Source organism: Oncorhynchus tshawytscha, linkage group LG01 (assembly GCF_018296145.1).
Source record: "Oncorhynchus tshawytscha isolate Ot180627B linkage group LG01, Otsh_v2.0, whole genome shotgun sequence".
Classification (NCBI taxonomy): domain Eukaryota; kingdom Metazoa; phylum Chordata; class Actinopteri; order Salmoniformes; family Salmonidae; genus Oncorhynchus; species Oncorhynchus tshawytscha.
This window is the reverse complement of record NC_056429.1, coordinates 81,277,112-81,328,605: the sequence shown is the minus strand read 5'-3', so window position 1 is coordinate 81,328,605 and position 51,494 is coordinate 81,277,112. Positions and strand designations below refer to the sequence as shown.

The following is a 51,494-nucleotide window of genomic DNA, read 5'->3' as shown; positions in this document are numbered from 1 at the left end:
ACAGGGACAAATAGAAATAGGCCTATAGGCCTATAACAGTTACGAGCAGCTTGATTCCCCCTCCCCCTTAAATAAAGGACTAACCGTGGCTGCCTTCCAAGCAATGGCAACCTCCCCAGATAGGAGAGACAGGTTTAAAAGGTCAGAGATAGGCTTGGTGATTATATGAGCAGCAACCTTAAAGAAGAAAGGGTCTAAACCATCTGACCCATATGGCTTTTTGGTGTCAAGTCTCAGGAGCTCCTTTAGTACCTCGGACTCAGTGACCGCCTGCAGGGAGAAACTTTGTAGCGGGGCAGGGGGAAAAGAGGGAGGAGCATCTGGTTTAGTTGCATTATAAGGGGTGGGAGATGAGGAAATGTTGGATGGGCAAGGAGGCGTGGCTGAGTCAAATAGGAATCCTGACTTAATGAAGTGGTGATTAAAAACCTCAGCCATGTGTTTCTTGTCAGTAACAACCACATCATCAACATTAAGGGTCATGGGCAGCTGTGAGGAGGAGGGTTTATTCTCCAGGTCTTTTAACCATTTTCCAGAACTTGTGGGGTTAGACCCACAGAGAGAGAACTGCTCCTTAAAGTAACTAACTTTGGCCTTCCGGATAGCCTGAGTGCACTTATTCTCATTTGCCTGAACGAGAACCAGTCAGCCTGAGTATGCGTGTGCCGAGCCTTCCGCCAAATGCGATTCTTGAGGTGGAGTAACTCTGCAAGATCACGGTCGAACAAGGGGCTGAACCTGTTTTTAATTCTCATTTTCTTTATGGGGCATGATAGTGAACAATATCACTGAAGATATCAAAAAAGAAGGTCCAAGCTTGTTCGACAGAGGGTATCAAGCTGATTCTATACCAATTTACAGAGGCCAAGTCATGAAGGAAGGGTTGCTCATTAAAGTTTTTTAGCAAGCGTCTATGACAAATCAGGACAGGACGTTTCACTGAGTAGCCATTACGAATACAGGCTGTAAAACAATGATCACTAATGTCATTACAGAAAACACCAGACTGGTACCTATCAGGATTATTTGTGAGGATAGCATCGAGGAGAGTAGCCTTTTCTGGGTGTTTGGAGTCATACCTTGTGGGATTGGTAATAATCTGAAAAATATTTAGGGAGTCCCATTGCTTTAGGACTTGGTCAGGTGGTTTAAGCACGTCCCAGTTTAGGTCACCTAGCAGGACAAATTCAGACTTAGTGTAAGGGTCCAGGAGAGAGCTTTAGGGCAGGTAGGGTACAGGCCGGTGATGATGGAGGACAATAAACACAACAACAGTCAACAAAGAGCTATTTGAAATTTTATGCTTAAAACCAGAAAATCAAATTGTTTGGGGACAGACTTGGTGGAGACAACTGAGCACTAAAGGTGATCCTTGGTAAATATTGCCACTCCCCACCTTTGGAAGATCTGTCTTGCCGAAATCAATTGGTCTTAGGCCTGCACCACCTTTGGAGAACGCATGCGCTTAGCATGTCTGGAGGGGATGAGGACCACAGTACAATCATCCCCGTCTGATAACCGTTTTCCACCCTCTGGGGTGATGCGTTGTCACGGCACCACCCCTTCGCCCCCCCCAAACTCAGTACGGCTGAGGAGTTGAGGGGGGGATGACGGCGAAGCCTCCTTCGCTCTCCTCGCTGGAGACGTTGGAGTTGGGTGACAGTGCTTCAGTGTTCCAAGCACATCAGGGATCGATCCAGTCCACAGCGCCATCTGTAGCTGGCAACACCACTACGGAGGAACCCCGGCGTTGATGGAAGCAACACGGGAGCTTTTAGCGAGATTGGATACCGCCCTTGTTAAAACACCATCTGAGCAGTTCCTTATCCCCATGTGCCCCAAGTTTGCTTTGACTCTCCGCAAATATTGTAGCAATATGGGAGGGTGCTTACATTGCAACAACCAGACCAGGCTGTAGACACTCCTAATGGATGCAGAGACCTTGGGTCTAGACCACTATCCAGTGATGGATGGCACGGTGGCTGCCATGATCCTCCCTGACAAGAAGATTGTTGGCAAGGTGCCTCGCCTCAAACCAGGACCTGAAAGAGTAAGCGATGAATGGCTGCAAAGCACTTCTGGGACCCTCACCATCATGACGCAACTCGTAAACGCAGCTACGATGCTCCCTCACCCTGCTGATCCCTCGCCTCCCAGGGATTGGTGACAAGCTTCTTACGGAGGCCAAAGAAGTGTGAAGGCTGCTCAATATGCTCCAGACGGACATGACACGTGCCAATGGCAAGGCTTTGGCTTCAGTGGTGACTTTACACCGCCATCGTTGGCTGGCACAGTCTAAACTGCCACCGCCAGTTCAGAAAACATTGTTGGAGCTCCCCTTCACGCCAGGTTCCACCTTTGGGCCAGGGGTAGACATCATACAGAATACTCCAAAACTGAGCAAAGACAGAGACACTTTGCAGGAGTTCTTGGCAACTGCATGCCCTACTGCTGCCCCTCAGGGGAGCAGAAAGACAGGGCAGGATGTTTCGAGGGCGCTCCAGCAACGTCTTGGCCCCCCTTCTCCCCACCAAGACGCAAGGAAATGGGAACTGGCATTTTACATAACCTGACAGCAGAGGGACAGGCATCATGACCACCCTCACAAGCAGCATCACGGGGCTAAGAAAGTTCATCACGCTCGACCTGAAGGATGCGTACTTCTACGTTCCTTTTCATCGAGATCACTGGAAGTACCTCCAGTTTTCATTTGAAGGAGTGGCTTACAAATTTAAAGTCCTCCCATTCGACCACTCACTGGCGCTGCGTACATTCACAAAGTGCATGGGTGCAGTCCTAGCGCTTATCATGTCCCAGGGCATTCTAGTGCTAAACTACCTGGGCGACTGGCTGGTGTAGGCTTAATCAAGAGAGCACGCTACAGCAGACACACGGATAATCTTGAAGCACATTCATGACCTGGGCCTCACCCTAAACAGGGAGAAGAGCAACCTGACTCCCTCACAGACGGTGGTCTTCCTGGGGATGTTTATTTACTCAACTCTTATGAGAGCACGTCTCCCTCAGGTGAGATTAGAGAAGATACAGGTCTAACTAGACCGTTTCCGGGTTGGACGAGCTTTGTTCATATTAGAGTGGCAGAAGTTACTCAGCCTTCTCACATCGGCTTCTCGGTTGATGTTACTGGGATTTTTTTTATACCTCAGGCCACTCCAGCAATGGTTCAACTCTCACCATCTACACCATAGATGACACAGACATCATCAGCTATCGGTGACAAATGCATGTGTGAGGACTCTGTTGAAATGGCACTCTCACTCCTTCCTGTTGGAGGGAGTGATACTGAACAGAGTCCATCGCAGGGAGCTAGTGTGCACTGATGCCTCGCTAGCGGGTTGTGGGCCAATGTTCAGAGGCTTGGCAGCAAGTGGATGCTGGAGCCCCCCATGGAGTGGCAAGCACATCAATGTGCTGGAGCTCAGGTCGGTTTGTCTGGCACTCCAACAGTTTCTGCCCTACTTGGAAGGGTTATATGTCCTGGTCAGATCAGACAACACCACGGTAGTGGCATATATCAATCACCAGGGAGGACTGAGATCACGGCACCTCCACAAAATGGCTTGGGAGCTCACGATTGGCCGGCAACAACACTTTATGCGTTCCCACCATTTCCCCTGATCAGAGCTGCGCTAGCCAGGGTCAGTTTGAAGGGCCACTGGCTGCTTCTGATAGCCCCATACTGGCTGCGACGACCATGGTTAAGCCTCCTGTTGACCCTCCTCTCTGGGACCCCATGGCAGCTGCCATTGATACCCGACCTGTTCTCTCAGGCTCGGGGGACGTTCTGGCATCCGGACCCACGTCGCCTCCAGCTTTTAGTAAATGGGCATGTCTAGGCATTCAGGACAATGTGGTGAACACATTGCAGAACGCCAGGGCTTCCTCCACCAACGTGTCATATCAAATGCGGTGGGGCATATTCTGTACTTGGTGCGAGGGTCATAATGTTGCCCCAGAGTTGTGTGATGTATAAACTGTTTTAAACTTTTTACAATCACTGTTTGATGCAGGGCAAGCGGCATCTACTTTGAGAGTGTATTTGACATACGGCTTGCCATGACGATGGCCCAGAGGGACCCATGGGTGGCCACCCATTACTCTCCAAGTTTATGAAGGGAGTTAGACGTCTGTGTCCAGGGAAGGCCAGTTCAGTGCCAAACTGGGACCTTGACGTAGTGCTGTCAGCACTTGCTAGGCCACTCTTTGAGCCCCTGGGGTTAGTCTTTGAAGCACCTATCCATGCAGGTGGCATTCCTGTTGGCAATTACCTCTACTAAGAGGATTAGTGAACTTCATATTCTTCATATGAAGTCATTTGACATATACAATTAAAGCATCCTGGCTTAAATTCAATTGTGAATATGGCTGAGAATTTGACAAAATATATATATAACGTCAATGTTGTCAGAATAATAACATTATGAAGCTAGCTAGCTAGTAACATGTGCTGCTATATGCTGGTTACTAACGGTGCGAAGTAATCAAGACAGGAGAATGATGTCACAGCCCTGAGATCAAATAGATATCCAATCATGAGCTGCTTTATTCTCACTTTGAATGAGACTGTATGATCTGTAATACTAGTTGTCAATCTTTTTGTGTTTCTCCTTCAACAAAAACTAATTACTAGCCTGTTCGCCCCCATGTAATTAGTTAGCTTTCCCTAATTCTTTGCTGGAAAATATAGAGAATTAATAAAAGTTTACATCAACACCACCTTTTTCAGATATTCAAACAGAAGGCACTAATGATATGTAATTTTTTCTGTGATTCGAGTGTCACTTGACAATTTAGTGGAATGTCTTATGTCTCCTGAGATCTCCTCTATGGGGATAATGCTACATTTCTATCCATTCTTCCATCAAGAAAAACTAGTGAGTGGATTGCGGCGCTATCTGTTGACTAGAAATGACGAGGGGGAAAACTAACTTTAACGACAGGAGACAATTTCTCCCAATTTCCTATTCAAAAAATAATAAGTAGCCTATAGGTCATAATGCATGACTTGTGATTGGATCTGTATTCCAATAAACGCTAAAGAAAACATAAGCACCATAAATATAGCTCCCTTATAACCCAGTCTCAGTAAAGAACCCAGAGGAAGCGGGCACTCCACACCACACTACTGCATGTCACAAGACTGTTTGCCCACTTAGATAATGCCCATAGAGATTAGTTCAGGAAGCTAACACAAGTCTCCAGCAAGGTTCATCAAACCACCTCGGTTACCTTTCACCCACCTTTGACCTCCTACTCAGAGATCACAGCTCCTATATAACTGACTGGGTTCGAAATCAGGCCTACTGCACAACAACAAAACATTCTGTGGCAAACAAAAGCAGATTAATCTGCGCACCCCATTAAATGATAGTACATCCGAGGTGGTTAGGTGATCCATCCATGTGATGAGAAGCCTCGTAAATTACCAGGCTGATTACAGTTTGAACCAAACCATTCATTTTAGCTTGCAAGATCAGGCAGGCCACAAGGTGATCATGAGCAACCTTGACTGAGAAATAAACACATAAACTTCCGTTCAAAAGTTTGGGGTCACTTAGAAATGGACTTGTTTTTGTCCATTAAAGTAACATAAAATTGATAAGAAATATAAAGTAGACATTGTTAATGTTGTAAATAACTATTGTAGCTGGAAATGGCAGATTTTTAAAAAGAATATCTACATAGACGTACAGAGGCCCAATTATCAGCAACCATCACTCCTTTGTTCCAATGGCACGTTGTGTTAGCTAATCCAAGTTGATCATTTTAAAAGGCTAATTGATCATTTGAAAAACCTTTTGAAATTATCTTTTGCAATTATGTTCGCACAGCTGAAAACTGTTGTTCTGATTAAAGAAGTAATAAAACTGGCCTTCTTTAGACTAGTTGAGCATCGAACCCACAAATGCTGATGCTCCAGATACTCAACTAGTCTAAAGGCCAGTTTTATTACTTCTTTAATCAGAACAACAGTTTTCAGCTGTGCGAACATAATTGCAAAAGGTTTTTCAAATGATCAATTAGCCTTTTAAAATGATCAACTTGGATTAGCTAACACAACGTGCCATTGGAACAAAGGAGTGATGGTCCAGATACTCAGCTAGTCTAAAGAAAGACAGTTTTATTTCTTCTTTAATCAGACACAACAGTTTGGGCCTCTGTTTGCATATGTAGATATTTCATAAAAAATCTGCCGTTTCCAGCTAAAATAGAAATTCACGGCTGGCAATGCTTTCCACCTGGCTACCCCTACCCCGGTCAACTGCCCGGCACCCCCCACAGCAACTCGCCCAAGCCTCGACCATTTCTCCTTCATCCTTCATTCCTCCTTCCGTACCTTCTCCGCTATGCAATCTGGTTTCAGAGCTGGTCATGGGTTCACCTCAGCCACGCTCAAGGTCCTAAACGATATCATAACTGCCATTGATAAGAGACATTACTGTGCAGCTGTATTCATCGACCTGGCCAATGCTTTGACTCTGTCAATCACCACATTGTTATCGGCAGACTAAACAGCCTTGGATCCTTAAATGACTGCCTCGCCTGGTTCACCAACTACTTCTCTGATAGAGTTCAGTGTGTGAAATCGGAGGGCCTTTTGTCCGGACCTCTGGCAGTCTCTATAGGAGTGCCAAAGGGTTCAATTCTCGGGCCGACTTTCTTCTCTGTATACATCAACGATGTCGCTCTTGCTGCTGGTGATTCTCTGATTCACCTCTACATAGACTACACCATTCTGTATACTTCTGGCCCATCTTTGGACACTGTGTTAACTAACCTCCAGACGAGCTTCAATGCCATACTAAATGCAAGTAAAACTAAATGCATGCTCTTCAACCAGTCGTTGCCACACCTGCCCGCCCGTCCAGCATCACTACTCTGGACGGTTCTGACTTAGAATATGTGGACAACTACAAATACCTAGGTGTCTGGCTAGACTGTAAACTCTCCTTCCAGACTTACATTAAGCATCTCCAATCAAAAATGAAATCTAGAATCGGCTTCCTATTTTGCATCAAAGCATCCTTCACTCATGCTGCCAAACATACCCTCGTAAAACTGACCATCCTACCGATCCTCGACTTCGGCGATGTCATCTATAAAATAGCCTCCAACACTCTACTCAACAAATTGGATGCAGTCTATCACAGTGCCATCCCTTTTGTCACCAAAGCCCCATATACTACCCACCACTGTGACCTGTACTCTCTCGTTGGCTGGCCCTTGCTTCCTACTCATCGCCAAACCCAATGGCTCCATGTCATCTACAAGTCTCTGCTAGGTAAAGCCCAGCCTTATCTCAGCTCACTGGTCACCATAGCAGCACCCACCTGTAGCATGCGCTCCAGCAGGTATATCTCACTGGTCACCCCCAAAGCCAATTCCTCCTTTTCTCCTTCCAGTTCTCTGCTGCTGTAACAGTATAACTTTAGATCGTCCCCTCGCCCATACCCGGGCGTGAACCAGGACCCTCTGCACACATCAACAACAGTCACCCATGAAGCATCGTTACCCATCGCTCCACAAAAGCCGCAGCCCTTGCAGAGCAAGGGGAACTACTATTTCAAGGTCTCAGAGCAAGTGACGTCACCGATTGAAACACTATTTAGCGCGCACCACCGCTAACTAAGCTAGCCGTTTCACATCCGTTACACTGCCAATGACTGGAACAAACTGCAAAAATCACTGAAGCTGGAGACTCATATCTCCCTCGCTAGCTTTAAGCACCAGCTGTCAGAGCAGCTCACAGATCACTGCACCTGTACATAGCTCATCTGTAAATTAGCCCATCCAATCTACCTCACCCCCATACAGTATTTATTTATTTATCTTGCTCCTTTGCACCCCAGTATCTCTACATACACATTCATCTTCTGCACATCAATTATTCCAGTGTCTATTTGGTATATTGTAATTACTTTGACACCATGGCCTAGTTATTGCCTTACCTCCCAAATCTTACCTCATTTGCACACACTGTGTATAGATTTTCTTCAACTTTATTATTGACTGTATGTTTTGCTTTATTCTTGGCCAGGTCGCAGTTGTAAATGAGAAGTTGTTCTCAACTAGTCTACCTGGTTAAATAAAGGTGAAATAAAAATAAATACAAATTTACAACATGAACAATGTCTACACTGTATTTTTGATCAATTTGATGTTATTTTAATGAAAGGATAATAGATTTTCTTTATAAAACAAGGACATTTCTAAGTGACCCCAAACTTTTGAACAGTAGTGTATACATACACACTTAAAAAAATATACATGCAACAATTTCAAAGATGTTACAGTTTATATAAGGGAATCATTCAATTGAACTAGGTTCCTTAGGCCCTAATCTATGGATTTCACATGACTGGGAATACAGATATGCATCTGTTGGTCACAGATACCTTTTTTAAAAAGGTAGGGGCATGGATCAGAAAACCTCATGCAGAGCGACATCTCCTTCGCATAGAGTTGATCAGGCTGTTGATTGTGGCCTGTGGAATGTTGTCCCACTCCTCTTCAATGGCTGTAAGAAGTTGCTGGATAATGGCGGGAACTGGAACACGTTGTCAAACATGTCAATCCAGAGCATCCCAAACAAGCTCAATGGGTGACCTGTCTGGTGAGTATGCAGGCCATGGATGAATGAGCTGGGACATTTTCAGCTTCCAGAAATTGTGTACAGATCACTGTGACATGGGGCCGTGCATTATAATGCAGAAACATGAGATGGTGTCGGCGGATGAATGGTACGACAACCGGTCTCAGGATCTCGTTACGGCATCTATGCATTGAAATTGCCGTTGATAAAATGCAATTGTGTTCATTGTCCGTAACTCATACCGGCCCATACCATAACCCCACCGTACCATGGGCCACTCTGTTCACAACAGTGACATCAGCAAAATGCTCACCCACATGCGCCATATACAGAGCGACACATCTGCTAAGTAAAGTTGAAACCTGGATTAATCTGTGAAGAGCACACTTCTCCAGTGTGCCAGTGGCCATAGAAGGAGAGCATTTTCCCACTGAAGTCGGTTATGATGCCGAACAGCAGTCAGGTCAAGACCCTGGTGAGGACAATGAGCACACAGATGAGCTTCCCTGAGATTGTTTCTGACAGTTTGTGCAAAAATTCTTCGGTTGTGCAAACCCACAGTTTCATCAGCTGTCCGGGTGCTTGGTCTCAGACGATCCCACAGGTGAAGAAGCCGGATGTGGAGGTCCTGGCCTGGCGTGGTTACACGTGGTCGGCGGTTCTGAGTCTGGTTGGACTAACTGACAAATACTCTAAAAAGTTGTTGGAGGCGGCTTATGTTAGAGAAATGAACATTCAAGTTAGTAATCGTAAGTGAAAAAGCTGTACCAATTGAACTGCTATATGGTAGTGGTTCTATTAGCAATATATTGTGTATAGTGAACTGGTAAGAGTGTCAACAAGTCTTCATCCTTTACTGTTTGACTATTTTTCCAAGTCCTTTTGGTCTGTTTTGCCCTGTAATCGCAGCCAGTTTGGAAGCCGTTGTTTAGGACTCTAAGTGATATAAAACACCAAATATTCATACATTTCTGTTATATACAAATGCCAACCTGCTTTCACAAATTCTATGTAACTACAGTAAAATAGTGTTAAAAAACGATGTATTTTAATTAACTAGGCAAGGAAGTTAAGAACAAATTCTTATTTACAATGACGGCCTACATGGAGAACAGTAGGTTAACTACCTTGTTCAGGGACAGAAAGACAGATTTGTACCATGTGAGCTCGGGGATTAGATCTAGCAACTGGGCCAACGCTCTAACCCTTAGGCTACCTGCTGCCCCAATATGATGATTACAGTAGAATTTACTTTCTTACAGTATAGTAGGCACATTTTACAGTCCTGTGTTGTTGCTCTGATATTACAGTAGCTTGCAAGAAGCTGGTGGCAAGTTACTTTGAATATTACAGAAACATACTTGGCACTATTCAGAGATAGACGAAGATACAGTTGAAGTCTGAAGTTTACATATACCTTAGCCAAATATATTTAAACTCAGTTCTTCACAATTCCTGACATTTAATCCTAGTATAAATTCCCTGTCTTAGGTCAGTTAGGATCACCACTTTATTTTAAGAATTTGAAATGTCAGAATAATAGCAGAGAGAATGATTTAATTCAGCTTTTATTTCTTTCATCACATTCCCAGTGGGTCAGAAGTTTACATACACTCAATTAGTATTTGGCAGCATTGCGTTTAAATTGTTTAACTTGGGTCAAACATTTCAGGTAGCCTTCCACAAGTTTCCCACAATAAGTTGGGTGAATTTTAGCCCATTCCTCCTGACAGAGCTGGTGTAACTGAGTCAGATTTGTTGGCCTCCTTGCTCACACACACTTTTTCAGTTCTGCCCACATATTTTCTATAGGATTGAGGACAGGGCTTTAACTTGACTTTGTTGTCCTTAAGCCATTTTGCCACAACTTTGGAAGTATGCTTGGGGTCATTGTCCATTTGGAAGACCCATTTACGACCAAGCTTTAACTTCATGAATGATGTCTTGAGATGTATCCACATAATTTTCCACCCTCATGATGCCATCTATTTTGTGAAGTGCACCAGTCCCCCCTGCAGCAAAGCACCCACAACAACATGATGCTGCCACCCCCGTGCTTCATGGTTGGGATGGTGTTCTTCGGCTTGCAAGCCTCCCCCTTTTTCCTCCAAACATAACAATGGTCATTATGGCCGAACAGTTCTATTTTTGTTTCATCAGACCAGAGGACATTTCTCCAGAAAGTACGATCTTTGTCCCCATGTGCAGTTGTAAACCGTTTTTTATGGCGGTTTTTGAGCAGTCGCTTCTTCCTTGCTGAGTGGTCTTTCAGGTTATGTCGATATAGGACTCGTTTTACTGTGGATATAGATACTTTTGTACCTGTTTCCTCCACCATCTTCACAAGGTCCTTTGCTGTTGTTTTGGGATTGATTTGCACTTTTTTGCACCAAAGTACATTCATCTCTAGGAGACAGAACGCGTCTCCTTCCTGAGCGGTATGACTGCTGCGTGGTCCCATGGTGTTTATACTTGCGTACTATTGTTGAATGTGGTACCTTCAGGCGTTTGGAAATTGCTCCCAATGATGAACCAGACTTGTGGAGGTCTACAATTATTTTCCTGAGGTCTTGGCTGATTTCTTTTAATTTTCTCATGATGTCAAGCAAAGAGGCACTGAGTTTGAAGGTAGGCCTTGAAATACACACACAAGTACACCTCCAAATGACTCAAATTATGTCAATTAGCCCAACATAAGCTTCTAAAGGCATGCCATTATTTTCTGGAATTTTCCAAGCTGTTTAAAGGCACAGTCAACATAGTGTATGTAAACTTCTGACCCACTGGAATTGCGATACAGTGAAATAATCTGTCTGTAAACAATTGTTGGAAAAATTACTTGTGCCATGCACAAAGTAGATGTCCTAACTGACTTGCCAAAACTATAGTTTGTTAACAAGAAATTTGTGGAGTGGTTGAAAACGAGTTTTAATGACTCCAACCTAAGTGTATGAAAAATTCAGACTTCAACTGCACATCAAAATATATGTTGTTACAATATATAACATACCTTGAAGACCAATTTATCCTTAACTACAACAACATTCTCAGTAATGGGTACAGAAACGTTTTACTTGCAGCAAACGTTGTGGAAATTAATATTTGTGTCATTCTCAAAACTTTGGCCACGACTGTATGTGGTGGTTCTGGCTTGTATAGCGCACTGAGCGAACCCCCCCCCTTAAACCCCCTCATTCGCCCCGCCCGCACCAGGGGGCGCCCGTGCCGCCCCCGGCAAGATGCCGCCCTGTGCGGATGCATTTGTCGCCCGTACCTAAATCTACCGATTTGTATTAGTCTATAAATACATTTCTTATCCAAAATTCGTCATCTCTCCCATGTCTTATTCGACGAGTGTTTTTGAAAGTGTAGGGATAATAATTAAGGCATAGTTGTTCTGAAATGTTTATTGCTTTAATATAACACACATACATGAATTATTAATTTCGGTTGCCTATCCTGAAGTGAAGTTTGTTCTATAGAAAGTATTTGACCAGCCACAAAATTTAAAAAAGGTTGGGGGGGATTTTCGGCACAACACAGGCTCAGGGATTCGAACCTGCAATCTTTTGGATACTTGCCAAACTCAGACTGAGTTGAATATGTTTAATGAATAAATGCATTCACAATTAATTGTGCTCAGTAGGTTCAAACAAAAACAAATGGTTACAGTGAGATCTCGAGGATCTGCACAGGTCTAGGAGGCGACAACCCCTCCCTGTTTGACAACTGCTTAGTGTGTCCCTGGCAACCGCTCCGGCTTCTTTCTCTCCACAGTCCCCGGTAGTCACTACCTCCTTCCGGAGGGAAGCAACAACCGAAAACCCAACGACACCCCGCGCCTTTAGGACAAACCTGCCCCTTCGGAGGGCAAGCTCTTCGCCTTGATGCCAAATAAGCGACCGTGAGCCAGGCTACCGGAGCCATAGGCACCATGAACGACAAGTACCACCGGGCGGCCCGGGATGGCTACCTGGACCTACTCAGAGAGGCCACTCGGAAGGAGCTGAATGCGCCTGATGAAGATGGAATGACACCGACTTTATGGGCTGCGTACCACGGCAACCTTGACGCGCTCCGGCTTATTGTGGGAAGAGGGTAAGTGTCGTTAAGTTTCCTAAGCAGCCTATAGCACAGACAATAGCTTCAATCGCAACTCAGCACCAAGGCAACTAACTTCACATTGTGCTCAGCTTTCCCCTTTGCAAATCGGGTCTACCTGTTGAACTATCAACAAACAGGTGTGGAGGTGTCACTGTCACATGGCAATGTTCATATCTCACTTCTTTCCATCTGAAAAGTCAGTAGACAGAGCCATATATAGGCTAGAGAGGTGACTAGTATGTATATATAAGATCTTATCTCTGATATACAGCTCATTTTACCTATAGGTGGTCACTGGAATCGAAACCACCATCCTGAAGTTGAGCTACAAAAGACTACTAAAACCTCCAGTCAGCTGGTTGAAGCCCTGATTACTGTCTAGGAACAAAATGTACATTCAAATGACTGTTAGTGCCAGCTCAGGATTTATGTAGGCTGGTTTCACCCTCCTCACCCCATCCAACAGTGCTGTTGATGTGATGGACAGCTCTTTGCCTCCATTTTAACAGCCTAATTAAAGGCAAAGGTCACTGGCAGGAGGATGGCCTACCCAACATTCTCTCACATACCCATTCACAACCATGTGGCGTGAATATTTATACATGCATGCACGCACACACGCAAGCACCTTCACAGACACACACTTGAAAAAAACATGTTGCTTCAATTTACAATTGTAAGGCAACTAGCTGCAATAAGATTGAGTTTGTTCAACATTTGGGCATATCTGATCCAACATACATTCTCAAGTGTAATTGTATGTTAACTCAGCTTAGAAGTTTAGCTTGACTGAACATGCAATTCAACTTGAGATTGTATTCTACATTATTTCTGCCAGTGTTGATTTTTCATTCTCTGTAAGAGTGGCATTAACACTTAGTGGAGTAAAATAACTAGTGATGCACCAATATTACATTTTTGGCCGATACCGATAACCAATGTTTTCCTTGCCCCAAAAATATTAGCGGCCTTTTAAGCATTCTAGTACAGTTAAATAGTTAACACACACACATGGATGCAGCGGTCTAAGGCACTGCATCTCAGCACAAGAGGCGTCACTACAGTCCCTGGTTCGAATCCAGGCTGTATCACATCCGGCCGTGATTGGGAGTCCCATAGGGCGGCGCACAACTGGCCCAACGTGTTCCGGGTTTGGCCCGGGGTAGGCCCTCATTGTAAATAATATTTTTTTTTTAACTGACTTGCCTAGTTAAATAAAGGTTACACACACACCACACTGACCAAAACGTTATTTTGTTGGCCTTTACGGATGTCCCCATTACCAGTAAAACATCATCAAAACCTATTTCTTTCACTTACTTGCTGTGCTGTTTCGTTGTTCATTTGTTCAGTTGTTTCATTCTCAACCAGGATTTCATCATTCATGTCAAGCAGTGAAGTTTCAGCTCTGTCTGTCCGTGGTCTCTCTTCTTCGGTGCGTGCTGTCACTGTCCGTTTCCATCTTATCCAGCTGTGTATGTAACATTTCACTTAAACCCTGTTTCTTGTCTGGATTGAAGTAGTGGTCCTTGTCCATAGCATCGAGCATGGTGGTGTCACAGTAAAGACAGAATGCCACTGAATCGCTGGTTCACAGCCTGTGTTGGCAGTTTTGTTGAGCAAGTGTTTCAATGCATGACAGAGGGTATCACGTCTGCTGCAAGCGCAGTTGATGAGCTCATTTCTCGAGTCTGTTGTACGAATGGAGATAGCTAGTGTGACCATGTTTCCACGTTTCAAATGTGTTCTCTAATGCCATTGAAATGGCAGCAGCGGTATGAGAACCAGCACATTCATGTGCATGAAGTACGACTTTCCTCAGTACGAAATCCTTGACAACCCACTGTGCTGTCAGACTCAGCATGTTTATGGGGCTGATATCGCTGGTCCAAATGTCAGTTGTGAAGCTAATAGCAGTGACGCTATTACTGTGTAACACCGGTAGGGCAACATCTGAAAAATAGCTCACTTGGTAGTGTGTACCGGTGCTCGACCAGTCGGCGAAAGCCAACATCACCCAGGACAGAGAACAGTTGATTGTCAAGGGCAATGAATTCCATTATCTTGGCGTTAATGGATTTTGCCATTGAGTTGTCTCGCTGAATTTGTTTTACTCTTTCTGCTCAACTTGTTGACTGCTCGATCCACACAGCAGACATTGTGGGCCAGCTTAGGAATGCTGTGTTGCACGTGTAGCGCAAAATTTGACGTGGCGTCATTACGTCATGTACCTACGTTATATAGGTATGCACGTCAACTTTGACATCGGTTTTGCACATCGACGTTACGCTAGACATTGGGCCGATGTCAATGTTGGTATTTTTAGCTAATATCGTCCGATTCCGATATCTTCACAGATATATCGTGCATCCCTAAAAATAACTCCCATTTGTTGGTGTTAATAACCAGAGTTATTGTTTTACACTGTTGAGGGTAAAACAGTCCCATCGAAACCACACTCATTATTCTCGTATTTCCCAGCATACTCTACTGCAGGTTGATAAAAAAAGTTGTTAATATCTGTGTTTGTACATTGATTGATTGATTGATTCATCTTATGCTTCAAAGATCAAACATGCATTTTTCTGAACTCTGATTGGCCAATCAGTTAGTTCGATTTATTGCACCCGTTAACACTTTTTAAAAATATATATTTTATTTATTTATTTAATTTCAATATATCAGGGGGTGCTGCAGCACCCTCGGTACCCCTAGTTCCCGTGGCTATAAGTAGTAGTAGTGAAGGGGTGGAGTGGAATCATATTCATTGATGGTAGCTTTGATTATGAGTTGAATTAATGTATCACGTTCTGTATCACAGGGCCTTCCTCCCTATGTAATACATCCAGTTGAATTACATATGAAAATGCAGTTTTCAATCGGATCAACCTTTGAAAGGGCCCACTCCTTTTACCATATTGTTCGCTAGCAGGCTACCATGGACTGTACTTGTGAGCTACAGTAGCAGAGTACTACAGCCAGATAACAGCTATACTCTTTGTTGCCCACAAAAAACCACTAGGCAAACATCACCTAATTAGGACCTACTGTATGCTGTATGTCACTGTACACCCTCAGTGGTCTATCAATGGTGCTTTCTGACTTTCAATGGGAAACAAGAGAGACTCAGGATTTAGGAGTAAGGCTATATTATCATTCGATAAATCAGCTACTCTTTCAGCTACTGAAGCACCTTTGTGTACAGTATAGGCAAAAAGCCCTCTCTTTTGTTGAAGGTTTAAGTGCTGGACAAAGCAGGTTTGGATGGAAAGGGTATAGTATTTACTCCCTATTTAAGAGAGCCCTGTCCTATGACAACCCACTATGGTTGACACAGCACCCAGGAGAGCAGAAGAGATTAGGAGGAAGAGGATAGGGAGAGAGGGCAGAGGAGGAGGGTAGGGAGAGAGGGCAGAGGAGGGTAGGTAGAGAGGGCAGAGGAGGGTAGGGTCGAGACTCAAGGAATAGAGACGTGGAGGAGAGACAGTAGAGGAGGAGAGGGGGATGGTAGGGTCGAGACTTGAGGGATATGTCAAGACCTTAGTGACAGGTTTATAAGACATGGTGGTAATTCAGTGTGGAGAGAGCAGTAGAGGCTGATGCCTGAGAGAAGCTGCAGTGGCAGAGGTGTAGCATAGATATTAACAGCATAGATATTAGCTGAAGAGGAAAGGTCAGGGTGACAGATAGGACTAATTGGGCAGACTGCTCCTCTAACAACACTTCCAGGGGACTGATGCTACACCACAGGGCCAGGCTGGAGGTGGATGAGCTAAGGATGGACAGGACCAGAGCTGTGGTGAAGGTCAGAGGGCCTGCTAGAAGGTAAAATCAGTTTGCTGTAATTGAACTATGCTGATCTGGTCCTACCTCTTTTCTGCATTTTACAGGCCTCTTTGTTTTCTTATCTAGAAGGTAAAAATAAAAGAATGGGGCTGTACATGTAGGTCTGGGTGGTTTCCCAGATCCATATTGCTTAATCTTGGACTAATAAGCACTGAATGGAGATGCTCTGACTGTGTAACATATTTCATACAAGTTATGCTTTTTCTATTTGTGTATTATTATTTTTCGTTATACAATGGGTGGGTCTAATCATGAATGCTGATTGGTTAAAACTGCATTCCAGCCATGTTGTAACGGTTTTCTAGTGGTGATGAAGGAGAGTCGGACCAAACTGCAGCGTGTCGATTGCGATCCATGTTTAATACAACAAAGAAACACGAACTTACAAAAAAACAATAAACGAAACCGAAACAACCTATCTGGTGCAAACTAACAGAGAGTACACATAGGACACTAAGGACAATCACCCACGACAAACTCAAAGAATATGGCTGCCTAAATATGGTTCCCAATCAGAGACAACGATAAGCACCTGCCTCTGATTGAGAACCACTCCAGACAGCCATAGACTTTGCTAGACAACCCACTAAGCTACAATCCCAATACCACCACCAAAACCCCAAGACAAACACCACAATTACAAAAACCCCATGCCACACCCTGGCCTGACCAAATACATAAAGATGAACACAAAATACTTTGACCAGGGCGTGACAGAACCCCCCCCCTAAGGTGCGGACTCCCGAACGCACCTCAAAACAATAGGGAGGGTCCGGGTGGGCGTCTGTCCATGGTGGCGGCTCCGGCGCGGGACGTGGACCCCACTCATTTAATGTCTTAGTCCCCTCTCCCTTCGTCCCTGGATAGTCCACCCTCGCCGCCGATCATGGCCTAGTAGTCCTCACCCAGAACCCCACTGGACTGAGGAGCAGATCGGGACTGAAGGACAGCTCGGGACTGAGGCAGCTCGGGACTGAGGGGAAGCTCGGGACTGAGGGGAAGCTCGGGACTGAGGGGAAGCTCAGGAGTGAGAGGAAGCTCAGGCAGGTTGATGGATCTACCAGATCCTGGCTGGCTGGTGGTTCCGGCAGATCCTGGCTGACTGGCACTTCTGGCGGATCCTGGCTGACTGGTGGATCCTGGCAGACTGGTGGATCCTGGCAGACTGGCGGATCCTGGCAGACTGGCGGATCTAACTGATCCTGGCCGACTGGCAGATCCTGGCCGACTGGCAGATCCTGGCCGACTGGCAGATCCTGGCCGATCCTGGCCGACTGGCAGATCTGGCAGATCCTGGCAGATCCTGGCAGACTGGCGGATCCTGGCAGACTGGCGGATCCTGGCTGACTGGCACTTCTGGCGGATCCTGGCAGACTGGCGGATCCTGGCAGACTGGCGGATCCTGGCTGAATGGCGGATCCTGGCTGAATGGCGGATCCTGGCGGATCCTGGCTGACTGGCGGATCCTGGCTGACTGGCGGATCCTGGCAGACTGGCAGTTCTGGCGGATCCTGGCCGACTGGCGGATCCTGGTCGACTGGCGGATCCTGGTTGACTGGCAGTTCTGGCAGATCCCGGCTGACTGGCGGATCTGGAAGAGTCTGATTGACTGGCAGATCTGGAAGAGTCTGGTTGACTGGCAGATCTGGAAGAGTCTGGTTGACTGGCAGATCTGGAAGAGTCTGGTTGACTGGCAGATCTGGAAGAGTCTGGTTGACTGGCAGATCTGGAAGAGTCTGGTTGACTGGCAGATCTGGAAGAGTCTGGTTGACTGGCAGATCTGGAAGAGTCTGGTTGACTGGCAGATCTGGAAGAGTCTGGTTGACTGGCAGATCTGGAAGAGTCTGGTTGACTGGCAGATCTGGAAGAGTCTGGTTGACTGGCAGATCTGGAAGAGTCTGGTTGACTGGCAGATCTGGAAGAGTCTGGTTGACTGGCAGATCTGGAAGAGTCTGGCAGATCTGGAAGAGTCTGGCAGATCTGGAAGAGTCTGGCTGACTGGCAGATCTGGAAGAGTCTGGCTGACTGGCAGATCTGGAAGAGTCTGGCTGACTGGCAGATCTGGAAGAGTCTGGCTGACTGGCAGATCTGGCGGCGCTGGGCAGCCTGGCGACGCTGGGCAGCCTGGCGATGCTGGGCAGCCTGGCGATGCTGGGCAGACTGGCGATGCTGGGCAGACTGGCGATGCTGGGCAGCCTGGTGGCGCTGGGCAGACTGGCGACGCTGGGCAGACTGGCGATGCTGGGCAGACTGACGGCGCTGGGCAGACTGGTGACGCTGGGCAGACGGGGGGCACTGGCGGCGCTGGGCAGACTGGCGGCACTAGCTGCTCCATATAGGCTGACAGCTCTGGTGGCTTCTTACAGACTGACAGCTCTGTCGGCTCCGTGCTGACTGGCTGCTCCTTGCAGCCTGGCAGCTCCTTGCAGACTGACAGCTCCGTGCAGACTGACAGCTCCTTGCAGACTGACAGCTCCTTGCAGACTGACAGCTCCTTGCAGACTGACAGCTCCTTGCAGACTGACAGCTCCTTGCAGACTGGCTGCTCTATGCAGACTGGCTGCTCTATGCAGACTGACATCTCTGGCTGCTTCATGCAGACTGACAGCTCTGGCTGCTCCATGTAGGCTGACAGCTCTGGCGGCTCCGTGCAGACTGGCAGCTCCGTGCAGACTGGCAGCTCCGTGCAGACTGGCAGCTCCGTGCAGACTGGCTGCTCCTTGCAGACTGGCTGCTCCTTGCAGACTGGCTGCTCCTTGCAGACTGGCTGCTCCTTGCAGACTGGCTGCTCCTTGCAGACTGACATCTCTGGCTCTGACACATAGGACACTAAGGACAATCACCCACGACAAACTCAAAGAATATGGCTGCCTAAATATGGTTCCCAATCAGAGACAACGATAAGCACCTGCCTCTGATTGAGAACCACTCCAGACAGCCATAGACTTTGCTAGACAACCCACTAAGCTACAATCCCAATACCACCACCAAAACCCCAAGACAAACACACCACAATTACAAAAACCCCATGCCACACCCTGGCCTGACCAAATACATAAAGATGAACACAAAATACTTTGACCAGGGCGTGACACATGTCTATTCCACAGAGATTAGAGATTGAGCAAACAGATTTGGATATCAGAAGCTGTAGCCTATTTTCTAAACAATTATACATAAAATAAAAAAGTGACGAGGCTGTGTTTTAATTACGTAACAAGCACCATTGTTTTGGTCTGTAACTGGGCCATAGGGTAGGGTTGGCTGACTGTTGGGTCAGATCCCTTGGTTGTCTTGTTGATAGTCAAGCACAATTGACCATGAGACGTAATCTGTAGGTGGAGAGTCAAAACATGACGATGCACATCAAATGTATAAATGCATGAAGGATCAAATGTGTTAGTAGGAGGTATAAGAATATTCACAATTAGTAAAACAGATCAAATCAAATTTGATTTGATCTGTCTTACTAATTGTTTTACTAATTGATACTGTATTACATGACTGCCCAACCCTCTTCCTGGAGATCTACTGTCCTGTGGGTTTTCAGTCCAACCCTAATTTAACACACCTGATTCTACTAATTAGCTGCTTAAATAGCTGAATCAGAACTGCTAAATTAGTGTTGGGCTGAAAACCTATAGGACTGTAGATCTCCAGGAAGAGGGTTGGGCAGCCCTGCTGTATTGACTACCTTATGCCAGGATATGGGCCCATATGTAGATTTTCAGAGTAGTAATTCAGGAACAGTTTGGCTTTTCAGATCATAATGAATACGATTATATGGACAGAGGGGGACCTGATCCAAGATCAGTTTTTACAGACATGTAGAAGTTAGGGTAGAGATTAGCAGCCAGAGGAGGCACATTTTGCAATATTCTGATAGAAATACAGGGCCTTTGGAAAGTATTCAGACCCCTTCACTTTTTCCACATTTTGTTACGTTACAGCCTTATTCTAAAAAGGATTTAAAAAAACATTTTGTTCAGCAATCTACACACAATACCCCATAATGACAAAGTGAAACAGGTTTTTAGAAACTTTTGGAAATGTATTTTTAAAACCCCCCAGAAATAATTTATTTACATGAGTATTCAAACCCTTTGCTATGAGACTCGAAATTGAGCTCAGGTGCATCCTGTTTCCATTGACCATCCTTGAGATGTTTCTACAACTTGATTGGAGTCCACCGGTGGTAAATTCAATTGATTGGACATGATTTGGAAAGGCACACACCTGTCTATTTAAGGTCCCACAGTTGACAGTGCATGTCAGAGCAAAAACCGAGCCACGAGGTTGAAGGAATTGTCTGTAGAACTCTGAGACTGGATTGTGTCAAGGCACAGATCTGGGGAAGGGTACCAAAAAATGTCTGCGGAACTGAAGGTCCCCAAGAACACAGTGGCCTCTATCATTCTTAAATGGAAGAAGAACCACCAAGACTCTTCCTAGAGCTGTCCGCAGGGCCAAGCTGAGCAATTGAGAAGGTCCTTGGTCAAGGAGGTGACTAAAAACTTGATGGTCATTCTGACAGAGCTCTATAGTTCCTCTGTGGAGATGGGAGAATCTTAGAGAAGGACAACCATCTCTGCAGCTCTACACCAATCAGGCCTTTATGGTAGAGTGGCCAGTCCTCAGTAAAAGGCACATGACAGCCAGTTTGGAGTTTATCTCAGCTACTACCTGTCACCAAGGGAGTACCCCAAGGCTCGATCCTAGGACCCATGCTCTTCTCAATTTACATCAACAACATAGCTCTCTCATCCATTTATATGCAGATGATACAGTATTTTACACAGCTGGCCCCTCCCTGGATTTTGTGTTAAATGCTCTACAACAAAGCTTTCTTAGTGTCCAACAAGCTTTATCTACCCTTAACCTTGTCCTGAACACCTCCAAAACAAAGGTCATGTAGTTTGGTAAGAAGAATGCCCCTCTCCCCACAGGTGTGATTACTAGGTGTGATTACTACAATTTCTTCAACAAATGATCAGGTCTTATCAAACATACATTAGTAATGGAAAGAAAACACAGACTCTTTGTTTAAGTATTAAAATACTCACTTTAGTAATACAATTGTAGGCAGAAGATGGTACAGAGTACAGTATAACAGTATATGATAGTTCCCCAAGTTCTGCAAAATATCTAAGACATCCTGTAACTCATATAGCCTCTCTCAGTCCTCCTTGTGTGAGTTTCCCTGGCAACAACATTTTAATAAATCTAACCTCCCTTGACAGCAGTAACCATCTTATCAGCAATTAAAGCTCAGAAGTGGGATTGACTGAAACTTGACCTTTCATCACAAGTATAGTCATAAAAATGTGAACAAGTGTAAGCATCTTCTGACAGGTGGCTGGTTTCATCAAGTCTGTGGCAGCTTTGTGTTCTCAGAAAACCAGATAACCACGGTGGGATCCAGACAGGAGGAGTCTGAACGTTAAACGCCTTCTGAGAGTGTCTGAAGGTCACAACACTCAAAAACAGGGTTTAACACACACACAGAGGTCTCCTGAAGAGGAGACCTTACAGTTTATCATAATATCATTTATTAACCCTCTTCAACTACCTCTGAGGGTTTAGAGGGGTTTTTAATTTTTTAATTTTATTTAAACTTGATTTAACTACGCAAGACAATTAAGAACAAATTCTTATATGCAATGACGGCCTACACCGGCCAAACCCGAACGACACTGGGAAAATTGTGCGCCGCCCTATGGGACTCCCAATCACAGGCGGTTGTGATACAGCCTGGAGCTTGAGGTTGTCACCTCGTACAAGTACTTGGGAGTATGGCTAGATGGTACACTGCCCGTCTCTCAGCACATATCACAGCTGCAGGCTAAAGTTAAATCTAGACTTGGTTTCCTCTATCGTAATTGCTCCTCTTTCACCCCAGCTGCCAAACTAACCCTTATTCAGATGACCATCCTACCCATGCTAGATTACGGAGACATCATTTATAGATCGGCAGGTAATGGTGCTCTCGAGCGGCTAGATGTTCTTTACCATTCGGCCATCAGATTTGCCACCAAAGCTCCTTATAGGACACATCACTGCACTCTATACTCCTCTGTAAACTGGTAATCTTTATATCTGTTGCAAGACCCACTGGATGATGCTTATTTATTAAACCCTCTTAGCCCTCACTCCCCCCTATCTGAGATATCTACTGCAGCCCTCATCCTCCACATACAACATCCGTTCTGCCAGTCACTTTCTGTTAAAGGTCCCCAAAGCACACACACATCCCTGGGTCGATCCTCTTTTCAGTTCGCTGCAGCAAGTGACTGGAACGAGATGCAACAAACACTCAAACTGGACAGTTTTATACAAATCTCTTCATTCAAAGACTCAATCATGGACACTTACTGACAGTTGTGGCTGCTTTGTGGGATGTATTGTTGTCTCTATCTTCTTGCCCTTCGTGCTGTTGTCTGTGCCCAATAAGGTTTGTACCATGTTTTGTGCTGCTACCATGTTGTTGTCATGTTGTGCTGCTACAGTACCATGCTGTGTTATCATGTGTTGCTGCCTTGCTAGACTGTTGTCTTAGGTCTCTCTTTATGTAGTGTTGTCTCTCTTGTCGTGATGTGTGTTTTGTCCTATATTTACAGTTGAAGTCGGAAGTTTACATACACTTAGGTTAGAGTCATTAAAACTAGTTTTTCAACCTCTCCAAAATGTCTTGTTAACTAACTATAGTTTTGGCAAGTCGGTTAGGACATCTACTTTGTGCATGACACAAGTAATTTTCCAACAATTGTTTGCAGACAGATTATTTCACTTATTATTCACTGTATCACAATTCCAGCGGGTCAGAAGTGTACATGCACTAAGTTGACTGTGCCTTTAAACAGCTTGGAAAATTCCATAAAATGATGTCATGGCTTTAGAAGCTTCTGATAGGCTAATTGACATTATTTGTCACGTTCTGACCTTTATTTCCTTTGTTTTGTCATTATTTAGTATGTTCAGGGCGTGAGTTGGGGTGGGCAGTCTGTTTGTTTTTCTATGATTTGGGTATTTCTATGTTTCGGTCTAGTATGGTTCTCAATCAGAGGCAGGTGTCATTAGTTGTCTCTGATTGAGAATCATACTTAGGTAGCCTGGGTTGCACTGTTTGTTTGTGGGTGATTGTCTATGTTGATGGCTTGTTTCAGCGCATTAGCTTCACAGTTGTTATTTTGTTTTCTGTTTTTGTATATTGTTCAGTGTTCAGTGTTTTCTTTATTAAAATTCATGATGAACACATATCACGCCGCATTTTGGTCCTCCGATCCTTCTCGCCTCTCCTCTTCAGATGAAGAGGAGGACGACTGTGACATTATTTGAGTCAATTGGAGGTGTACCTGTGGATGTATTTCAAGGCCTACCTTCAAACTCAGTGTCTCTTTGCTTGACATTAAGGGAAAATCAAAAGAAATCGGCCAAGACCTCAGAAAAAAAATTGTAGACCTCCACAAGTCAGGTTCATCCTTGGGAGCAATTTCCAAATGCCTGAAGGTACCATGTTCATCTGTACAAACAATAGTACGCAAGTATAAACACCATGGGACCACGCAGCCGTCATACAGCTCAGGAAGGAGACGCGTTCTGTCTCCTAGAGATGAACGTACTTTGGTGCAAAAAGTGCAAATCAATCCCAGAACAACAGCAAAGGACCCTGTGAAGATGCTGGAGGAAAGGGGTACAAATGTATCTATATCCACAGTGAAACGAGTCCAATATCGACATAACCTGTTAGGCCGCTCAGCAAGGAAGAAGCTACTCCTCCAAAACCGCCATAAAAACCCAGACTACGGTTTGCAATTGCACATGGGGACAAATATTGTACTTTTTGGAGAAATGTCCTCTCGTCTGATGAAACAATATCAGGCCTGTTTGGCTATAATGACCATTGTTATGTTTGGAGGAAAAAAGGGCATGCTTGCAAGCCGAAGAACATCATCCCAACCGTGAAGCATGGGGGTGGCAGCATCATATTATGTGCCTGCTTTGCTGCAGGAGGGACTGGTGCACTTCACAAAATAGATGGCTTAATGAGGAAAGAAAATTATGTGGATATATTGTAGCAACATCTCAAGACATGTCAGGAAGTTAAAGCTTGGTCGCAAATGGGTCTTCCAAATGGAGAATGACCCCAAGCATACTTCCAAAGTTGTGGCAAAATGGCTTAAGGACAACAAAGTCAAGGTATTGGAGTGGCCATCACAAAGCACTGACCTCAATCCTATAGGAAATTGGTGGGCAGAACTGAAAAAGTGTGTGCGAGCAAGGAGGCCTACAAACCTGACTTAGTTACACCAGCTCTGTCAGGAGGAATGGGCCAAAATTCACCCAACTTATTGTGGGAAGGTTGTGGCGGGCTACCTGAAATGTTTGACCCAAGTTAAACAATTTAAAGGCAATGTTACCAAATACTAATTGAGTGCATGTAAACTTCTGACCCACTGGGAATGTGATGAAATAAATAAAAGCTAAAACCAATCATTCTCTCTACTATTATTCTGACATTTCACATTCTTAAAATAAAGTGGTGATCCTAACTGACCTAAGACAGGGAATTTCTACGAGGATTAAACGTCAGGAATTCTGAAAAACTGAGTTTAAATGTATTTGGTGTATGTAAACTTCAGACTTCAACTGTATCTATATATATACACACAACTCAGCAAATAAATAAACGTCCTCTCACTGTCAACTGTGTTTATTTTTAGCAAACTTAACATATGTAAATACTTGTATGAACTTAACAAGATTCAACAACTGAGACAGACATAAACTGAACAAGTTCCACAGACATGTGACTAACATAAATGGAATAATATGTCCCTGAAAAAAGGGGAGTCAAAATCAAAAGTAACAGTCAGTATCTGGTGTGGCCACTAGCTTTATTAAGTACTGCAGTGCATCTCCTCCTCATGGACTGCACCAGATTTGCCAGTTCTTGCTGTGAGTTGTTACCCCACTCTTCCACCAAGGCACCTGCAAGTTCCCGGACATTTCTTGGGGGAATGGCCCTAGCCCTCCCCCTCCAATCCAACAGGTCCCAGATGTGCTCAATGGGATTGAGATTCGGGATCTTCGCTGGACATGGCAGAACACTGACATTCCCGTCTTGCAGGAAATCACGCAGCATGGCGTGTGGCATTGTCATGCTGGAAGGTCATGTCAGGATGAGCCTGCAGGAAGGGTACCACATGAGGGAGGAGGATGTCTTCGCTGTAACGCACAGCGTTGAGATTGCCTGCAATGACAACAAGCTCAGTCTGATGATGCTGTGACTCACCGCCCCAGACCATGACGGACCCTCCGCCTCTAAATCGATCCCGCTCCAGAGTACAGGCCTCGGTGTAACGATCATTCCTTCGACGATAACCGCAAATCCTATCATCACCCCTGGTGAGACAAATCCGCGACTCGTCAGTGAAGAGCACTTTTTGCCAGTCCTGTCTGGTGTCTGGTGAGGACCTGCCTTACAACAGGCCTACAAGCCCTCAGTCCAGCATCTCAGCCTATTGCGGGCAGTCTGAGCACTGATGGAGTGATTGTGCTTCCTGGTGTAACTTGGGCAGTTGTTGTTGCCATCCTGTACCTGTCCCGCAGGTCTGATGTTCGGCTATACTGATCCTGTGCAGTTGTTGTTACACGTGGTCTGCCACAACTGTCCTTGCTGTCTCCCTGTAGCTCTGTCTTATGCGTCTCACAGTACAGACATTGCAATTTATTGCCCTGGCCACATCTGCAGTCCTCATGCCTCCTTGAAGCATGCCTAAGCAGCCACGTTCACGCAGATGAGCAGGGACCCTGGGCATCTTTCTTTTGGTGTTTTTCAGAGTCAGTAGAAAGGCCTCTTTAGTGTCCTAAGTTTTCATAACTGTGACCTTAATTGCCTACCGTCTGTAAGCTGTTAGTATCCACAGGTTCATGTTCATGAATTGTTTATGGTTCATTGAACAAGCATAGGAAACAGTGTTTATACCCTTTACTGCTCTGCATCACGCACTCCTGCCATCTATTACGCACACCTGCCTTCCCTCGTCATGCCCATCAGCGATACTGGACTCACCTGGACTCAGTCATCACCTGTTTATTTCCTCCTCTATATTTGTCAGTTCCCGTGCTCTGTTCCCTGCTGCTGCATTAATTGTTTTTGTCTGTATTACTCGTTTGCTGATGCTGTTTCTGTCTCCTTCCATGTCCGTTCTATATTAAATGTTTGACTCCCTGTACCTGCTTCATCTCTCCAGCGTCATGCATGTGACACTTTACAATGAAGATCTGTGAAGTTATTTGGATTTTTACTAATTATCTTTGAAAGACAGGATCTTGAAGAAGTTACGTTTCTTTTTTTGCTGAGTTTATATATTAAATAAATAAAAACAAATTATCCCAGCCCCTGTCCCCGCAGGAGGCCTTTTGCCTTTTGGTAAGCCGTCATTGTAAATAAGAATTTGTTCTTAACTGACTTGCCTAGTTAAATAAAATAAAAATATTAATTTTTTTAGAGTAGGGCTGTAAATGTGGAAAAAGTCAAGGGATCTGATTACTTTCCGATGTCACTGTATGCTATGTAAAACAAACATGCCTCGCTGGCATGTAGAATAAGGAGTCACGTTCGACAACGTTTGGCATCTGGACATGGCACAGGTGTTGACCTTGTGGCTCTGTGTAGTCACAGCTTCTCTGGGTGTCTGAGAAAAAAGACTCTCGGTCCATGTGTTGAATAATACATGGTAACACCACTGTAATGTTTTACCTGCACCCAGTCAATTATTGATCTCACCACAACGGGGGGAACACAGGAAGGGGAGGGACCCTGACCCGCAAAGCAGGAAGTAAAATATAATTCTCTGTGCAAACCCTGTGTCACACACAAGTACATACACTATGGCCCCGTTTCCTGGAATTAGGTTACACCTATTCGTAGAATTAAATGTTCTCCATAAACATGCAATAATTTGAGTACTTATTCTGTTGACAGCTGTTGATGTTGATGGCCGATGCTGCAGTAGGAGTAAAAGGCCTACATATGTTTTATTGTGTACTCTGTAACATATGCTCTTAATCCCTCTGTTCCTTTTCCCTCTCTCCCTCTCCCAGAGGTGACCAGGACAAGTGTGATATCTGGGGGAACACTCCGCTCCACCTGGCCGCCGCCAACGGCCACCACAACTGCCTATCCTTCCTGGTGTCGTTCGGAGCCAACGTGTGGTGCCTGGACAATGACTACCACACGCCCCTCGACATGGCCGCCACCAAGAGCCACATGGACTGTGTCCGGTACCTGGACTCCATCGCCGCCAAGCAGTCGGCCCTCAACCCCAAGGTGAGATGTCAGGACCAATGACAACACAGCAAATTCTTTAGTGTCAAAAAATAACTAAATAACACAGAAAGTGTTGAGTCTATGGATCCATATAGACACCGAACAATGTTAAATTAAGACACTGCTTAGTGTAAAGCCTTATTCAAATATTTCCCAGAGTGCGTTGCCTTTCCAGTAAGTTGTAGCATTACCACCCATGACTGTATTTGTTAGTGACAGAGACATAGTTGTTGCATTCATCCATTCTCGGTACTGTGGACTTCACCAAGTGAGATCCTAAAATAAATATATATATATCACACACACACACACACACACACACACACACACACACACACACACACACACACACACACACACACACACACACACACACACACACACACACACACACACACACACACACACTCTCTCTCTCTAACATACACATACATACAGTGCCTTGCGAAAGTATTCGGCCCCCTTGAACTTTGCGACCTTTTGCCACATTTCAGGCTTCAAACAAAGATATAAAACTGTATTTTTTGTGAAGAATCAACAACAAGTGGGACACAATCATGAAGTGGAACGACATTTATTGGATATTTCAAACTTTTTTAACAAATCAAAAACTGAAAAATTGGGCGTGCAAAATTATTCAGCCCCTTTAAGTTAATACTTTGTAACTCCACCTTTTGCTGCGATTACAGCTGTAAGTCGCTTGGGGTATGTCTCTATCAGTTTTGCACATCGAGAGACTGAAATTTTTTCCCATTCCTCCTTGCAAAACAGCTCGAGCTCAGTGAGGTTGGATGGAGAGCATTTGTGAACAGCAGTTTTCAGTTCTTTCCACAGATTCTCGATTGGATTCAGGTCTGGACTTTGACTTGGCCATTCTAACACCTGGATATGTTTATTTTTGAACCATTCCATTGTAGATTTTGCTTTATGTTTTGGATCATTGTCTTGTTGGAAGACAAATCTCCGTCCCAGTCTCAGGTCTGTTGCAGACTCCATCAGGTTTTCTTCCAGAATGGTCCTGTATTTGGCTCCATCCATCTTCCCATCAATTTTAACCATCTTCCCTGTCCCTGCTGAAGAAAAGCAGGCCCAAACCATGATGCTGCCACCACCATGTTTGACAGTGGGGATGGTGTGTTCAGGGTGATGCGCTGTGTTGCTTTTACGCCAAACATAACGTTTTGCATTGTTGCCAAAAAGTTAAATTTTGGTTTCATCTGACCAGAGCACCTTCTTCCACATGTTTGGTGTGTCTCCCAGGTGGCTTGTGGCAAACTTTAAATGACACTTTTTATGGATATCTTTAAGAAATGGCTTTCTTCTTGCCACTCTTCCATAAAGGCCAGATTTGTGCAATATACGACTGATTGTTGTCCTATGGACAGAGTCTCCCACCTCAGCTGTAGATCTCTGCAGTTCATCCAGAGTGATCATGGGCCTCTTGGCTGCATCTCTGATCAATCTTCTCCTTGTATGAGCTGAAAGTTTAGAGGGAAGGCCAGGTCTTGGTAGATTTGCAGTGGTCTGATACTCCTTCCATTTCAATATTATCGCTTGCACAGTGCTCCTTGGGATGTTTAAAGCTCGGGAAATCTTTTTGTATCCAAATCCGGCTTTAAACTTCTTCACAACAGTATCTCGGACCTGCCTGGTGTGTTCCTTGTTCTTCATGATGCTCTCTGCGCTTTTAACGGACCTCTGAGACTATCACAGTGCAGGTGCATTTATACGGAGACTTGATTACACACAGGTGGATTGTATTTATCATCATTAGTCATTTAGGTCAACATTGGATCATTCAGAGATCCTCACTGAACTTCTGGAGAGAGTTTGCTGCACTGAAAGTAAAGGGGCTGAATAATTTTGCACGCCCAATTTTTCAGTTTTTGCTTTGTTAAAAAAGTTTGAAATATCCAATAAATGTCGTTCCACTTCATGATTGTGTCCCACTTGTTGTTGATTCTTCACAAAAAAATACAGTTTTATATCTTTATGTTTGAAGCCTGAAATGTGGCAAAAGGTCGCAAAGTTCAAGGGGGCCGAATACTTTCGCAAGGCACTGTACATACAGTACCAGTTTGGACACTTACGCATTCAAGGGTTTTTCTTTATTTTTTACTATATTATACATTATAGAATGATAGTGAAGATGTCAAAACTATGAAATAACACATATGGAATCATGTAGTAACCAAAAAAGTGTTAAACAAATCAAAATATATTTACATTTTAGATTCTTCAAAGTAGCCACCCTTTGCCTTGATGGCAGCTTTGCAAACTCTTGGCATTCTTACAACCAGCTTCACCTGGAAGGCTTTTCCAACAGTCTTGAAGGAGTTCCCACATATGCTGAGCACTTGTTGGCTGCTTTTCCTTCACTCTGCGGTCCAACTCATCCCAAACCATCTCAATTGGGTTGAGGTTGGATGATTGTGGAGGCCAGGTCACCTGATGCAGCACTCCATCACTCTCCTTCTTGGTCAAATAGCCCTTACACAGCCTGGATGTGTGTTGGGTCATTGTCCTGTTGAAAACAAATGATAGTCCCACTAAGCGCAAACCAGATAGGATGACATATCGCTGCAGAATGCTGTGGTAGCCATGCTGGTTAAGTGTGCCTTGAATTCTAAATAAATCATTGACAGTGTCACCAGCAAAGCACCTCCACAACATCATATCTCATCCTCCATACTTCACTGTGGGAACCACACTTGTGGAGATCATCTATTCACCTACTCTTCGTCTCAAAACCAAAAATCTCAAATTTGGACTCAGCCCAAAGGACAGATTTACACCGATCTAATGTCCATTGCTCGTGTTTCTTGGCCCAAGCAAGTCTCTTCTTATTGGTGTCCTTTAGTAGGGGTTTCTTTGCAGCAATTTGACCATGAATGCCTGATTCACACATTCTCCTCTGAACAGTTGATGTTGAGATGTGTCTGTTACTTGAACTCTATGAAGCATTTATTTGGGCTGTAATTTCTGAGGCTGTTAACTTTTTAATTAACTTATCCTCTGCAGCAGAGGTAACTCTGGGTCTTCCTTTCCTATGGCGGTCCTCATGAGAGCCAGTTTCATCGTAGTGCTTGATGGTTTTTGCTACTGCACTTGAAGAAACTTTCAAAGTTCTTGACATTTTCCCTATTGACTGACCTGGATGTCTTAAAGTAATGATGGACTGTCATTTCTCTTTGCTTATTTGAGCTGTTTTTGGCATAATATGGACTTGGTCTTTTACCAAATAGGGCTATCTTCTGTATACCACCCCTACATTGTCACAACACAACTGACTGGCTTAAACACATTAAGAAGGAAAGGAATTCCACAAATGAACTCTAACAAGACATAATTCTTAATTGAAATGCATTCCAGGTGACTACCTCATGAAGCTGGTGGAGAGAATGCCATAACACCATACGTACAGCATTTCATAAGGCCTTATTTTGAGGGCCTAGTTTTACCCTAATAGAGGGACCTGAAACTCATACACCATCACTTTGAATCAAACCACACCCATCATTATCATATTTCCCAGCATGTTCTATTGCAGGTAGATTTTTAGAAAAATGGTTTCTTTCATTATCTATGTTTGTTCATATACATTGATTAATCTTATGCTACACAAAGATAAATAATACATATTTTTTAAACTAATTCAGTTAGTTAGATTTTTTGCTCCAGTTTAAATGTATAGGTTGTCTCATCATAACCCTACCCTTGGTAGTCATTCTGAATGAAGGTTGAAGGTCAATAAAATATTCCAACTGTTGGACATCCTAACTCTGTCTTATTCCAATAGAAATTACACATCACTTTGAAAACCAACATAATGTGATTTACAGGCAAGGTTGCACATTTTTTGGGGGGCTTTTTCTGGAAATGGAAGCAGGAAATCTGAAATCCTTTTTCGGGTTTGGGAAACTTACTTCCAGGCCTGGTGTATGAACTGTGGTACAAGTATGCACTTATAACGGAAGGTAAACTGGATGACCTTACAGGGTACCACTACAGTGACAAGTGTTTGTACCACTTTAGGAACAAATGTAAAAATATAAAAAAATCTTAGTTTAATACAATGGCTTGAAACTCATGGTTTACAGGCCACATCTGGCCTGAAAGGTCATGTGTAATTCCTATTGGAATACAGCCAATGTGGGTATATTTCAAAACTTTAATCTGCTGCTGCCACCACATCTATTTTCTGTGATTTACATTCCATCTCTGCGGTACAGTTGATAACCATTGCTATGAACGCTAAGAAGCCAACCTTACTGAAGCATAAATCACTCATAGGCCTCGGGCTACTCACAGGGATTCTCTCAGAACCCTTGAACCATCCTCTACTTTTGCCTCAGCATACGTCACCTTATGCACTACTCTGACTGTGGCCATTTCAACCTGCATCTCTTGCACCGGACACTTCCGATTGCCAGCAACATGGGCACCCCTACAGGTAACACACACAACTGTATCCACCAAAACTACACAATTCTCTGTCCTTGTCCTCCTACACACTTCCCACATCTAGGAATCTCCCTCCTACACACTGCTTCTACCCCCAAGCCATAAGACTCCTGAACAGCTAATCAAATGGCTACCCAGACTATTTGCGTTGCTCCCCCCCCCTCTCTCTTTTTACGCTGCTGCTACTCTGTTTATTATCTATGCATAGTCACTTTAACTCTCCCTACATGTACATATTACCTCAACTATCCTGTGCCCCCGCACATTGACTCTGTACCGGTGCCCTCTGTATATAGCCTTGCTACTGTTATTTTACTGCTGCTCTTTAATTATTTTTAATTTTTAACTTATCTATTTTTTACTTAAAACTTATTTTTCTTAAAACTGCATTGTTGGTTAAGGGCTTATAAGTAAGTATTTCACTGTAAGGTTGTATTCGGTACATCTGACTAATACAATTTGATTTGATGCAATATGACCATGAATGACCAAACGAGCTTCAATGCCATACAACACTCCTTCCGTGGCCTCCAACTGCTCTTAAACGCTAGTAAAACCAAATGCATGCTTTTCAACCGTTCGCTGCCTGCACCCGCACGCCCGACTAACATCACCACCCTGGATGGTTCCGACCTAGAATATGTGGACATCTATAAGTACCTAGGTGTCTGGCTAGACTATAAACTCTCCTTCCAGACTCATATCAAACATCTCCAATCCAAAATCAAATCTAGAATCGGCTTTCTATTTCGCAACAAAGCCTCCTTCACTCACGCCGCCAAACTTACCCTAGTAAAACTGACTATCCTACCGATCCTCGACTTTGGCGATGTCATCTACAAAATGGCTTCCAATACTCTACTCAGCAAACTGGATGCAGTTTATCACGGTGCCATCTGCTTTGTTACCTTATACCACCCACCACTGCGACCTGTATACTCTAGTCGGCTGGCCCTCGCTACATATTCGTTGCCAGACCCACTGGCTCCAGGTCATCTACAAGTCCATGCTAGGTAAAGCTCCGCCTTATCTCAGTTCACTGGTCACGATGGCAACACCCACCCGTAGCAAGCGCCCCAGCAGGTGTATCTCACTGATCATCCCTAAAGCCTACACCTCATTTGGCCGCCTTTCCTTTCAGTTCTCTGCTGCCTGTGACTGGAACGAATTGCAAAAATCGTTGAAGTTGGAGACTTTTATCTCCTTCACCAACTTTAAACATCTGCTATCTGAGCAGCTAACCGTTCACTGCAGCTGTACATAGTCCATCGGTAAATAGCCCACCCAATTTACCTACCTCATCCCATACTGTTTTTATTTATTTACTTTTCTGCTCTTTTGCACACCAGTATCTCTACCTGCACATGACCATCTGATCATTTATCACTCCAGTGTTAACCTGCTAAATTGTAATTATTCGCCTACCTCCTCATGCCTTTTGCGCACAATGTGTATAGACTCTTTTTTTCATTTTTTACTTTTTTCTACTGTGTTATTGACTTGTTTATTGTTTACTCCATGCGTAACTCTGTGTTGCTGTCTGTTCACACTGCTATGCTTTATCTTGGCCAGGTCGCAGTTGTAAATGAGAACTTGTTCTCAACTAGCCTACCTGGTTAAATAAAGGTGAAATAAATAAAAAAATAAAAAAATGTTGCACGTGAAACAACGCAGTAGATTTTGCACAAAAGCTCTAACAGGATAACTGATATATCCTAACATGACTTTTAGGGTGGAGATTCTGACTCAAAAGGAATAACAGTAGGGAGCACATGATGCCGCGGAGCTGAGCAGATGTTGACAAACCGAGCTCTTCAAAGTTATTCTATTATTACCTAAATAACAACATTGAAACAATATTCTAACATATTCTAAATTGTCAAGTACTTACCTTCCCAAAGAGCCATGGACCTCCGACCGAGAAGCAAGAAGGACGACCAAAACGTTGTTGATTCCCAAGATAACGATAACGCTACAGCTAGCAAGATTAGCATTAGCCCTCATAACTCAGACGACAGTTCCGGACTGTTGCTCTCAGCCTGCCGACATGCTGGCTGCTCTCCACCAGGAAATGCAGGATGGTAACAAAGGTCTTTCTATGAAAATTGACAAGAAATCAACTCCATTTTTCCATTGACGAACTGAAATCCTCCATGAATGATCTCCTTGAGTTGCACATTAGCACAGTTGAAGATACCATCGCTCGACATGACCAGGTTCTGATACAACTGCAGAAGGACAAAGCCTACCTGAAAAACAAGGTAGATCAGATGGAGAACCAGAGCAGACGTAGTAATATACGTGTGGTGGGATTGAAAGAGGACAGCGAGGGCCGTGACCCGGTCCGTTTCTTCACTCATTGGATCCCGGATGTCCTAGGCATAATCAACCTCACCAAGCCGCTGGTAATCGAACGCGCCCACAGAACATCAGCGCCCGAAACCCCGGCCAGATGAGCCCCCTCGGGCCGTCCTGATCAGGTTCCTCCGTTTCCAAGACAGAGAGAAGATACTGCAACTCGCAAGAGCCAAAGGGGACATCACCATCGATGGCAAGAGGGTCAGCCTTTTCCCAGATATGAGCGCGGATCTCGCCAGACGTCACAAGCAGTTCAGACCTGCCGCCAAAGCACTGAAGAAGAAGAACATCACCGGCTACCTCATCCACCCTGCGCGGATGAAAGTTCAGTACATCGGCCGAAGCCATCTCTTCAACACACCGGGAGAAGTGTTCACTTTCCTCAAAGAACTGAACCGCGTCTGAACCAGGATGGTCTCTCTGGGGAATAAGATTCAGTTTGTTTGTTTTCTCTAATCCGGACTGAACTGCTGATATCTTCTTGGAATTTGGATCCTTTTACCCCGCTATCCGGTCGCTATAATTGATTTGTACATTTTCAACTAACCCTTTTTTTCCCGCGGTGAGTTCTATTACATTTACAGGAGAGTATATTTTGGTTTAGTCCATATCCACTCGGTGAAGCAAATAAGTGGGCTTAGGCCCATTGCTTTCCCCCCCATTTATGTTTCTCTTCAGAAAAGAGACTCAAGCAGCCCTTACCGTGGGCAGTAAATATTCAGCCATAAATATCTATTCACAACATTTGTTTTCACCTTAGAGAGCTCGCAGGTTTTAGTTTACGCCAAGGTTTAGCTAGTAAGAGCAAGATGGAAAGCGAGCAGCAACGTATCTCTACAAGTGTATTCATGTTTGATTGTTGGGATTGTTGTTTTAGTCTGACAATCGGGGTGGGTGGGATTATTATTATTATTATTTTTTCTATGTTTATTGTTGTTTCCTTCCTAAAGAGACACATAGGTCACTTCTGTTTTCAAACCAAAGTTGAAACATTTCCTGACTATTTACATATGAGAGATTTCCATTCGGTTACATATTTGAAACCCAACCTAATGCTTAATCCACTAAAATATGTTACATTCAACGTAAAAGGTCTTAACAGCCCGGGTTAAAAGGAAAAGAGTCTATACATACATTAAGATATTAAAGGCTGACATTGTGTTTTTACAAGAAAGCCAGTGAACACAAGAAATTGAAGAGGGAATGGGTAGGACAAGTTTTTGCGTCCTTTTTTAACGCCAAAGCAAAAGGTACTGCAATTTTGATGAATAGACACATCCCCTTCTGCGTCAACAACACCATCTCTGATCCCTCTGGCAGGTTTGTTTTGGTGCAGGGGCATATGTTTTCAGAGTCTTGGACCCTATTGAATATTTATGCTCATAACTTCGATGACCATATGTTTATTCAGAATGTCTTCCTTCAGGTCGCTCAAGCACCACCAGGATGGCTACTGGTTGGAGGAGATTTTAGATTTTAGATACAGTTCTTGATAGGTCCTCTGATAAACCCTCACTTCTTACCAAAGCCGGCAAGCTCACCATGTCATTCATGAAAGATCTCAATTTACTAGACATCTGGAGACAGTTGCACCCACAGGATAGGGACATCTCTTTTTATTCACACCCACACAAGACACACACACGCATAGATAACTTTCTACTATCGACCCAACTGTTTCATAGAGTGTTAGATATCGAGTATCTCCTCAGATTGCTTAGTGACCATTCTCCTCTGGTATTATCAATCTCCATTCCTACCAAGGTAAATGGAGCATATAGTTGGAGACTAAATTCTACACTCCTAAAGCAACCTGAATTTTGTGCATTCATCAAAGAGCAGATCAATATTTTTACTTTGACAAACAAACCCTCCGCTCCTGACAGTTTCATTCTTTGGGACACATTGAAAGCCTATCTTTGGGGACAGATAATTTCCTATACTAAAGGGCTGAAGAGAAAACACGGTGCGAAACTGAGTGCCCTTGAATCTGATATCTCCGAGCTAGAGAAAACCTACCAAAGAGGCCCGACTAAAGATCTATACAGGCTTTTGGTAAATAAAAAACAAATATAATATTCTGAACACATATCAAACTGAAAGGGCCATCACTAAATCAAAACAGTGTTATTACGAGCTTGGAGAGAAAGCTCACAAAGTATTGGCATGGCAACTGAAAGCAGAGGAAAGTAAGAGGACAATTAATGCTATAGAAACTCTTACTAATGACCCTACTGAAATACTTGTAAGAAATCCTATGAAGACCTCTACACTTCCCATTCAAGCGATGATCTATCAGAGATGGACTCTTTTCTCTCCTCTCTCAACCTCCCATGCCTGTCAGAGGAAGACAGCGAGTGGCTGAGTGAACGCTTCTCAGTTCCTGAATTGAATTATTAAATCCTTACCTTCTAATAAATCTCCTGGGGAGGATGGCTTCCCTCCAGAGTTCTATGAAGAATTTAGGGAGCTGTTGGTCCCCTACCTTATGGAGGTACTTAAAAAAGCCAGGGAAGACGACTGCTTTCCAGAGTCTTTCTCTCAAGCAGTGATTACTGTAATCCACAAGAAAGGGAAAAACCCACTAAAGTGCGCCTCATATAGACCAATATCTCTCCTTAACACAGATTGTAAACTGGTCACCAAGATGCTATCTAAGAGACTCGAGTCATGTTGGTCAACCCAGATCAGACTGGCTTCATAATTAATAGATTGTCCTCCAATAATCTCAGAAGGTTCTTTGATATAATTCATCTTGCTAACAAAAACAAAATACCTAGTGTCGCAGTCTCCCTCGATGCTGAAAAGGCCTTTGATAGGGTTGAATGGCCGTACCTCTTTCGTGTCTTGGAAAAGTTTGGTTTAGGTATCGTGTTTGTAAATTTGATAACATCACTCTACAAATCTCCTAAAGCTAGGATTGCTACCAATGGGATTACTTCCTCCTATTTCCCTCTCTATAGGGGGAACAGACAAGGTTGCCCAATTAGCCCCCACCTCTTTGCCCTCGCCATCGAACCGTTGGCCGAGGCTATTCGAATATTAGAACGTGCCCTGACATACATGGCTTTGAGGTGGGCCCCCGTACCCATAAATTATCACTCTTTGCGGACGACCTTATCTTATTTCTAACAAACGAAGAACACTCCCTCTCTCACTTGCATGTCCTACTACAGTATTATAGTTCTTTCTCTGGATATAAGGTCAATTTTGGTAAAAGCAAAATCTTACCGTTGTCTGTCTTTGACCATCATACCATCAAGCACAAGTTTCCTTTTAGATGGTTGCCTATGGGCTTCACATATTTGGGCATAATGGTGGATGGTAATCTGAACAACCTCTATAAACTCAATCTGGCCAGTTTGTTGCAAAAGGTGGAGGGTGACCTTTGTAAATGGATGGACTCACCTCGCACTACTGGGTAGAATCAATGTAATTAAAATGAATGTCCTGCCCAGATTTCTATATTTGTTTCAATCTCTCCCTATCCCTGTTCCCGCAGCATTTTTTTTCCTCTCTCGACAAGCTGACCAGACGGTTTATCTGGCACGGCAAAACCCCTAGGGTTGGCCTGGATAAACTGACCCTTCATTACGGTCAAGGGGGCTTAAACCTCCCCAATTTTAGAATGTACTACTGGGCTGCACAGTCTAGGTTTCTGGCTCAGAGGTTTGACAATGGTCCCTCTCCCTCATGGTTGAACATTGAAAAGCTTGAGGTAAATGATGACACTGGGGCAGAATTGTTTTACAAATGGGACAGAAAATCTATAAAAACCATCACAGACAACCCTGCATTCTGTCCTGTCATGGTGCAAAATGCATGAGCTGTTCAGACGAGGGGGATTCCTTTCCCCTAAAAACCCTTTATGGAACAATAGATTGATCCCTATGTTTTTCCAGTAGTAACTTTAGACCATGGTCTGATAAAGGTACCACTCTTCTGGAACATTGTTATGAGGAGGGAGTTCTTATGTCTTTTGATCAGCTAAAACAGAAATACCACTTGCCTAACAGGGACTTCTTTAGCTACCTACAACTACGAAACGTTATTAGGGTGACTCTCAAGGGGCAATGGAACCTACCTAAGATGTCACCTATTGAACAACTCTACCACTCAGACCAACCACTGTGCAAGACCATTTCCTGTGTTTACGATGCTCTTATGTCAGGACTAACACTTCCTGGGCTAGATAAACCCTGACTTAGATCGGGAAAAGATCTGGGTATTGATCTTGATGAGGGTCTATGGAGTGACCTATGGTGGTGGTGTTACATCCACATTGAACTCCAGATACAGACCGATCCAGTTTAATTTCCTCCATCAGCTCTATATCACCCCGTCTAGACTGCACAAGTTCAACTCTGATATCTCCTCCCTATGTTTTAGATGTGGCTCAGATGAAGGAACATTCCTCCATTCCACTTGGCAGTGTTCAAAACTACACGGTTTCTGGCGGGGGGTATGCGATACCATATCCTCAATTCACAGGGTTGCATTCCCTTTAGATCCGGAGGTCTGTCTACTGAGTAACTTTACTAACACCAATCTTCGGCAAAGCCATACTATAAAGCTAACATAAATATTGCTAGTGATTGCCAAGAAATGTATTGCCTTGAAATGGAAATTGGATTCCACCCTGCCAGTTGCAATGTGGCTATCAGAAGTTAATAGTTGTATCCCACTAGAGAAAATCACTTACTGCTTGAGGAATAAGTTAAAGACATTTTACAGAATTTGACAACGTTTTATTGACTATATGGAGAATCTCCCCCCACATCACATTGATTGAATCTCTATATAACCCTTATATAATGTTTCACACGTAATGTATAGTATGTAGCTTATATGATCCAATGTTTTATTATTATTATTTTTTATTTTACTCTTTATTATGACTTATTTATTGTATGTTTGTATATATAATTATCTTTTTTTATTTTTTTATTTTACGCTCGTCTGTTACTGTCACTTTATCCTATTGTTGTCTAATATTTTTTCACTTTTGTTTTGAATGTTCTTAATTGGAAAATGCTCAAATAAAAAAATATATTAAAAAAAGGAATGACAGTGACTCCTCTGTTTCACCACCAAGTCTGCGACACACCAAACGGCGGGCGCCACAAATATCAGGAATCTTCAACTTCAATTCTCCAGACTTAACGCTACCCCAAAAATCACTATTTTCAATGGTTTGCAAATAAATTCATAAAAAATCCTACAATGTGATTTTCTGGAGTTTTTTTCTCATTTAAAATTACAGGCCTCTCTCATCTTTTTAAGTGGGAGAACTTGCACAATTGGTGGCTGACTAAATACTTTTTTGCCCCACTGTATGTATGTATATATATATATATATATATATATATGTCCACCTTTATTTAACCAAGTAGGTCAGTTGAGAACAAGTTCCCATTTACAACTGCGACCTGGCCAAGATAAAGCAAAGAATTGCGAAAAACAACAACAACAATGGAAGCTGAAATAAGGCGGAGCTTTACCTAGCACAGACTTATAGATGACCTGGAGCCAGTGGTTCTGGCGACGAATGTGAAGCGAGGGCCAGCCGATGAGAGCATACAGGTCGCAGTGGTGGGTAGTATATGGGGCTTTGGTGATGAAATGGATGGCACTGTGATAGACTGCATCCAGTTTGCTGAGTAGAGTGTTGGAGGCTATTTTGTAAATGACATCGCCAAAGTCAAGGATCGGTAGGATAGTCAGTTTTACGAGGGTATGTTTGGCGGCATGAGTGAAGGATGATTTGTTGCGAAATAGGAAGCCGATGCTATATTTAATTTTGGATTGGAGATGCTTAATATGAGTCTGGAAGGAGAGTTTACAATCTAGCCAGACACCTAGGTATTTGTAGTTGTCCGCATATTCTAAGTCAGAATCGTCCAGAGTAGTGATGCTAGTCGGGCGGGCGGGTGCGGGCAGTAATCGGTTGAAGAGCATGCATTTCGTTTTACTAGCGTTTAACCTCTAGCGTCGAGCAATCCCGTATCCGGGAGCGTAATCATAGCCTCAAGCTCATTACCATAACGCAAAGTTTCCTATTCATGAAAATCGCAAAATAAATGAAATAAATATATTGAAACACAAGCTTAGCCTTTTGTTAACAACACTGTCATCTCAGATTTTCAAAATATGCTTTAACCAAAGTTACACAAGCATTTGTGTAAGAGTACTAATAGCCTAGCATAGCATTAAGCCTAGCATTCAGCAGGCAACATTTTCACAAAAACAAGAAAAGCATTCAAATAAAATAATTTACCTTTGAAGAACTTCGGATGTTTTCAATGACGAGACTCTAAGTTAGATAGCAAATGTTCATTTTTTCCAAAAAGATTATTTGTGTAAGAGAAATAGCTCCGTTTTGTTCATCACGTTTGGCTAAGAAAAAAAAACGAAAATGCAGTCACTTACAACGCCAAACTTTTTTCCAAATTAGCTCCATAATATCGACAGAAACATGGCAAACGTTGTTTAGAATCAATCCTCAAGGTGTTTTTCACATATCTATTCGATAATCTATCAGTGGTGGCAGCTGGCTTCTCATCAGAAGAAAACGGAAAAATACTGCAGCTGGAGATTACTCAATAATTGCGACGGAGGACACCAAGCGACCACCTGGTAAATGTAGTCTCTTATGGTCAATCTTCCAATGATATGCCTACAAATACGTCACAATGCTGCAGACACCTTGGGGAAAACCTGGAAAAGGTAAGCTGACTCCTAGCTCCTCCACAGCCATATAAGGAGTCATTGCCATGAGGCGGTTTCAATAAATGCGGCACTTCCTGATTGTATTTTTATCTGTTTTTTTTCTGTAACATCAGTTCTGTGGCACTCACAGACAATATCTTTGCAGTTTTGGAAACTTCAGGGTGTTTTCTTTCCAAAGCTGTCAATTATATGCATAGTCGAGCATCTTTTCATGACAAAATATCTTGTTTAAAACGGGAACGTTTTTCATCCAAAAATTAAAAGAGCGCCCCCTATATCGAAGAAGTTAAGAGCAGTTGGAGGCCACGGAAAGAGTGTTGTATGGCGTTGAAGCTCGTTTGGAGGTTTGTTAACACGGTGTCCAAAGAAGGGCAAGATGTGTACAGAATGGTGTCGTCTGCATAGAGGTGGATCAAGGAATCACCCGCAGCAAGAGCGACATCATTGATATATACAGAGAAAAGGGTCGGCCCGAGAATTGAACCCTGTGGTACCCCCATAGAGACTGCCAGAGGTCCAGACCACAGGCCCTCCGATTTCACACACTGAACTTTATCTGAGAAGTAGTTGGTGAACCAGTCATTTGAGAAACCAAGACTGTTGAGTCTGCCGATAAGAATGTGGTGATTGACATAGTCGAAAGCCTTGTCCAGGTCGATGAAGACGGCTGCACAGTACTGTCTTTTATTCTTTGCGGTTATGATATCGTTTAGTACCTTGAGCGTGGCTAAGGTGCACCCGTGACCAGCTCGGAAACCGGATTGCACAGCAGAGAAGGTACGGTGGGATTCAAACTGGTCAGTGATCTGCTTGTTAACTTGTCTTTCAAAGACTTTGGTAAGGCAGGGCAGGATGGATATAGGTCTGTAACAGATTGGGTCTAGACTGTCACCCCATTTGAAGAAGGGGATGACCACGGCAGCTTTCCAATCTTTAGGAATCTCGGACGATATGAAAGAGGTTGAACAGACTAGTAATAGGTTTTGCAACAATGGCAGCAGATAATTTTAGAAAGAGAGGGCCCAGATTGTCTAGCCCAGCTGATTAGTACGGGTCCAGGTTTTGCAGCTATTTCAGAACATCAGCTATCTGGATTTGGGGGAAGGAGAAGCTGGGGAGGCTTGGGCAAGTAGCTGCAGGGGGTGCAGAGCTGTTGGCCGGGGTTGGGGTAGCCAGGAGGGAAGCATGGTCAGCCGTAGAGAAATGCTTGATTATTGTGGATTTATCGGTGGTGACAGTATTAACTAGCCTCAGTGCAGTGGGCAGCTGGGAGGAGGTGCTCTTCTTCTCCATATAATTTACAGTGTCCCAGAACTTTTTGGAGTTAGAGCTGCAGGATGTAAATTTCTGTTTGAAAAAGCTAGCCTTTGCTTTCCTAACTGACTGTGTATATTGCTTCCTGACTTCCCTGAAAAGTTGCATATCACGGGGACTATTTGATGCTAGTGCAGAACGCCACAGGATGTTTTTGTGCTGGTCGAGGGCAGTCAGGTCTGAAGTGAACCAAGAGCTATATCTGTTCTTAGTTCAAATTTTTTTGAAAGGGGCATGCTTATTTAAGATGGTGAGGAAATTACTTTTAAAGAACAATCAAGCATCCTCTACTGACAGGATGAGGTCAATATCCTTCCAGGATAACCGGGCCAGGTCGATTAGAAAGTGTTTTAGGGAGCATTTGAGGGGTGGTCATTTGACCGCGGACACATAATGGATGCAGGCAATGAGGCTGAGATCCTGATTGAAACCAGCAGAGGTGTATTTGGAGGGCAAGTTGGTCAGGATAATATCTATGAGGGTGCCCATGTTTACGGATTTGGGTTGTACCTGGTGGGTTCCTTGATAATGTGTGAGATTGAGGGCATCTAGCTTAGATTGTAGGACGGACGGGGTGTTAAGCATATCCCAGTTTTGGTCATCTAGCAGAACGAACTCTGAAGATAGATGGCGGGCAATCAATTCACATATGGTGTCCAGGGCACAGATGGGAGCTGAGGGGGGTCTATAACAGGCGGCAACATTGAGAGACTTGTTTCTGGAGAGATACATTTTTTTTATTAGAAGCTTGAACTGTTTGGGCATAGACCTGGAAAGTATGACAGAACTTTGCAAGCTATCTCTGCAGTAGATTGCAACTCCTTCCCCTTTGGCAGTTCTATTTTGACAGAAAATTATGTAGTTAGAATGGATATCTCAGAATTTTTGGTTGTCTTCCTAAACCAGGATTCACACACGGCAAGGACATCAGGGTTGGAGGAGTGTGCTAAAGCAGTGAGTAAAACAAACTTAGGGAGGAGGCTTCTTATGTTAACATGCATGAAACCAAGGCATTTACGGTTACAGAAGTCAACAAATGAGAGCGCCTGGGGACACACAGGGCCTGGGTTAACCTCTACATCACCCAAGGAACAGAGAAGGAGTAGGATGAGGGTACGGCTAAAAGTTATCAAAACTGGTTGTCCCATGCATTGGACAGAGAATTAAAGGAGCAGATTTCTGGGCGTGGTAGGATAGATTCAGGGCATAATGTACAGACGGGTATGGTAGGGTGCTGGTACAGTGGAGGTAAACCCAGGCATTGAGTGACGATAAGACAGGTTGCATCTCTGGAGATACTAGTTATGCTAGGTGACAACAACGGGTAAGACAACAAGAGCTAATCAGCTAAGACAACAACAGTTAACAGGGCCTGAGTTCGAGGCTGGGGCCGACAGATAAACAAAATAAACTAAATGGAGTACCGTGATTTAATGATCAGTCCAGCAGGCATCAGCTCTGTAGCCAGGTGATCATAGGGTCCAGTGAACAGCAATAGATGAAACAGGGAAGCCGTTAGGTAGTCGTTACTACGCTAGCAAGCGGGAGACACGGCGTACATGAAGATAGCAGGCCGGGGCTAGCAGAAGCGTCTTCACCGACGTCCGGCAAAGGCCGGTTGAGGGCACAATGGATGGAATTAGGTCGGCAGACGTAATGCATCGGCGGGACTCCGTGTCGACAAAGGGTCCAGGCCAATTGGCAAAAGAGATATTGTAGCTGGAGTAATTTTGTTTGCTAGCCGAGGGATGCGCCTGGCTCGAGGCTAACTGGTGCTTGCTTTGGGACAAGGGTGTTAGCCACTATAGCCACTTGGTAGCAGCTAGCTAGCTGCAATGATCCAATGCAAAGGTCCAGAGCTTACGGCAGGAATCTGTTGGTGTAGTGGCCTCCAGTCGTGTTAGTGATGAGTCAGGGAGGCATCAGCTGTGTATCCGAGTGACCATAGGGTCCACTGAGCAGGCCGGGAGATGGGCCTGGCTCAAGGCTAGCTTTGGGGCTGGGCCACTCGGTAGCAGCTAGCTCCCTGCGATGATATGGAGTAATGGTCCAGAGCTACGGCAGGAATCTGGTGATGTAGTGGAGAAAAGCAGTCCAGTATGCTCAGGGTTGACATCGTGCTGTGCAGACTGGCGGGTATTATCCTATTATCCAGGCTAAATGCGGCTGGTGTCTGAGCTAAAGGTAAAGGCCGCTAGCAGTGGCTAACAATGACTTAATAGCTAGTAGCTAATTAGCTGGTTAGCATCTGATGGCTAGCTTCCAATGGAGGTTATAGCTATATGGTCTAAAAATAGCAGATCCGTTTCACATTGGGTGAGTCGGGTTGCCGGATGGTATATTTCATTTAAAAATGGAAAAAGAGATTTGAAATATATAAAAAACAGACAAAAAAAAATACATTTACACGGTACAATTACAAACATGTCTGCACTGCTACGCCATCTTTGATTGCCATATACACACATAATACAGTTGAAGTCTGAAGTTTAAATACACTTAGGTTGGAGTCATTAAAATTTGTTTTTCAACCACTCCACACATTTCTTGTTAATTTCTTGTTGGTGCAGAAAGTGCAAATCAATCCCAGAACAACAGCAAAGGACCTTGTGAAGATGCTGGAGGAAACAGGTACAAAAGTATCTATATCCACAGTAAAACGAGTTCTATATCGACATAACCTGAAAGGCCGTTCAGCAAGGAAGAAGCCACAGCTCCAAAACCGCTATAAAAAAGCCAGACTACATTTTGCAACTGCACATGGGGACAAAGATCGTACTCTTTGGAGAAATGTCCTCTGGTCTGATGAAACAAAAATAGAACTGTTCGTCATAATGACCATTATGTTTGGAGAAAAAAGGGGATGCTTGCAAGCCAAAGAACACCATCCCAACCGTGAAGCATGGGGGTGGCAGCCTCATGTTGTGTGGGTGGTTTGCTGCAGGAGGGACTGGTGCACTTCACAAAATAAATGGCATCATGAGATGAAAATTAAGTGGATATATTGAAGGTAAAGGTGTATGTAAACTTCTGACTTCAATTGTATGTCATTCCCTTCTTGTCACGCACTCTGTTTTATAGACTAAGCTATGAGACTACCTAAACCATATAAACTGGAACAACTGTTTCATTAACGGGTAAAATAAGTCCACGTAACATATTGGATTAGTTTAGATTATTTTCTGGGTAATTTATATTTGAGTAGCATACGATCAATTAATTAACCAATCAATCAATGTACATGCACAAACATAGACATTCAAAAAACAATTATAAAAATATACCTGCAAAAGAGAATGTTGGGAAATATGATATTAAAGGGCGTGGTTTTTGTTGAAAGTGATGCTATGAGTTTCATTCGCCTGTATTAGGCAAACACTAGGTCCTCAAAATAAGGCCTTATGAAACACTTATGGTATTGTGTTATAGATTCTTTTTAAAATTACATTAACATATTAGCTTAGGATCTCGTGAAGTCCATAGGACTAAATGTAGATGAATGCAACAGTCATCTCTCTGTCACTAACAAATACAGTCATGGGTGGTAACTTTACAATTTACTTGAAAGGCAATGCACTCTGGGAAGTATTTGAATAAGGCTTTACACTAAGCAGTGTGAAACACTCTTACGGGGTCTATATGGATCCACAGACTCAACACTTTCAGTGTTGATTTAACATTGTTCATTTTGTTTATTTTTAACACTGGAGAATTAGCTGTGAAGGAACATATGCAGGAGTCCTATTCCATCTTTATTGAGACTACTAAATGCATATTTTGAATCAGTAGGTTGTTAAAAAATATATTATATTTAAATAGTTTTTTAAATTGTAGTCAATTCCACTGCCGCATGCAAACTGCTATGGTGGTATTTGTGGAATTTTAAATTGTGAATAAATAAATCTACCTTTCCTATAAGCTGGTGAGCAAGCTGAAAGACAGAGCATTCCGCATGGCGGAGAGGAGGATAAAGGACTGTGTGAAGATGCAGCAGAAACACCACCAGCGGATGGAGAGGAAGTTCTTGAAGGAGAGTGTAGCGTCGGATAACTCAGATGCCATGAGCTTCACTAGTTATAACAGCAGCAGCACGCTAAACCGCAAACTTCCTCAGTTCAACACTCTCACTTCCAATATGCCATACTCACAGGTCAAAAGCATTTCTTCCTTGCTACTTCACTGTCAATTTCTCATGAATGCATTTCCTATTATTTTGAAAGTCAACGGCAGTTTGAGTAAATAATTTGATATTGTTTTTCGTTCCTGAGTAAGCTCTGGAAATGTCAGCATTATTCAAATATCTTGCCTTACATTTTGTAAATGATCTGTGTTAATGTCCTCTTCTGAGTCCACATTTCGATCTGTGCAATCCTCTCTCTCTATAGGCCACTCTTCACTCCACAGCCAAGGGTAGGACCAAGATTAAGAAGAAGCTAGAGAAGAAGAAACAGGTGGACGGCACCTTCAAGATCTACGAGGATGGGAGGAAGAGTGTACGCTCGCTGTCTGGCCTTCAGCTTGGCCAGGACGTTATGTTCCTCAAGCAGGTAAAATAAGTAGCTAGGTAGAGACACAACACCCAAAACAGTTGGTGAGGTTCTGACTAATGGAAAATACAATTTAGAAAAATAAACACTCTATGCTCCCAAACATTAAATGGGAGAAACCATTACATTTTCCACAGGCTTAGTGAGGAAACCTGGGTTCGCGCCATTAAAATTGTTCTCAACTAGCTTACCTGGTTAAATAAAGGTGAAATAGATGAAATACAAAATGGGTTCCTATTCATTAATGTTCCTTCAACAGGGCACCTATGCCAACTCCAAGGATCGCTCGCGTCTCAACATCCGGGACATGTTCCCTCACCACGGCAACAACCACGATTACCATGACGATGACCATGACGATTATGATGACGACCATGCGGACACCATCTCCCACATTTCCCGTGCCATAAGCGACCCGGGCCTTCACGAGACAGCCTACTCTGAGATCAGCGCCGACTCAGGCCGCGACTCTTTGTTCACCCGGCCAGGTCTCGGAACCATGGTGTTCCGACGGAACTACGTATCCGGCGGTCTCTTCGGGATCGGAGCCCGGGACAAGGGTTTTGCGGCTGTCAGTGAACCTGTAGGCCGGGCCCCTAACGTTCGTCTCCGTGGCCACCTCCCACGTCGCCAGCCCAGCCTGGACGATGCAATAGAGATAGGCAGCATCGGCAGTGCCCTGAGCCTCCAGGAGAGGCACCTACAGGAGCTGCCCTGGGAGGAGGCTGATGTGGGCCTGGACGAGGAGCTGGAGCCTGAAAACGGCCCACTGGAGACCTTCCTGGCCTCCCAGGGCCTGGGGGAGTTCATGCCCATCTTCAGGAAGGAGAAAATCGACCTGGAGGCCCTACTGCTCTGCTCGGACCAGGACCTGACCTCCATACACATCCCCCTGGGACCCAGGAAAAAGCTACTAGAGGCCTGTAAGAGACGGTTGGACACCCTGGAGGAACCAGAGGGCATCGAGGACACTGATCTCTGAAGGTCAGTATTACTTCACGAATTCTATGACAGGCAAAGCACCTTACTTTGATAGCCTACACATGCCTCAAACAATAGAGGGAATCAAGAACACTGAGCTTTGAAGGTCTGTACAGTATATTCTTTAAAGGCCTAATGCCTTTTTTAAAATCTCAATATAAAATAATTTCTGGTTAAAAATTAAGTACCTTACTGTGATTGTTTTCAATCAAATGGTCAAAAAGTAAACAAATAGTTTCTTAGCAAGAGCAATTTCTCAAGCAAGAATTTTGTTGGGACTGTCTGGGAGTGGGAAGAGGAAGTCTGAAAACTAGCTAATTGGCAGAGAGGTTTAGAACTCTCTTTCTTACTGGTCTATTAGCGATGCCACCAGGCAAGCCTAAACTACATCCCACCAAAACAGGCTGACATTTCAAACAGCTCTTAAGGCGTCCGCATGCTTCCCAGCCGAAACCGTTCATGCATATATTATGACAACATTTTGTGACGATTTTGTTGGTTTTGTTCTACGGCAAGGTTTTTTTGGGCTGTTTGTGCACACAAAACATTTTCTCACGGCAAGCTGAAGTTTTGTAGCCGAAGTTTACACCCTTCATCGGGATTGGTCAACAGTAGGGATTCTTCAATCAAGTGTTTGTTGTCATTCAATGAGAGACGACTCGTTTTCTTGCACATTTTTTAACTTGAAGTATACTCAAACAAAACATTTAAAAGATCTCCTCTGCAAAAATGTCAAAATTAATGACAGATTTCTTGAGTTATCTTAGATTAATTCGGACTATTTTGAGGAAGTGTATACTGGTTATGGCATGTCAAGATAGACAAATAGTACTATTACTCGTTTTTCAAGATATGGTATTTTAACTTCGCCTAGCCGAGTTCTGTGAAGAGCAAACCAAACCTAGTATGCGAACACCTTTACACTAACAGGACATTTTCACAATTTCACAGTATTATTCCAACCTCATATTGTGGGTATATATATATATATACAGTATATCACAAAAGTGAGTACACCCCTCACAATTTGGACATTTTCACTTAGGGGTGTACTCACTTTTGTTGCCAGCGGTTTAGACATTAATGGCTGTGTGTTGAGTTATTTTGAGGGGACAGTAAATTTACACGGTTATACAAGCTGTACACTCACTGCTTTACATTGTAGAAGAGTGTCATTTCTTCAGTGTTGTCACATGAAAAGATATACTCAAATATTTACTAAAATGTGAGGGGTGTACTCACTTTTGTGATATACTGTATATATGTATATCGCTATATATATATATACAACACATTATAATAATATAATATAGGCCACTTAGCAGACACTACAGACTGACAGTACAGCAAGTGAATTGATTTGTATCTATTCTTTACTCTTGGGTCAGTACTAGCAGAATTCCTACCTATGTGTGTGGATGTAGATGAATGGGGCCATCTAGCGGAGAGCAGTAAAACTACACCACAGCATGGCAAAATTATATCATTTAGGACTTCAGCTCAAATCAAATTTTATTTGTCACATGCGCCGAATACTTACTATTGAAATAGGCATAAGCTATTATAGTAGAAGTCTTCTATGATTTCTACTACGATTTCTACATTGATTATATAATACTGAACATGTTTTCTTTTGTTTCAGTCACAGAGCAAAGATCCTTTACTGTCATTCAAGATGACACAGGAGACCTAGACTTGGCAGTGAATGTCTGGATCAGTTCTAGTTATGAGATGGTGTTATGATCCACAGAGCCTGGTTCTGATGCCTGTATACCCAGGGACGTTGCTCCCTGCCTTGGGACATAGAGAAGATTACACTGGTCCTGGTAGAGTCCCCAGTGTTCTGGTGCTGTGCATGAGAGGACATCTTTAGTCACATGGCCAAATGGTCTGGTAGAGCCACGGGTGCCATGGGACTGTGCCCACACACATGCTATCACTGGCACACAACCTTGTGATTAGGAATTATTCTCTCCACTCACTGATGCACTCACGTTGCCCATATGTAATGTTGTATTCCATTTGCAAGTGAACATTTCATAATGTTTTGTCTGTATATTTGTGCAAACGTGTAATGTTATTTATTATTTATAGAAATTTTTTAATTTATTGTTTATTACAGACGTTATTGTATAGTTTTGTTACTTTACTGTGTATAATAATGGTACTACAGTTAGCTAAGATGCTAGGATGCCCATGCCCAGACTACAATGTCTTAAAAGGCACCCTATTCCCAATACAGTGTCCTTAAAAACAGAAACGTGAGTATGTCCCAAATGGCACCCTATTCCCTACATAGTGCACTACTTTTGACCAGGGTCCATATGGTTCTGGTCAAAAGTAGTGCACTATCTAGGGAATAGGGTGCCATTTGAGACAGATACACATTTCTGTTTTTAAGGAGAGTTTGTGTTTTTAATGAATATACTGGAACATGGTTCCGTGAGATTATCCGTCAGTCAGTCTGTGTCTTCATCCCAAAAGTACCCTATCCCTTATGTTGTGTACTTATTTTGACCAGTGCCCTTAGGGTTCCCTATGCACTATATAGTGAACAGGGTGCTATTTGGAATGCATTCTGTCTGTGCTAAGGTAACTGTTATCTGGGGTTTGCTGAGGGGCTCCAACCCCGGGGTATAGTGTTTCACAAGAGGACTGCCTGTGGACTGATGTGTATGACTGTGCATGAATGTGTTTGAATGTAACTTCAATGATTATGTATGAATACAAACTTTGGGAAACAAAATAAGTCATGTTTGGATGTACTCTCACACATAACAGTTATAATAAAACCTGTATTACAATTAATGAAAGTTACTTTTTTGACACTGATTGTTAATATCTTGGTAATTGCAACTACAACTGCAACGATGGTTCAGCTGGATAGGTCTTCCCTGCTGTTTCTGTCACTAGTGTTACATTGTGATAACATGACTGACAGCTCCTGTTAGGAATAGAACAACACAGAGTTGATGTAGACTAGAGGGACAAATGAAGGTCTGTCTGATAGCCTAGTGCTCTTATGTCCCCTGGGTCATGTGTGTAGTCTAGAGGGATGAATGAAAGTCTGTCTGATAGCCTATTGCTTCTATGTCCCCTGGGTCCTGTATGTACAGTCGTGGCCAAAAGTTTTGAGAATGACACAAATATTAATGTTCACAGTCTGCTACCTCAGTTTGTATGATGGCAAAATGCATATACTCCA

The 51,494-nt window shown here is 43.6% G+C and overlaps 1 protein-coding gene across 2 annotated transcripts; it reads left to right on the top strand.

Moving 5' to 3' along the window:
* The first annotated feature begins 12,364 nt into the window (after positions 1 to 12,364).
* LOC112253652 (Usher syndrome type-1G protein homolog) lies at positions 12,365 to 51,078 on the top strand. Of its 2 annotated transcripts, none has more exons than XM_024425615.2 (6): positions 12,365 to 12,712; positions 27,671 to 27,896; positions 46,681 to 46,911; positions 47,147 to 47,308; positions 47,568 to 48,292; positions 49,932 to 51,078. In XM_024425615.2, exons 1-5 carry the CDS (start codon positions 12,549 to 12,551, stop codon positions 48,288 to 48,290), a joined length of 1,506 nt encoding a protein of 501 aa, XP_024281383.2. In that variant the 5' UTR covers positions 12,365 to 12,548; the 3' UTR covers positions 48,291 to 48,292; positions 49,932 to 51,078. The 2 variants fall into 2 exon arrangements, with proteins under 2 accessions (XP_024281383.2, XP_042182376.1); XM_042326442.1 differs by lacking the exon at positions 12,365 to 12,712 and adding an exon at positions 16,422 to 16,543.
* Positions 51,079 to 51,494: the final 416 nt, after the last annotated feature.

Coding starts and splice junctions, on each gene's coding strand:
- LOC112253652 (XM_024425615.2), top strand. CDS start 12,549: ATGAACGACAAGTACCACCGGGCGGCCCGGGATGGCTACCTGGACCTA. Junction 12,713..27,670: donor CGGCTTATTGTGGGAAGAGG/GTAAGTGTCGTT, acceptor TCCCTCTCCCAG/AGGTGACCAGGACAAGTGTG. Junction 27,897..46,680: donor AGTCGGCCCTCAACCCCAAG/GTGAGATGTCAG, acceptor CTTTCCTATAAG/CTGGTGAGCAAGCTGAAAGA.